The sequence below is a fragment of the Lepeophtheirus salmonis genome, chromosome 5 (assembly GCF_016086655.4).
Source record: "Lepeophtheirus salmonis chromosome 5, UVic_Lsal_1.4, whole genome shotgun sequence".
Lineage (NCBI taxonomy): Eukaryota > Metazoa > Arthropoda > Copepoda > Siphonostomatoida > Caligidae > Lepeophtheirus > Lepeophtheirus salmonis.
Window position 1 is genome coordinate 11,673,520 of NC_052135.2, and position 72,089 is coordinate 11,745,608.

The window sequence follows — 72,089 nt, forward strand, 5'->3', positions numbered from 1 at the left end:
TAATGGTTAGAGGTATTTTGTGTGTTCGGCGATTTTTGTTATTGAAAAATGTGGATCAAAGAATTTGCATGAAATTTGGAGTACAAATGAAATTAAGATCTCCAAAACACTTGAAATGTTGATAATGAGATACAGAGAACCCTTTTTGAGCAAAAACAATGTTTATAAGTGTCACAAATTCTTCCAAGATGGTCGGGAAGACGCCAATGACGAGCATCACTCTGGACGCCTAAGCACGTTGAAAGCGTTGAAGCAGTGAATAATTTTTTTTGGAAATAGTCGAATGATTATCAGAGAAGTTGCTGAGGTTATTCACATCCAGTTGACTCGTACAATGGCATTTTCTAGAATGCTTTTGAGCATGAGGCGAGTGTCAGAGAAGTTTGTTCCGAAACGGCTTAATTATGGCAAAAAGAATCATCACATGAACAGCTCTAATAAGCTGTTGACTGACTTCAATGACAATCCTAATTTGTTCAAAAGGGCAATAACTCGTGACAAATCATGGTTATATAGTCAAAATATCGAAATTAAAGCCAAATCGTACAAATGTAAGAGCCCAGGACGTAGCAAAAAATCGCCAAACACGCAAAATACTTTTAACCATTATACTTCTAACAAACAAACTAAACATAGTGAATAGCTTTTAACTATAAATATGCGTTCTTTTTCGAATGCACTAACATAAAAAAATCTAGCATACTAAAAATACGTAGCCCGCAAAATTTGAAAAGTAAACTTAGTTTGTGAGCACAACTCGTATTTTACAGTTTGTCTTCGATAAAGGCTAAAATACAAGTCAATGGTCTGAAAGTGTGAATAACATTTCATTTTTGGTCTTGATACTATAATGGCCAATTACGTACAATTTTGGTTTTTTCGATTCTGTTCCAGTAATTTTGAGGTCAAAGATGCACCACCCTCTGGAAGGTCCATTGTCAAAATGTGGATAGAATAATGGAAATTGTCGAGTCCAACCTTCATGCAGGCACTGTTTTGATTGTCGAGGAGATGAACATTAATGGAAAAAAAATCATTAAAAGTCCATTAAAAATAATAGATTCTTTTTACTTTTTTTTAGTATGAAAATCGTGTGTCAAAAAAAAAAAAAAAATCAGCTTGGTAACGCTGAAAATTTGATTTTTTTTTTGGAGGAGAGCGCTGAAAATTTCAAATAAATCAGCTTTGACGATGAAAAACAGGTATGTACTTCCAAGAAGGCTGGGGGGGGGGGAGAAATTATTAATCGTGATGCTATATCATGGGAGGTATGATTTTTTTTTGAGGAGAAGGGGTTTTGGCTCCCCCCCCCACATCCCTGATGCCATCCCCCTCGAAATACACCCAAAAGACCTGCAGTGTCTGTAATCCAAACACCGAGGCCCTCAAATCCACTGTCCACTGGTATGCGATGACAGAAGGACACTTCTGCATCGGGTGCCAGGTCCCACACACCTATTTTTATTATCAATTTTGTTGAGATTCTATTGTTAATCCATAAATTATAATTTGTTGAAGTTTAAAATTCAATATTTTTTTAGATCTTAATGAACCACTCGGCATATCCTTTCATATATTTACCACCTACATTCTATGTACTATACATGTGACTGAAATTCAAACTAGCAAATCTTGACAAGTCATTTGCGGTATTTAAATTTCTTTCAATTAGATGCATCATGGAAAAACAACATGTAATAAAGATTATACAAGCCATATATTAGTTGTCAATGGACACTTTTATATATGAAGCTAAGGGTTTTATTTTATTTTTAAGAGAAGTGATAAATGAAGCAAATAAGGAATTCAAACAAAATATTTGTATATTATTTTGACGATATAATATTTTGATATATCTATGTATCTATGTATCTATAGGATGTTAATTAACTTTGTGTAAGTGTTTCATTTCAAAGGTCCAATGTTCAAAGTTTATTTGTCCCATCTTGGTTTGTTCGTGGAAGCAATGAAATACATCTCTTATTTCAACAGGGAAATAATTATCATGGAATGATCATATTTTTTTTTCTTCATTATAATGGATTCGTATACATATTTTTTTGTATTATATTTGCAATTATTTTATTTTTTGCATTTGTGAAGTAAATTATCATGATGAAAATTATTTGGATAAATAATCCATTGAAGAATCTCATAATTATTCTCACACAAAATACATTATATACCAATTTGCTACTGGATACGAAGCAGAAAATAATAACTACTTTTTCATTTATGATATGATATATTATCCAAGCACAACAAAGATTGAGCCAATGCATTTATGATAAAAAAATAAATAATTTTATATTTACTTTTGTAATGCATTAAGGTATGATAGAAGCAGTAACATTGTATGTTAATGAAATAAGAGTAAAAATAAGATACTTTCATAATTCCCTACAAACATTTTTTTCTCAAAAAACATCCAAAAATAATATTTTTTGGAATTTTTTTCCAAAGACTTCATCTCAAATATGAAATTTTTTGAAAAAAAATCTCAAATATAGAATATTTTCAAAAAAAAATTATTTCAAATATTAAATTTTAGAAAAAAATCTCAATTGTTAAATTTTTTCAAAAAAATTTCATTTCAAATATTAAATTTTTTGGAAAAAAATCTCAAATATCAAATTTTTTCAAAAAAAAATTATTTCAAATATTAAATTTTTTGAAAGAAAATCTCAATTATTAAATTTTTTGAAAAAAATCTCAATTATTAAATTTTTTTGGAAAAAATTTCATTTCAAATATGAAATTTTTTGGAAAAAAATCTCAAATATCAAATTTTTTAAAAAAAAAATTATTTCAAATATTAAATTTTTTGAAAAAAATCTCAATTATTAAATCTCAATTATTAAATTTTTTGGAAAAAAATCTCATTTCATATATTAAATTTTTTGAAAAAAAATCTCAAATCTCAAATTTTTAGTATACAGAACTTTTCCTAAGAAAATAAATAAACAGAAAAAGGACCAAATCAGCTACTAATTAATCATTTTTTCCTTATTATTCAAATACAATTGAATAGTTATTGAAAATGGCTCACAGGAAGCTTAAAAATTGCTAATTTAAGTTTATCCAATCAAAGTTAAGAACACTGATCAGGATGAAAGAAACCAAAAAATTAACAGCTCAAAACAAAATACAACGTAATTTTTTGAGTTCCTGAAGTAACGTAGTGCGTTAGCCAATAGCTAAGGATGCCATATACGTAAAGAAAAAAAAAGAGAGCGAGGGGAAAGTTGGAAGACATATTGTATTTCTGAATCAAGAACCTTGTTAATATCAGCTGCCTGTTATATAATTTTTGAAGGTGAAAATGAATTACTGCTATAAAGAGGAGAAAATTCTTCATTACTACAGGTAAAATATTGTAATTATATTTAAATTCATAAATATTTAATTTATTATGCGTTTTTAAAACAATTTACACCAACAAAGGGGAGAATGCTTACTTCAGAGGGAGAAGTTAACACCACGACGATATATTAAATAATGAATAAAAAAAGAAGAAGAGAGCAACCGTTTTTCCTTTTTTCAACTCCTAAACTTAGTTTTTTCTCTACAAAAATTTGATCCTTGCCCATAGTAGATACTGCGTTGCTCTCTAGGAACTATGTTTTTCTGATATTTCAAAGCTTATTTTATTCAATATCAGTTATTCAACAAAATATATTCTTGATAGGTTTTATTATATAGTACGGGCAATATAACTATATTCTATTGAAGGATTGATGAAGTGAATAATTAGCTGGTGATGGTTTTTTTGTTGATTGCCGTATATTTACCTTAGAAACTGTACAAAAGCAATACATAAATTATCATAAATTGACGTATAAGCCAATGCATGCTGATAAATGAACGATATTTCATGTAGATAATTGAAAAAAAAAACTCATCAATTTAACAGTGCTGTAATCACGGATTTATTATTTGGGGCCTGGCTGGAGTGATTATGTATGATACTCCAGCGGTGATGAAGGTCCTATTTAATCCAAAGGATTTGTTTGTTTTTTATAGATATCCATATAGTTCTGGTATAAATATTTAACTATTTATCTAGGACTGGACAAATAACTCCAATTATATAATGAATAAGGATAAAAGGCAAAAAATTGAAGTTCTCATTAAATACCAAATACTAATATACGGAATGTTCCTTGTTAATGCATCTCACTCTGATTGCAAAAGATACAGTACTTCTATCCATATGTATTAAGTAGATACAATGTACGTACCGGGTGTAGAAAAAGTAATGGAACCTTCTAAAAATTCAATTTTGAATAGCTGTTATTCATTAAATCTTAAATTTCCGATTCTTTTTGAATAGCTCAGATAATTATGCATTTGTCGAGATGGAGAAAAGAAGAGTCATCATAGGCAAATTAATCCGCGCCAGTAAGACCACCACGGACATCATAAAGACCTTAAATGTCATCAAGACCTGAGTCTGTCGGTTCAGAAATCGTTTGGCTGATGGGGACAACCTTAAGGACAAACCCAAAGTGAAGCCTGAAGATATCATGAAGGCATTTAAGGTCAACCGAACGATGAAGATATCAGAGTACGCCAAGAAGAAGTAGGTGCATCTGTCTACAGTGGGAAAGACCATCCGAAAAGCTGGAAGAATTGAGAGGCGAATCCTGTCCCTACGTCAAAAAGAACCACATCTTCAGTGATTTCAACTACTCTTGAATGATCTGAAGCACAACAGAAGCTGGGTTATTTTTTCCGAAGAGGAAAATCCCTTTATCATTCACCCCGTTTACTAGAGTGACATCATCTTGCGTTAAAATAATACAAATCCCTGAATGATAATATAATTTAGTATAAAGTAGTTTAAACAACAAGCTAAAGACTGCCATACCAATTTGCAGATAATCAGGGGTGTCTGCAAGGGGTAGGATGTAGGCGCTGTAGCCCCCACCCCACAATGCTTTTTAATAAAAAAAAAATTGTAAATATCCATGGATTTTTGTAATTTTTCTAGATAAAATTTAATATTTGAAACATTTTTTTCAAAAAATTGTATATTTGAAATTTAATTTTTGAATTTTTTATCAAAAAATTAAATTTTTTGTAACCAGTTGTAGATTTTTTGATAATAGCTATAAATTTTTGACAATTTTTTCGATATAATTTAATATTTTCAATTTAATTTTTAAAATATTTTCTCAAAAAATTAATTTCTTCATAATAGCTTTGGATTTTTGATTTTTTTTTCCAAAATAATTTAATATTTTTATTTTTTAGCTGTAGATTTTTGAATTGATTTTTTTTTAAATTAAATATATGAAATTTTTTTTTTTAAAATATATGTCCCATTGAGCTTTATTTATTTTGTATTTGCTATTACATTACACAAGTCATTTTTTTTTAATACTTTTTCACAAAATATAATAAATATTTCCGTATCAAATCCTAACAATAATTTTCGCTGATTCAGAATCTCTTTTTAATCTTTTTTTGTATCAAATCTGGGGTTCAAGAATTTTTAATTCGATTTTTTTTAACTCTTTTTATGGATTTGGGCCCACATTAAAGTAGGAAAAAATCAATAATCTACATAATAATAAACTTATTATTCTTTGCAAACTTTGATGACGATTTCAAATATTGATTTATACTTCATTATAATCCTACATAAAAATGTTTTGAAGGATAGACAAGTAGGTATGGTCAGGGACGTTGGAAATGGGGGTTTGAAAGTGGGACAACCCCATGGAGTATTAGAGTCAGAAATTTTTGGTTATATTTGTAGTGACAAAAAATAGAAAAAGCTAGAAATTTTACTTTCTAAGAAAACGTCATTATACTAAATATCAACACAGTCTAAAAGCAGGGATCTCTTTTTTCCCCAAAAAGTTAATTATCTGTGAATTCCTGTGGATTTTGAAAACAATTATAGAAGATTTAATAGTTTTAATTTAATTTTACAATAATTTAAATATTTTGATAATAGCTTTGCCTTGTTAAATTTTTTTCCCAAAGAATGTAATCTTTGACATTTAATTTTTCAATTTTTTTTTACAAAAAATTAAATTTTTTTAAGCAACTATGGATTTTTGAAATAATAAAATATTCAAAAAAAAATTAAAAATCAGATTTGAATGGATAAAACTAATTACAGATTCGTAATCTAGTACTGTTAGGGGTTAGATACGGAACTTTAATCATCTTTTGTGTTGACTTGTGTTATTTTTTATCTATATATGTTGAAGATTTATGATTTATTCAGATAGATATCTTTTAATGATACATTTATATTTATTTATATGTGTACATTGATGAATCCTTCCTTTCATTACCGATCAATAGAAACCCACACTTCTAAGTCACACAAATCATGATTTATTCAAAAAGGTATAAATTGTATATGTACGTATATTTATTACAAATTAACTATCAGATAAAACATAAAATGTCCAAGTTCATCAATATTGTATTGTTCACATATTGTTCCTACCAATGCAAAGGAAACACAAACACACGACTTCTAATCAAACATAATCAAAAATGATGAAAATATCGTTGTGTTCAAGGGTACAAAGGTTATAATAGCTGTATGCCAGCAGACCTCCTCGAAGAAAGAAAAACTGCATTTAAGGCTTATTAATTCCTATATCAGTGGGTAACAATATTATTAAAGTACATACACAAAAATAATATAATCTGATAAGGGTCGACAAAGATTTAAATATATATTAGAAATGTGTTGAGCTCATAGGCAAAACAAATCTTGATTAAGCACTAAAAATGTATAAATTGACAATTTATGTATGTATACTTCATAATTATGTAATTATTAATGTCCTCATATTTACATTGATATATTGTTTGCTCAAAACTATATTTGGCTCCATTATGGCCTTTGATTTATAACCAGGAGGACCTTTAAGAACCATTTGTGCTGCCTAAAAAGGATTAGATATTAAGTTATAGAAGGATCTTCCTTACTCTTTAATTGGGATTCGTTTTCTTTTGATGCTTTGTCAGGACTTACTTTATGTAAATTCATGAAATGCCTGAATTTTTTGGACAAATAAATGAAAATAGGCTTATTTGACAACATTCCTAAATTATTTCATTAAAAAAAAAAGATTCAAAATATCTATATTTTTAATGTTTAATTTATATATTTCCAAATTTTAACCTCCCCATTTACGTTAAACCAACAATTGATTGAAGTCCTCTTTTTTGAAAATCAAAATATCATCAGCCTATTCTATTATCCTGGCTTACTTTTAAATTGACGAGCCATCAATTATATTTCAGCTCAGAAGTCTGCTGTCTCATTATAGAAGAAATTTCTAAGCAACAAACTATGGCTTTGTACAATTATCGAATAAAAGTTCAAAAAGGAAGGAAGCATACAGTGAAGAAGAAGGTTCACATAGGAATATTTTATCTTCAAAGAAACTATGGAATCTTTATTTTACCTATTTTATTATCGTGATCAAGTGATTCCTCTAATATCTATGTTACGAGTAGTGATGAAAATCGTATTTATAAAGGGCATGTTAACAAATAGAAACTGAAAATCAACATGGTAGCCATAGATAATATATGAAGCATATTTTGGAGAAGAGAAAGCATAATGCTCATGACGTTTCATAGATAAAGACATAATTAGCTGTGACAAGGAGGAAGGAGAAAAGGATATAAACAAGGGCATTGACGATAATAACTCCGAAGTTGACCCCAAATTCTACTCTGAGTCCAACAATAACTTACAACTCTGCAACAAGTCCTCCAGGTTACTCTCCGTCTTTTTTGAGCACACACAGATGTTCAATCAGGTTTTGAATATAATTGAATCTATTTAGGTGAATTTAATCAGGAATTAGATAACAAGGATGTTAAGGAAAAGAAAATGCATTCTTCAGATTACCAATTCCATAAAACGGGGCAACTACCAAATTCGGATTGGCACATTTATCTTACAATTAGAGGAGAAAATGACTTCAAGGAAGAGTCAATAATGTCAAAGACTCTTAGGATAATATATGACTGCAGATCAAAATGGATTCATCTTCCTGGTGATCTGAACAAAACAATCGTGAGATACATGGACTCAATGGATTTTTAAAATTCATATAAGAATTTGAAAAAATGGATTTTTTTAAATTTCTTTTTTATAAATAATATTTTTTCGAAAAAAATTTCAAAAATATATATCTATTCACAAAAATTCAAATTATTTCGAAAAAATTTCAAAAATATATAACTGTTAACAAAAAATTATATTTTTTGAAAAAGATTTGAAAAATTTAATTTCAAATATTAAACTTTTTTGGAAAAAAATATCAAAAATGCATAGCTGTTCGCAAAAAAAATAAAAAAAATCTTAAAACAACTTTCAAATATTAAATTTTTGTCAAAAAAAATTTCAAAAATCCATTGTTATTATAGAATTTAAAATTTTTCGAAAAAAGTTCGAAAAATTAATCTTTTTAGAAAAAAAATTGAAAAATTCTATTCAATTTCATATATTAAAAACAAAAATTCAAATATTAAAGTTTTCTAGTAAAAAGCATTAATATTTTTGAACTAATTTTGTTTAATTTTAAGAATTGTACATTCGATGCATTTGGTCTATTGAATTTTGTGAATAAAAAAATTGATACAAATGACAATGTCTCCATAAGAAATGTTTTGGAGGCAAGAAAACTAGGTATACATAATATGTAGACAAGCCCTTTTATCTTGTACACTACATCTACAGGAAGAAGATTTCCTATCAGTTATCACATAAGAAGGGTTAAAGTTTAGAATCGTAAAACATGCTCAAGAGGATTCGTCTACCTATCATATTTTTAATTACCCCCTCTTTAAAAAAAACATTAAAGAGGTTAAAACATGAAATATCTACAAATTGGTTATGAAGGAGGTATCTTACACTATTCATAGGTCGCTACACTTAATGGTATTGCAGGGGCGTCCGCTAAGGGTAGGTTAGAGGGGCAATAACCCCTCACCAAATTAATTTTTTAATTTTTTTCCACAAAATGTAATATTCCATTTTTTTTTCATCAAAATTAATATTTGAAATGTTTTTCCAAAAATTTAAATTTAATTTTTAAAATTTTGATTTAAAAAAATTTAATATATCATTTAATTTTTAAAATTTTGATTTAAAAAAAATTCATATGTAATTTAATTTCTTAAATTTTTATTCCGAAAAATGTAATTTTCTATGAAAGCTATGAAATTTTTCTACAAGAAATTTAATATTTGAAATTTTTTTCTAAAAAAATTCAATTTGTCAAATTGTTTCCAAAAAATAAATATTCCATGAATAGCTATTTTTTGAAATTTTTCACTAAAAATTTATTAATTGAAAATATTTTGTAAAAATTTCATATTGGAAACAAAGTTTTGAATTTTTTTTTCCAAAAACTTTTTTTTTTGTATACAGTTGTAATTTTATATAAAAAAATTTATGGATAACTTTGAATTTTTTTATCAAAGCATATATTATTGGAAATTAAATTTTAGAAATTATTTTCTGCAACAAGAATTTAATTTTTCTAATTTAAGAAAAATAATAATTCTTGTATATTTTTCAAAAAAAAATTAATTTGTCAAATTTGTTTCCAAAAAATAAATATTCTATGAATAGCTAAAAAAATTTAAATTTTTCACTAAAAATTTATTAATTGAAAATGTTTTGTACAAATTTCATATTAGAAACATAGTTTTGAATTTTATTTTCCATAAACTTTTTATTTTTGTATACAGCCGAAAATTATTGAAAAAATTTTGTGAACAACTTTGAATTTTTTTCCAAAGCATATATTATTGGAAATTAAATTTAAGAAATTTTCTGCAACAAGAATTTAATTTTTCTAATTTAAGAAAAATAATAATTCTTGTATATTTTTCAAAAAAAAAAATCCAAAAACTTAGCGCCTCCCAAAATTTTATCATGGAGACACCCTTGTATTGTATCTTGAATCCAATGGACTCTAAACGTGTAATGAATAAATACACTTGAACACATACATCTAAAATGAATTACATACTTTTTAGTTTGTTTTCAATGATTATTGAATTCAAAAAGGGCCCAAGGCGAAGTAAATTACTTAATAAGGAGTCTAAGGCATGCTCCACGTTCTCAGTCTTTCTGGTTTGTACATTGTAGGATTTATGATGTAAAGTATTTGTTTGTAAATCTTTCAATGCAAATATTATTAAAAATCATACTTAATACTTGTTATTATGATAATACATTAAGCTATGAAAATATTTTGATAGGTTGTTTAAAAATGTATCTGTGGAAGTATGTAACTATTATTTGAGCGTAAAATCACAAAATGATTGCAACATGACTACTCGGTATTTTCAATTTGGTTGAGTATATTATTCTGATCAAAAATAAACAATAACAGGTATATGAACAATGATCGACCTATGCAAAAGGCATGGAACACTTCTTACAAAAAATATCAAAAAAAAAAAACCATTCTCAATGAACTCGTTTCTTTATGGAAGTCCTTCGTCGTTTACGTGGTGTTGTTGAGCGGAGTCGACTTCTAGTATGATGGTAGTAATGTACTCTTTTTGAGGGTCTAAAATTTCTTCTTCAGCTCTGGAAACTCTGAGTTTCCGATCTTTGTACTCTTCTTTTATATTATTTCTGAGACTCCCAACCTTGAGGACAAGAAGGGGTCCATCCGAAAGCCAGACTTCATCAGGGTCCAAGTCCTTGGGGATTTCTTCCATCTTTGTTTCCACAATTTCATTTGAATCAACAGGGAAGAATTTATGAATGAGACCATAGGGGGAGTCGGGCTGATCAATGTTGAGAGATTCCTTTATAGGAGGGGGTGTGGAAGATGACAAAGAGGAAGTAGAATGGATTTCGTAGTGTTTGATGGGTTTCTGAAAGTAAAAGAATGAGATTAAAATTTTTCTCCAAAAAAAAGTTTTATCTGTAATTTATTTTAATTCTTCAATTTTTTTTTCACAAAAAATGTATTTTTCATTTAATAGCCATAGATTACTGAAATTTTTCTCCAAAAAAATTTATATTTGAATGTTAATTTAATTCATCTATTTTTTTCCCAATAAATTTAATTTTATTCATCAATTTTTTTTCCAAAAAATTAATTTACTGTGAATTGATATTGATTTTTGAAATTTTGTTTTGAAAAAAGATTATATTTGAAATTTAATCAATTTTTCAAATTTTTTTTCCGAAAAAATTTAATTTCCTTTTAATGGCTATAGATTTTTGAAATTTTTTTCCAAAAAATTTAAAATGCGAATTTTTTTTCCAAGAATTTAATTTTTTTGAGAATAGCTATGGATTTTTGTAATTTTTTTACAAAAAATATAATATCTGAATTTTAAAAAATTCCCCCCCAAAAAAATAATAATATATATAGAAAACCCTTGCCTACTCACGTGAATGATTCTTGGACGTCTTTTCTCAATGGTTCGTAGATACTCTCTATGATTCAAGTATTTATGACGGAGTTTGTACTTGTCATGTCCATAGCTGGGGCTCTGAAATAATTACATATATGACAAATCAATTTTATACACTCTAATGCACTTATTATAGACATGTACACATATGTTTAACACGAACAATTGCAAACGCTCTCCGTAAAAGGAATACCTTGCCTGACATTAAATGCTTATTTATATGAAATCTCTATTATACGAATGTATTGTAGGTATATATTTATTAATTTACTTTCAAAACCTAGCAATGGCCAGTTAATTGATAATTAATTATCAATTAAACATATCCAAAATTTGAAAATGAGAGACGTTCACACATAATTAATTTGATAATTGTACATAATATGAAACTCTATTTAAAGATAAATCAAAATTGGCTAACCATATTTTTTCACTATTTTGTTTGATAAGTTATATATATTCATTTTAATTGGTTGTCCAATTATATCAATAATTCAATGTTTGAATGTGATAATTATGCTTAACAGAAGTATGGATATTTTATTTTTTTAATACTTAAAAAAATGTTTATCTAGATTATACCCAATTCTTTAGTTGAGCGTTCTCAATTACATCACAGATTGAATCATAAACCGAAGCACTCATAGATAAATATAGATTCTTGAGATTGCTGTTATTGCATGACCTCATATGAGCTGTTGCGGGAAGAACTTTTTAATATACATTTGGCAAATTTAAAATCTTACATCTTTAAATCAGGAAACAAAAATCTCAAGTAAAAATGTATCATTCTATATATTATCCATGGCTACACTACAGGGTCCACAGAAAGTACTGTTAAATTAACTTTATATATAAGGTTGCGAGAAATTATGTTCAAACTCTAGATGGGTCGAAACTACATCAAAACAAACAGTAAAATGACAGTAACCATGAGAGGGATTATAATCAAGAGTACCTGAAGGGCAAATCTCGCCTAGCCATCTAGAGGAATCTGAAGAGCCTGGAGGTCAACCCCTTGCTTATCAAAAACCATTGAGAGGTACAAGGAGACTCAATCTATCAAGGACATACCCAGATCAGGCAGAACAAGGTCAAAAAGGACGGCCGGAGTCGTCAAGGCAAGAATTGCAATATAATATTAATTTTTAAATTAAATATAATTAACCCTAGATGAACAATTTCTTTAAAAAGTTAGATATAATTTTATGTCACATTAAATTTTGCTTAATAGTTCTTTCATTTATTAATAAACTATATGAAAAAAAAAAAAATTTAAATTTACAACTAAATTATAAAGAGCTTGAACATGTTGAACAATATATATTCATCCAAGTTTTGCCTTCACAAATGTATTTTTGTACATAAAGAACTTATTTTACATTCATTTTTGGTGGTACAAAACTTATATCATTTAGTATGTCTGGAAGTTTTTCAACAGCATTTTATCACTTATAATTGCTTCACTACTCTCTGCGTCCTATAAGCTTGGAGTAACCTATCCATTGTGACCTGCCAATGTCAATAATCCAATGTAAGCTTGAAGGTCAATCTTATCAAGGGTTGTTAAATTCTCCCCATACCTTATTAATTCATATTATAAAATATAGTTGATCTTAAAACTATAAAATAATACTGTGATTTATAGTGAATAATGAAGACGGTATCATTTTAACCCGTAAGGCATGGTTTCTTTTAATAAAAAGTAAAGATTACACAACGGTTAAATGTTAAAAAAATAAATATTTTGGTAGTTATTTATTTTAAATTGGAGTTGTACTTTATACTTTTTTAGTATTACAGAAAGTCCTTATTTTATATTATATTATACCGACCGACGGACAGTTCTCTTTTGCAAGAACACTTCTTCGTTTTACATGCTGAAAATCAAGTTAACCCTGAAAAAACTGGACATTTCATCAATTAAAAAAAATATATAAAGAGAAAATGATCAATAAAAAGTCCCCGGACCCTCTGGATACAGGACAAAGTGCAAGAGGAAATGTCCAAGTAAATGAGTACGTTTAGTCAGCCTGCATATAACAGCAACTTTTTTTTATTACAATTATTAGCACCTCCACTTTCAAATTAAGACGTTTTAGATATATATTGTGTTTAAATCCCTTTAATGGGACAACCGTTATTACTTACTTATCTCTATCATGCAAATTTGGAGAGATTAGAAGTTATTTTTTAAATATGTTCCGTTAAGCAATGTCATAGAACACATATAATCAGCTGTCGATTGATAAGAAAAATATTTTCCTAGTCCCCACCATGAGCACATAGTAGTAAAAGAGGATTGTGGTCACAGCGTTCCTCCACGCGGTATTGTCCCAGAATGACATCTGGGAGCAGACTAGGCCCTTGAGGAAGATGATTTTTAATGCCCCACCTCAAGGGAACCTACGGACTCATTATGATCCTTTCTGACGAGAATACCTTTCTGTTCACCCTGTCTTCCACAGGTAGAATGTTCGAGTAGTGACATTTGGAATATAGCAGAGAAAAACCACTCTGTCTCCACCCTAAATAGTAAACACCCTGCTTCAGTGATAATTTTAGAACACTACTCCCGTAGTTTGTGTATGTTTTTTGCCATTATTGTTGATTATTGCACACGTATTGATTATAAATGTTGAGGTTGGCACTCAATGTCTCAAAGGTTACCTACCCCTCCCTCGACTATTTCATCTAGGCACATGTGGAGTCCAAGGACTGCAGGAGACGCCAAAATATAGCCTGCTCCCTGAAGATCTCCGTCAACAAGGCCTGGGCCTCTATGACCTGGAGTACATTCAATGGGGTCTGCAGCAGCTCCTGCCACCGCCTGGAGTTCACCATCAATTCAGAGGGAGGATACATTGAATAAAACATGTTCTCTGGGTTTCGATTAATAATTCATTGATAGTTAAATAAAGTGTTTCCTAATTCACCCAGGATCCTGCCATGGACTTGAATACTTTGTGTGCTAAAATGGGTAAATAATTACGGTGGGCCCAGGATTTGTTGATCCATTCTGACATCCATATACAAGCAAGTAATATAACAAATATCTATGGATATCTATCTTTGGATATCATTGCACCCAGTTTCTATAATATTCCTTCATTACAGCCCCTAAAATAATAATTATAAGTCTATTTAACTCATCTTTAAAACTTAATGGCTTCAGATTTGTTACGTGTAATTCATTGTACAACCTACATATGTACATCATTCATGTAAGTAACCTCTTCATTCCTTTTCATATCATTTACATACTTATATACAAACATCTTCAACTTTAACATTATTCCAGGAATAGGGAGTAAAGTCTTCGGAAGATCCTTTGAATCAATTCTATCTACATTTTTATGGCTTTGACTTTATCGCTGTACTAATTATAATTATAATCATAATAATAATTTTTAATGACTTTGTTTAAACTGTATTGAATTACATAAAAAAAATAGTATCAGATGTTAGTAATAAAAAAATAAGATTAATTAACACTATAATGAAAAATTAACGTAACTTTGCATCTTTAAAGTACTTTTGTTTTACAAATATATTTTTAATAACTTTATTTATTAAATGAAATATAAGGTAACCATTGGATTTATACCAACAGATGTTTTTATAGAAATAAACATATATATATATAAGTAGTTAATTTGTATTAAGAAATACTGGGGCAACCTTTATTATTTATTCCTCCCTATTATACAAATTTTGAAAGATTAAGAGTAATTTTTTTACAATATTCTGATAGACAATGTTGTAGAAAATATAATTAGCTTTCGATTGTTAAGATAAAATCTATCGTAGTCGCCACCAGTAGCACAAAGTATGAGAAGAGGCTTGCTCCTCTGCGCAGGATTGTCCTAGAAAACCATCTGGAAGCAGACTGAGGCCTCGGAGAAGACGATTTACAATGTTTTACGTTTGGTTAAAGGTTTGGAGAGGACCTCAGACACTCTCGAGGAGCAGGCAGGAAACTCTCAACTGCTTGAAGTCGGCCTTCAAGAAAAAACCGATTTCCTCAATTGCTGATATGACCAAGAAGATGAACAAGTCTACATAAGTGGTGTCCAAGGCTCTAAAAAGGGCAGGATGAAAGTATCTGCGGCGTTTTCTACGGCCTCTGTTAACAGAATATCAAAAAAAGTTTTTCTGATGAGAATAACTTTACTGCTGACCCTGTTTTCAACAGGCAGAATTATCGACTAATGACATCTGGGTATGCAGCAAAGAAGTACCAATATGTATTCATCATGAAACACCCTACTTCAGTAATGTTAGGTCTTGTTGGATCTAATGGGAAGGCCACGAATCCTGTGTGATTCTCTTTAGGATACAGGCTGAAGACTGATGAGTATGTCAGAATTATGGACACCAAAGTTATCCCTGGATCAAATCCATCATTGGCAATTCTCCCTGGGTGTTCCAACATGATGGAGCACCTGCCCACAACGCAAAGAAAATCCAAATGTGACTCAAAGCCAACATGAACTTATGGGCAAATGATATCTGGACGCCGAAGAGACCAGACCTCAACCCCCTAGACTATTCCATCTAGGGGAATGTGGAGTCCAATGCCTGCAGGACACGCCACTAGAGCTCCTGCGCCCTAAAGACCTGCGTCAACAAGCCCTTGGTCCCCATGAGCGCCGAGTACATCCAGAAGGTCTGAGCTGCTTCCACCACCACCTGGAGCTCACCATCAATTCTGAGGGTGGATACATTTACTGAATCATGTTCTTTGGGTTTCAATTAATAAACCTGTTTCCAAATTCACTCCGGATTTTGCTGTGTAAGCGAGACCGGTTAGGGTTGGACCACTCTACAGTCTTCTGGGAATAATATGTAAACAAATTATCTTACAGCATTCATATTTATACTCAAGATAGATTGATATGTTCTTCACATAATTTAATCAATTAAATTTGTAGCAAAGTTACATTTTCTGAGAACATCAACATCTTAGAAGTTGGTAACAATGGCCCAACTGTCCCACAGGTTGGTGAGTGTTGGGTCGCCCTTCGGAAGAGTTGGGCCACCATGTTAAATACTAGTAAAATGTTAAGGTTTATTAATTAGTTTTTGAACTAAAAAGAAATTACATTTCACAGTTATGTACATATTTTCAGCTAACAGGTGACGACATATGTTATTAGTGTGTAACAAGCGTGTTTTTCTTTTTTTATAAGGCCTTTTTTTCTCTTTTTTTTGTTTGGTTTCGATCTTAATCAATTTCTTCTTAGGAGTGTCGGCCAAGATAGCTGTTTTCTACGTTTTCTCCTGATATTTTTCTTCCGTGCAGGTACCTTTGGAATCGGCATTACCCTCTGCAGGTGTGACTTCAAGTCTAGGTTCATTGGTTGGCTGGTTGGTTGGTGTGGCTGCTTGTAACTGTTCTGGATCATCTATGGGTTGATCTGGTTGGGTTGTTGTGGGTGGTTCTTCTGTAACAGCTGTTTCCAACTGCTCAGGAGGCTCTATGGGTTGGCAAAGAGGGCGGTCTGTGACATCCGAAGGTAGGTAAGCATCATCTGGAAAGATGTCTTTGTTTTGGGGGCAAATCCCAGTCGCCTGAAACCCCGAAACTAAATTTGATGGAGTTACAGCAACAGTGTGCACTCTCGCTGTCAACTCCACAATTTCATAAATGGTGATTTGACACCCTGGATGGCTTTGCAGCCAATCATCACACGCTTTGTTGTAACACCGCTTCATAGGTCCATTCACCGTTCTATCTAATGGCTTCAGACGGTGAGATTTATGTGGAGGCAATGTTAATATTACATTGCCATTGTCTTTAGCTATGGTTATGGCTTTCAACGACACATGGGACTCGTGATAGTCCATAATAAGGAGGACTTGGCGGTTTTTAGAGCATCTTATCTGACGTATGAAGAAAGGTATGAAGTATTGGTCAGAAAATATCTTATTGTTCATCCAACCAAATTTGGTAGCTGCAGCCTCTGCTCCGGACAAGGGTCCACTGAGGAAGGCTGGGTTGACATTTTCGTTTATATTATATACATCTTGTGGAGAAAACTTGTCTCTTAACAATACATGACTCCAAGCGATTAGAAGAATTGAAAGCACACCAGTTTTATGCCAATAATTATTACAAAACAATATTAGACTTGTTAATGTTGTAGAAATGTCTTAAGTTTTTAAACTACAGATAAGTTCTTTTGAATTTTAATTAATAAATATTACATTACTAATTGTTGTACGCATCCGAGAGATTAGAAAAGAACTTGGCAACTGTCACTCTGTTAAATGCTGTAGTTCTGGCCATTGAAGTAGCTCTCGGTTTGCGACATGATACCCCATGTAGCTCCCAAAACCCATATTCAGCTGTAAAAATAACTGTTGTGTATTCTTATTTTATGTTATTCCCCTTCCCGTCTTAATATTCCAGTTTATATTATGTATAGTAAAGTACTGTTTCACAAATTATGTATTCCATATATAAAGATCCTTGTATGTAAATGTTTTTAGAGTATACCATGAGCTCCTAATAAGGGCAATATCCTTCACTGACAACAGTAGGCCTATATATGTATAGAAATAGAGTATATATAGAGAAATAGTGGAGATTATTTATATGTGACAAGTGAGAGTTGGCCTACTGGCCCAAATCTTCTATTGTAAATGGCCCAACTCCCACTGTTTGAAAGTATGAAATACAGATCACTAAAAGACAATGCATGGCTTAGATTTTAATCTTAAGACATGCAGTTTTGTTTCAACCATCTACAGCTAATAAAATTACCATCATACCAAATCAACTTTATGTCAAATTTTGTTGCTCTGTTACACCTTCAGAATTTACTTTTCATCAAGAATTTTAGAATTTTGTAGATTGCACAGCTTACTTTCGTTTCTCATGCTTAGCTAACAAGAAGGAAAGGAAGTGACATCATACCTTACATAATTGACTGTAACAAAAACCATGTGGTTAACACATTACTTTAAACAACCCATGGCCCAGCTCTCCCACTGCCCAACCCTCACTGGTCTCCCCTACATCAATTATTTATGTGTTGAAATGGGTAAAGAATGATGGTTGGCCCGTTTTATACGACATGTTTTGATGCAGTCGTTATGGTCTTTAAAGGATTTTTGATTACTGACTTTTTGTATAGTTTATTTCATTTTTCAAAATATTAATTTATTTATTATTCGTTAAGAGCAAAAATTACCATGGGACCCAATTTTGTATAGTAAAGTATACAGATATGGACAAAAAACCTTTTTCAGTTTCAATAAATCTAAAAATAATACAAAAATGATGAAATATAAACAATGAGCTCTTAAATGTAATTGAAATTGAGTATTCTCTGGGTAAACTGTTTTTAAGGCCTGAAGATTTCGCTGGTGCAAGGTAATTTTGTTCCATTTCGGAATATTTTTTAAATATAGTTCATCTTTCATGTTATGCAAGATATTAGATTACTCTAAATATGCATATCTCTACATAGGTAGTAATCAATCATAAAGTGATTTTTAAACTCCAAAATAATGTAAATGTTTAAGGAGATTTACATTATCCTCGTTCATAAAGTAAAATCCATGGGAACCAAAGTAAATGGACGTGTAACAATACTTCTTAACATTATTACCTGATTGGGAGTGAGATATAGCAGTCAAGTTATAAACGTGTATTGATTGGATCTATATAAATGCATTCATCGTTGTAATATCAAAACGAGTAAGGATTTGATTCTTGAAACAACCAGTATTCAAAAAGTTTGAGAAATTTTTAGTCATTTGAGCGGGAAAAAAAAGGAAATGAAGAAACAAAGGAGGTAACAGCACATATAACACATACGAGGTTGCTCTGAAAAGTTTTCAACCTCAGCATGAAAATGGTAGCACTCGTAAATGAAAGCTTGGCATACTATCTAGCCTCTGGTAAAAGCTACTCACCAAAGTGTCAGCCATTTTAGACACGCAATTGTTATGTAACAGTCGTTTGAGTGATTTGATTGATGTGAGTTTTTTTGTGAAAATGGTCAAAATTGAGTATCGAGCTATCATGAAATATTTTTATTCGAAAGTGTAACTTTAAAATATATTCAAGCAATATCAGACATATACAGGCTTGTTGTGTTAAAATTTGACGTGTCTAAGTATATCCAACTCTGAGTAATTGAGCCAAACACAAAAAATGTCCCGTGATAGTTATTTTGGAGAGAAAAACGACGACTACTATTTGGGCAGTTTACAGAGATTGGAACATCGCAGGAAGAAGTTTGTAGAGTTACAAGGCGACTATCTTGAAGAATAAACTAACAAAATATGTAAAAATGTATTGTATCTTAGTTAGGTCGGGAACTTTTCAGACCACCCTCGTATATATAACGTTACTTCCAAATGATGAATATTGAACCCATCCTTTAAAAAATCAATTCCATATATAAAATACTAATTATGTGTTATTGTTAATAGTTTCATTAGAGTAATATAGGCAGTTTTTGCTTATTTCATGTTTCTTTGTAGGTTGAACCAAATGTTAACAAAGGTGTCTATGTTGCAGTAAACATAACTTTCCCAGAATATTTGCTTTTGACACATGTATGACTTTAGAATGCATGAACAATTCTTTATAACTCCGATTGAAAGTAATTTAAGATGAGGGCATGCTATCACTAGGGTAGTTTTCTTTATATCAAAGTTGAATAAGGACTTTTTAATATAATCTTATATTCTAGTAGGATGTACCTGTATAATATATTTTATTTTGAATTATTTTATTAATGCGCATCATAAGACAAACTCGCTAACCCTCTTCCTAATTCCTTGTTCCAATTTGTATTTAATATATGTACGTTCTCCGTTTTTAGTTTTTTTGGAATTTTAATTTTTTTGGTGCAATAACAAGAAATTTTAAGACACGGGGAATCGATCTTGTTTTATGAAAAAAATCAACTTATTAGCAAAAAATAAAACTTACCCTTACCAGAGCCAAGGAATCTGGGTCTGCTCAGAATGAAACATAGGTCTAGGCATGTAACTCATAATTCTGAACAACTTTTATTTTATGTCTGAGTCTATATCTGTCTCCGTTTGTGAAATAAATAGCCTGGTTATGCGTTTTCATATAGCCATATTTGTTGGATTTCTCAACCTCTCTTCCAAAAACAAAACACAAACATTTTGATAACTATTGGCAACTCGCATACTTCAAAAACCCTCCAGAGCAAAAAAACAAAGCCCAAGGGGGTCAATAATATAACCAGATTTATAACCATGGAAAGGCAGTGCCTATAATGGGTAGGGAGCAAGGCCGTGATTAGGATTGTCCTTTGGGGTGGGAGGGGGATTAACCAGCTCAGAGATTTTTTATTTTTTATTTTAAAGTTAATTTTTTTTATTCAAAAAAATTAAATGACCTTTTTTTTAAAGTCCATTTTTTTTAAACCAATTTCACAACCCCTCTTGACTTTTCTATACAACATTTTAAATTTTGACGAAAACCATTGAAGTTTGTCATTTTTTTTGGGAAGGCTTTTTTTATTCATGTCAAAAGAACAAAATTTGAGGTCAAACTTTATTTTTTTGACAATTTATTTAGCTAAACTATTTAAAATTTAGTAAAATTAAATGATTACTATTCATTTTGACAACAATAAAAAAAACTTGTTTTTCTCCAGACAGAGGGCTCAATTTAAAAATAAATAATTGCTATGAACAATAATCTAGGATGCAGTTTTTGTCCATTTTTGTATTTGTGTATAATTATGTTTTAGTTAGGGGGCACAAGCATCGATTAGGGAGGCATGGCCAGGGTACTTTCCATAGTTCAGCACTGATAGTAGGTATATATAAGTTATAAACACAATAGAATGTTTGAATTGCTCTTAAAGGATAGTTAATACTTTAAAGTTAGCATTGAGATTTATTGATTTATAAATTCGATATACATACCAAACCAAACGTTTTAACACACAAAGTATTGAAGTCTATGACAGGATCCTGGGTGAATTAAGAATCAAGTTTATTAACAGCTTTAATTGAAACCCAAAGAACATATTTTAGTCAATATAACTGCCCTCAGAATTACTCCAGGTGGTGGTGGAAGATACTGCAGACCTTCTGGATGTTCTTGGCGCTCATATAGTTGTTGGTGGAGGTCTTTAGGGCGCAAGTGCTGTTGTGGCGTATCCTGCAGGCCTTGGACTCCACTTGCGCCTAGATGGAATAGTCTATGGATTGATATCTGGGTTTTGCAGTGGGTAGAAGTCCTTTGCCCAGAAGTGCATGTTGGCCTGGAGCCACTCTTGGCCTTTTTTGCCCTGTGAGCGGTTGTGATACCTTGATGGAACACCGGGAGATCCATGGGATATCTTTGGTGTCCAGAATTTTGACGTACTTATCAGCCTTCAGCCAGCATCTTAAAGGGAAACACACGGGATTAAAGTTATTTCCGTTGGATGCCACCAGTCCTAACATTATCACTGAAAAAAGGGTATTTGGTGCTGCATCATCTCAAATGTTACTACTCGAAAAATCTGCCTGTTGAAGACAGGGTCAACAGTAAGGATCTTTTCATCAGAAAAGGCTTTTCTCTGATTTTCTGTCCACAGAGGCCGCGGAATACGATGCAAAGACTTTCCTCCTGTTCTTTTTGTAACCCTGGACACTGCTGATGGGAACTTTTTTATCTTCCTGGATATGTCAGCAATTGAGGAATTCGGCTTTCTTTGAAGGCCGACTTCAGGTGGTTGACGGACACGGAGATGCTGACTGCTCTTAAAGAGTGTTTGAGGTAATCTCCAACCTTCAACCACACGAACACATTATAAATCGTCTTCCTCAAGGCCCAGTCTACTCCCAGATGGTCTTCTGGGATAATCCCTACCCGAGGAGCTCTTCTCGTACTTTGTGCTCATGTTGACGACTACGACAATGTTTTCTTAGCAATTAGCAGATGTGTTCTACAAGATTGCTAATAAGAAACTTGTACAAAAATTACTCTCAATATCTCTACAATTAGCATAGTAGAGACGAGTAAATATTAACGATTGGCCCGGTAGATCTATATTTTGTGGCAATCCATCTCCAATGATAAATATCACATAGAAAAGTTGCAACGAATCTTTAAAATACAGACATAAAAGTATTGTGAGAGATTCCAGTAGGGATAATAATATAATATAATCAAAATGGCTCATTGTAAAGACCCCAGATCATCATTTTCTAAAATCTAAATGGTTTTTATGATGATAATAACCTCCATTATGTGTGTTATTCAACAATTAAAAAGATAATTAAATTATTACATAATGCTACGTACATACAATGCTTAGGCATTTAATGATAATAGAAACATCCTCATTTGAGAACTGAGTTCGAGGGAGCAAAACCCCATTCATGGAGTCTCCTCATAAATTCTCAAATATGACATTTATTGTTTTAAGTAAAGGTTAAGAAGAGACACGTTGTTTTAGACACAATTAATATGTGAATGTATACATTTATAGAATTAAAAAGAACCCATCCCAAAATAAATACATAATATAATACCCATATAATATATACCTTGTACATTTAAACCCACCCATATTGATGGGGATATTTTTTTGTCGGTTTGTTAAACAAATTAGGGGGATATGAACCTCTCAATGAATATACATATAGTTTTCAATCAACAGCCCTGTTCAAAGTACCCACCTTTGTCATTTGAGAATAAAAAGAATCTAATAAACAGTTGGATTTTATGTTCTATCTCCGTCATGATTTATTTGAAGGGTCAAGTAGGTGTCAAGGAGAGTCAAAGGACTAACAAACAAGTATCAACTATGAGTATATCACAATAAATAAACTGGATATCGACAATTACATGATAACGTGACGTTCAATCCATAGACATAGGGCATAGGGATGGGGACTTTTCCTTGATTTTTGGCAAACCTCCAGGATTAAGACAATAACGTGGTTTTCACAAGTATATGACTACGATATTAAAAGTTTTCCATGAAAAAAAAAAAAGAAAATGTCGCCTTGATCTAAAGTTGTTATGGGCTAGTAATCCCTAATAATAAAGTATTGCATTAGTTATTAATATACGATCACATCAGTAAAAGTTGCACTCATACATAGATTACACAAGAAAAGCATAGGAACAAAATAAAAAATATTTATGCTTATTAGTCGTCATTCGATTCCCTTCTTATTTTCTATATCTTAATATAATTACTCCATTGAATGTACTATGAATGGATAATTTTATATTTTTGTTTAAAAAGGTAGTTTTCACTTAAAGTTTATTACATTTTCGACTTTAATTTGCATCAGAATGCCAGATTACTGTATTTCCCCAGGATGTAAAATAGGTCGTATGAAATAAGAAAAAAAAATGAGAATATAAACTTTCAGAAGCTCCTATCGAATCATCTAAAGGAGATATAAATAGAGAAAGGCCATCAAAAAAGTTAGGTCAGACTAGACTTATCCTTCAAATACCAAGAAACATCTAATGCTGAATTCCTTTTAATATATGATAGAGGTAGGTGCTTTCTCTATACCATTAGAAACATTATATATAGTAGTTTTATTTGTGAGCAATTTCTATGAAAACATTGGAAAAATCCATATCTTCCTAAATGAATTATAAATTAAGAAAGCAATCAACTTTCATTTGCTGCTACCTTTAGTCATCAAATGAAGGGGGAGACCTAATAAGTAAAATAACTAAATTATATGGAAATTTTGTAACAAAGCAAACATTATCCAGGGGCGTCCGCAGGATTACCTTTTTTTTGGGGGGGGGGAGCTTGGTTTTTAGAATTAAAAAAAAAAAAAATCCACAAATTATAATTCTTTGATGGAATTTCAAAATTCCATAGTTATACACATCAAAGTAATTTTTTGGAAAAAAGTTTCACATTTTAAATTTTTGGAAAAAAATTTGAAAAATTAATTTTTTCGAAATAAAATTTGAAATATGAAATTTTTTCGAAAAAAAATTGAAAACGCCATAGTTATTCACAAATATTAAATTTTTTTGAAAAAAAAATTGAAATATTAAACTTGTGGAAAAAAATATCAAAACTTCATAGTTATTCACAAATATAATACTTTTTGGAAAAAAAAATTAAAAAAAAAACTGGAAATATTAAATTTTTTGGAAAAAAATTCAAAAATCCGTAGCTATTCAAATATTAAATTTTTTGGTATGCTGCATAAATTGCCAGAATGGGGGAAAAAAATTATAATAAAAAGAAAATTTATTTTTGGGGTGGGTTACAGTCCCTCCAGTCCACCTCCTGCGGCCACCCCCGTTATTGCTCGAAAAATAATCGCTGTATTCATGATACATTTTGTTACAGAAAAGTGGGATCATGTCCAGCAATGGTTATAAGCGAATTTTGTTTGATAAGAAAGATTGTACTACTGACCAAAGAAACCATTCATAAATATTTTTAAAGTATATGAAAGATAAGTCTAATATGACTTAATGATATTTATTATATTAATGTTCTTTTCCAACTAATATTCAGTCATTTATATTTTATTTGTTACAAACCTTATTAGTGATACCAATCACGAAATGTTTTCAAAATATCCAAATATTGTAGTAATTTTTATTATTTATTTAGTAATTGGAGCTAAGTTTGAAATGACGACTGATGTATTTGTTTATTTTTTGTGTGCTATACCCTTTAATGTATCCCATGCACTCATAAAACATGTAGTGAACTAGATTTTATCTCTCATTTCCTCCAAAAAGAGATAAAAAAAAGTGCCACAGTTCGAACATATTTATTGACACGAACAGTTTACCGCTATATTTATCTATTTTTTAATATTTCTTTTGACAAAATTGGGATTGGTTTTCGGTCAGGAAATGAAAAGGAATTATTATAGATAACACAAGTCAGAGAGACAAAAAATCCTTTCCATATTCAATTCTAGTTCTACTTTTGGATGTCCTCATCTCTAAGTAATAAAATTCATCTAATGAGTCAAGAAAGATTCAATCAAAGATTAAATATGTTCATTTGTTTTTCAGAAGTAGTGATGACATTAACTAATGGAAGGAGTCATATAAGGTATAACTCCTTAAAAGTGATTGTTGTTCAACAATAGTGCCATATAGTTGAATGAAATATTATGTACATAGTATACACATTACTACTATTCAGAACCTTTTAGAGCTTACATGTGAAGAATACCAATTTGATAAGAGGTGTTTTCATAAAATCTAAGCACCTAATTCCCTACTTTTATAGGAAGTATTGGCGTATAGTTGGGTCTGCATCCGTATTATTATTCATTTGGTTTTCTTCATTTGACCCACCTTTCCTTGACACACCTTTAGGGCCATAGTTGTAATTCATATCAATCCAATAAATATTGATTAAGCTATAAATTAGGAGTCTGACCGCAAAATATTTTTTATAAAAATGAAAAAATTAATAACGGATTAATTTATGAATCCATGTCTGACCTATAGATGACCTTTTACGGAGAACCCATCTCATAAATATACTTATGAATGGTTTAATGTAAAGAAAACTGCACCCAAAGAAATGGATAAATTAAATTCCTATGAGGGTCGTAAATATATTGTTTCATACTGTTTTTTCCAAAGTTCAAACGTGAGCTTTTTGATTCAAGGATTAATGCAAATGAAAGGCTCATGAAGTCTCGGGATGAGGTCCTGAGACGTTGAATTTGATGAAAATACAAGGGTTATTATTGGTTGAGTATTTGAGAAACATATAAACATAATATAAGATAGAGTTTGGGGTGTGTCGTTAGTAACATGTTCTATTTCTGTGACTAAATCATAATTTCATTGTCTTCCTTGTTCAAGAATAATTTACAATTGTTCATGTATGGACCACGAGGGAGTAAATCCCTTATTTGTTTTTAGCAACAATTAAGCATCGTTTTTTCAAACTATAAACTGTGATAATGGATTAAAAATGAATTTCCTTCAAAACTATTTTTTAAGATATGACTACCTTCTGCAGTATAGGTATGATATCAATGCCTATATTCAAAATCTGACACAAATATACGAGGCAATGGTCATAACTTACAGTCATACAACATTTCCTTAATGTGACAATAGCAAAATGTATAGAAAAGACAGATAAGATTTGAGACTTCGTTGGAGGTACTTCTGTATGTACGTAGGTATATAATATGATGTTACTGATTTACATGTTGAAAGAGCTGATTTGAAACGACCACACATACTTCTTATAAGGTCAAAGATGATATCTACGTATTATATATAAGTACAATGCTCATTCTAAAAAAGAACTCAATTTGTTTTCCTTGAAATGAAACTTGACATTTGATTAATAGCGATCAAGGGATTTTTCTTATCCTGATATTCAAATAAAAATAAATGGTACAATGACACAAAAAATATATTTTACCATCAATAATGACTCATCAATAGCAATCAAGGCGTATTTGCAATTAAAGGAATATTTCTTTCACTTTGGGTTTTATAGAACCATTCCTTCTTTATTATTTATTATGATCTCAGATCGCATTAATTTGATAACTAAAATTGTCAGACACAAAGATAAATAACGAAGCATTTTTTCCCAAATTAAATTAGCTACTAATTTGAATTCGGAATTCCCTATTCCAGGAGCGTCGTCCCTCTTGGAATACGGAACTACAAATTCCAGTGTCTCTTGAGATGGAGGATCATATTATAATTTCCTTTATTTTCCTTTGGTTCTAACTCGGGAGAACACAGAAGAGTTCTTCATCCAGTCCTAATGTGTTATAATAATTGATTGGTACTACATAAATATACAGTATATTTTGTTGTCAGCTGTCGACGTTTCTACTTCTTTTCTCTTAATTAATGTTGTGAAGGTTGATTGGTTGAATTAGAATGAGATCTTGTTAAGATGTAATGAATTCCTACAAGTATTGAATAATAATTCCATATTTGGGAGGAATTGGCTAACTTCCAGCTGATTTGCACCTGTTTTTTGTTTAATTTTCGTGTGAAAGGTTGCATGATCAGGAGCGTCTGCAGGGGATGGGCTGTAAGGCTGTAGCCCCCACCTCCCCCTAAATGAAGGAATTTTTGCTTTCTCATAGAAAATTTAATATTTTAAATTTTAAATTTTTTTTTGAAAAGTGGTAGTTTTTTATTTTTTTTTCCAAAATATTAAATTTTTTATGATAGCTATAGATTTTTATGTGTGAATAATTGTAAATTTTGCTTCTGATTATACAATTAAGATAACGACGGCATGAGACTATAACTAACTACGTACCTCACACTCTCTTAATTGAATTAATAAGACATAGGGAAGAAAAAATTACATACTTGAAGACGTCTAATCTGTGGTATCTCAAGAGGGACATCTTGCAAAGGGATTAAGTTTTTAGTTAACCAAGAAAGTTTTCTCAAGCTAACTGACATTTTAGAACACATTTTGATACAATTTCTGTGGGGAAACACTTTTGAAATATATTAGCTATCAATTGTAGAAGAATTAATTTTGAAGTACATCTGGGTATTATCCGGAGTGCATATTTGAGAAAAACATTGGTCTAAGAATTGAAACAAGAGTAAGGTTAATAGATGTAAAAGGTGAGACCATCATGTATTCGGGCTTGCTAGAACTTTCAACCTTATGTATTGTACCGACTGCTAGACGAGACTGGCAGATTTTGACAAAACACAGAATCAATCATAGTCTATAGCGTCACTATTGCTATAATTATTAATTTAATGTATCGTACCGACTGCTGGGCAAGAAAGACAGATTTTGTCAAAACACCTAACCACTCATCTACTATGACGTCAATATTAAAAGCGTTGTGGAAGTCAAACATCAGTCGTACACGCTTATGGAATAACCTTGTATTTCAATTAACCTTGAAACAAGAGAAATTCAATTATTTTGTATTATTTTCTATATAATCTTACTACAATTAAATAAATTTATATCTAGGGTTGAGCAACAAAACGTGGACTCCAGAGGTTGCTTTGGAAATAGTTCATTTTTTTTTTCAGGGGTCCTCGTGCATGAAGAAAGTACATAGTCGCTGTTCAAGGCCCTCCTTATTGTCTTATCAGCCACTAAGAAATCGTTGACGAGGCGATTAATTGGTTCGCTAGGGTCATCCTTGGTCTTGTTCTCCAAGCTGGAAAGGAACTCCGGACCCCTACAGTAGACCTTCCTATGTTAATGAGAAAATTAATATTCATGAACAATCTACATGTTGCTGCTCAACCTTGTAGACTAAAAAAAATTATATACTTTTATACCAATTTCCTCAAGTAAATATTGCCTAATAATAGCTAAGTGTAATTCAATCAATTATTTATAAATGGATTGGACCTTTTTCTGACTACTTACGTGAAAATAACTTCATCCCTTGTAAATTGATTTACAACCTACAAAAACAGGGTAAATTTTTCAGTGAAACGTAATTTTTAATGGACCGTTCTAAGAAAAACAAATTTGAAAAGTAAGATTAATTAAAATATTTAATGTGCAAAGAAAGTAAACTATGATATTGAAGCGATTGATGTTTCACCCTTGATCAACAACTTCTTTGTTTTTGTCAGCTATGGATTTTCTACCTTACTTACCCTTTAGTGCTCTAAACATTGATTGTTTGAATTTGAATAAACTGTTGTTAACAATTCCTTGCAATTAGATATATATTAGTCCAATAGTTGGGGGAAATTAATTACAAGCCAGATAATTCCAGATATTTTTACTTTCTCTTTTTTTTTAAGGAAAGGTTTCGAGATTCAATAAAGATTGCTACGTGTTTTATTGATTTGAATTTAACACTAGTTCAATGTTGAAACTTCATCTAAATTATATTTTCAACATCTCATTCAAACTTTTTGATGGTCTATAAAAAGTCTTTGCCAGGCATCATGGGTCCCTCAGGCCGTAGTTTGTCCATCGTGTTTTAAGAGTATATATATGGAGTTCAAGATTCTTGAGAAAATAATATACGTAAAAGTAAGGTGAGGATGAGGTTTCAGTAGGTTAATTCTCATAGGTATTCTTAATGTATGCGTGAGCGTTTAAACAAAAAGTTACAAATGTTTTCCGTTTAAATAATTAGAAAAGATAAAAATTTTTTTGTTTAAAGAGTAACAAAAATAAAAAATGCAATTGCAAACATGATAATTACTTCAATTAAGTAAGCCATTTCCATGCTAACAGGGAACAAAGTCTTCAAAAAACTAATGATTGAGTTAATGTTTTAGAACAGAGAATGGGGAAAAAAATACTGCTTTTGTAATTATGTGCATGAATATATTTTATTTTATACAAAGGCCATCTAAGCTTATCTCAAACAATTATTGTTTTAATAATGAAGAGTTCCTATCACTTAATTGGCTTTAAAACTCTGACATATTTGAATATGTATTCAATGGTACGCTTCCAAAATATTGACTTCCCCCCCTAAATCTGAAGGATACCTTCGAAGTTTTAAGTTGTGGAAAAACCCCAGATAATTGACAGATAAAAACAAATTAAAACGTAAAGTTTCATGTTGGTTAAATATTATGAGTCATTGAAAAGAGTACTTGCATTCAAATTTCAAAAAATACGACAAGTCAACTTTTAAATTATAAAAAGAACTAAACATTATCGCGCTTCTGGGGCGCCCACAGGAAAGGCTGTAGTCATCATATTCCAGCTACAAAAATAATTTCAAACAATTATAATGGTTAAAAATGACATTCCAGAGCTTGCCCTTCTTCCCAACTAAAAACACCTCAAGCCCCTGCTTGAACGTTCATTCGTTGAACTGGAACCAAATATTGATAAGCTTTGATACGGTCTTACGTTTATTCTATCACGTAACCTTCCCTCCAAAAAAAAAACTGAAAATAAGACTCAAAATCATTTGGTAGCTAGATAATTCTTCCAAGCTATGAAATTATTATACAATCTTTTTTGGGAATTGCTCATAGCTAAGAAAGAGCTGATTTTGATTCAAGCAATCATCGTTAAGAACAGTGAATAGGAGAAAAGAAGCAAAGAATCTCCACAGCTGACAACAAAATATACTGTATATTAATAGTTACTAGCAAGGTAATGCATGCCGTAGTGAAGTTTGAACATCCTGCCATTAAATATAAAAAGGTAAAAAAAGGAACAAAGTTGCAATACTAGCAAATTCCAAATCAAATGAATAACTTATTGTTATCTATGAATGTGAGCATCGGTGTCACTAGACCTTTATTTTCAAAAGTACGCTTAAAAAGATCCTATGAAATATTTAGCAGTTAAATACAGCTTTTTAACTGCCAATGAAAAATAACAATTCCAATTTTAATTTACAAGACACGGACAAATTTTCAAGGATTCCTGATATTAAATACGCATAATTCATATAATATATATATTTTATCTAAATGAATACACCTGACTCACTAAAGTGCAAAATGTAACTCGATTTTCAAGTTGAAGTTCATAACTTCCTATTCACAAATCCAAATAAATGTCATAAATTAGTTTTGATAGGAGCTTACAGACTATAAAAAAAAAGCCCCAAGGATGATTATGGCATTTGCAAAAATTTGATTTTGTTCATGGAATGAATTTAGTAATATCCTTTAAGTTGCATCCATTCTTTGAAATATTTCATTGATGATCAATTATAAAAATAAATAAGCTGTTTCACTTTTAAGCAAGTTTATTTGGGAATTGTCATCATAGGTTTCTGTAAAGGGATATCAATCAAATAATAAGAGGTGTCTACAAATGTAAACAAATATATCGAATCCACTAAATAAAACGTGTGATTCATGTTTTAATAAATTAAATTAAATTAACAATACAAATGATACCAAATATTTGGCAAACTTATCCACCAACAGACATAATTTTATTAGTGTGTAATGTAGCTATTTAGGTCCTCATGGCATTTCCGTCCATTATACTATTGTTTCACACACATTTTTCTTTACTGAATAAGATAATATATAACATGTACAAAGTAGTGTTGGCTTTAGGTTTTAGTTGGAAAAAAAAAAAAGAACTCGTCCCGTATTGAGCTGAAAGGGGACGCACTTGGTCTCGTAATACAGTAAGTTTAAAAAATTGTAAGTAAAATGCGACTGGAAAATGAATAAAATCCACTTTATACTAAATTTTACGATGAACGTGTTCCCTGGTCATATCCTGCTCTAGAATCATATTCGCACACGTGTACGTGAATGTTCTACTTTCTATCTATTGTTATATATTAGTGTATACAGTTTTATGTTAAGCAATACAGGTTTTTGAGACACAAATATGTTTAAAATATTTCTACAGACGTTCTGTTTGCACTTTTGTTATTGAACTAAAAATATGCACTATTTACGGATGAATGTTCTACTTTCTATCTATTTTTTTATATTAATGTATACAGTTTTTTGTTAAGCAAGACAAGTTTCTGTTTCAGAAAGATTCTTATTTTATTCAGTTGATTTTGTTTATTATTAAAGTGAATTGCTGGATAGTGATTTATTTTTTATATTTTCATGTCACTCAAAAATATGCATAAAATAATTCAATTCATAGTCAAATAGTTAAAAAATTGAAAAAAATCACCGCGCAAGGAAAGGTGAAGGCAATCGGGTGGGGCAACCCTGTCAATGAGGTGTCCCTTTTTATTTTTCATCCATTACAAAAAAATTAAAATCACATTAATTTTGGGGGATTTTTTTTCGATTTACATTTATTGATGGTCTCAGTAGCAAAACCAGTTTTGTATTTTTTTTTTTTAAATAAAGATTGAAAATGTGTATTATATATTTATTTGGACGTTACCAATTTGCATAAATTGATTTTTGTTTTGCATGTTGCTATTTACTATGACTCAATTGCGTGGATATTCTTTTATTCCTAGTGTTCGTTTGGAGTAGCATTCAAATATGTATAATAAAAATCCTAGTGGTATATCGATTGAGATAAAAACATTATCTCTAGCACATAAAAATTACTTTAACATGGCATAATATTTATGAACATCATTTAAATGATAATCACAGATATTCAAATCCAAAAAATAATTGTATAAATGAATAAATAATTAGGATAGGTAGACCTACATATATTATCCATTATTATTCGTAATAATATTATAGTTCAAAGAGGACCATAAAATAAAATATACTTTGGTAATTATTCAGGCTTTTATATTATACATACGATGTGAGTTAAAAAAGTAAGGTGACTTTGTATTTTTAGGAAAAAATATACATTTATTCATCAATGTGTATGTTATGCCCTTCAAAGTAATCCCCCTCGGATATAATTCACTTGTGCCAATATTTTTTCCAATCCTCGAAGTACTTTCTGGTATAGCCTTGAACTCTTCCAGCGATGCATTCTTTATCTCCTCAATCGTTGCAAATCTCCGTTCTTTCATAGGTCTCTTCAGTTTTGAGAACAAGAAAAAGGGGTAGGGGCCAAATCTGGTGACTTTGGTGGATGAGGCATGATTATGGTGTTGTATTTGGCTAAAAAATCTCTCAAGTGAAGATGAGTGAGCAAAGGTATTATCGTGATACAAAAGCCATTAATTGTTTTTCCACAATTCCCAACGTTTTCTGCATGGTGCTTCTCGCAAGTGGCTCATAACTTCAAGATAATACTCTTTACTCTTGACTTTACGACCATATGGTAAGAACTCCTGATACACACAGCCATGGTTTTCATCTTTTGTAACGTGCTTGGGTGTCCAGAGCGAGGCTCGTCATAGTTATCTTCCGGGTCATCTTGGCAGAGTTTGTACCACATGTAAACTTTTTTTTTTTACTCGTAACAGTTTCATTGTACACCATTGTCAACATTTCAAGTGTTTTGGAGCACTTAATTTCATTTTTTACATAAAATTTGATGCAAATTCTTTGATCCATGTTTTTCAATAGCTAAAATCGCCAAACACGTAAAATCCCTCTCACCGTTATAACTCACACAAGCAAACTAAACATATTTTTTAGCTAAAACAGTGAATATATGTTCGTGGCGAGTTTTTTCACATAAAAAAAATCCAAAAATAATTCATACCAAATGTACGTTGCCCGCAAAATTCGTATATCTAAGCATTCAAAATCCCTCCATCACTTCTTATAATAAGAGTATAATATAACTTATTAAATGTATCAAATTATTCTTCCCAATACCAGTAGACTTGTGACAATTCATTTGACCCTCTACCACACCCAAAAATATATTGACTTGATAAAAATAATTTTCCTATCAGCATGAAAATACATACATACCTTAGATATGCTTAGACCATTTTATTTTGGCCTGGGGCCACACCCAATAAAATTGCAAATGGTTCATTGTTAAATAAAACAAATCATTGGTTCTAATACGAACTTTATTTTCTATTGAGGTATTTGCAATTACTTGCATATCGTATGAAAATGGGAAATGTTGAGCTGGATTGAGAATGATCAAATAACATCTTGGATACATGAAATATATCTTCCTAATCCTTGATAGTATACGTATACTTTTATACATACCTACTCATACAATCTTTGGCTCAATTATACAAATTGAACAATTACTTTTGCTACTGAAATTTCATAAATTTTATATTGTTGTAAGTGACAAATCACTTAGGATGACGTATGACTGTAGAATTGTTAATTAAATTTCTATTAATTACCAAGGCTGTCCGCAGGGTTATATTTTAAAGGGGGCTTGGTTTTTTGGTAAAATTTTAGTATTAACTTTTCGAACAAAAAATTCAAAATTCACAGCTGTACACAAAAAAATTGTGAAATTAATTTTTCCGTTTTTAAATTTTTGAACAACAAATTTGAAAAAGCCCTAATTTAATACACAAAAAATACAGTTTTTGAGTAAAAAATTAAAATCCTTTAGCGAAATTCAAAAAATTCTAAAATCCACTGCTGTTCACAAAAAAATTCTAAAATTTATTTTTCCATTTTTAAATTTTTGAACAAAAAATTTGAAAAATCCACAATTTTGTACAAAAAAATACACTTTTTGTGTAAAAAATTAAAAACCTTTAGCTACTTTCAAAAATTTCAAAAATCCACAGCTGTTCACAAAATTTAAATTTTTTGGAAAATAATTTTATAAATTTTTTTTTCTTCAAATATTACATTTTCAAGTAAAAAAAACACAAATTCCTTTATGGGAACCTAGTCAACCTCCTTCGGACGCCCCTGATAACATATTTATAATATTTCATTTTTGATATTTTTTTTATTATAAAGATCACAAAGACGAAATCAGAGTTTTCTCAGACATCACACAAGTTTCTTTTAGCTAGATTATTTTTCTTACCTTTCCCACCTCACTATTATGCTGTATTCGATTATGATAACTATTTTTGCCAAGGGAATTTGCTCTTCGATAAGCTGGTACTCTTTTAATGACAAGTGTGACTCTTCTTGTACGTTCCTTGTCACCAAGGGCTTCCATAATGAAGAGCATGTGAAGAAATGAGAGGAATAAAAGGATCCAATACTTCATCTTCACAAATAATTATAATTATTATTTTTCGAGTATCACTTTTTTATCCAATCACTTGAGGGCGACACTCTGTTTTTACTTATATTTTGAATACATTTCATTTTCTTTATTATAAACCAAAAAAACTAACTCTTTTTTAATACAGACATAGGCAGGTCTTTGATTTAAGAATATATGTAATCTACAGAATAGATTCTACATAGGTACGTATGCTTCAAAACCAATTATCCCCTCCATATGCGCACAAAAACTCCTTGCTTCTTCAACTACGGACTCTCCCATTTTTTCCGCCCTTCTTTTGACGTGTGTGTTTCTCTAATAACATGTTGGATGGTTGGATCTTTTTGGAGACAATTTTTGCACTTCAAAATGAATACATATCATATATTTATATATATGCCATATTTCCACCTTTAATTGCATTTATAAGGGGATTTAAGAGTAGGTTTTATTGCAGTAGAAATACTAATAAAAATAATTCAATTAACTCTGGTTTTTTTATGTCATGTTCCTTCATGAAAGTATTTTATATTATATCTAAGTCAAAACCGTTTCATATCAATTGTAAAACCATGTTATTCTTCTAAAATATCCGTAAAAAGTGATTGTTTCTAAATAAGGATGATAGGATTCAAGTTTCTATGACTTTTAAGAAACTATCGTTTAGGAGACAAGAACTATCAAAGTAGATAAGATAATTTCACATACAATTCTAAAAATCTTCTTAATAGAGCCAGAGAGCATGTTGACACACAATTCACTTTTACCGTATCACAGGCTTGTAAGGTTGTGTCCTTATTGGTCTAGCAGTTCAAGCGGTTTCAGTTCTTGAACCACTACAAATCGGAACCGACAAAGTCGAACTGAGACCGCAATATATCGCTTATTGGTCCCGGTTCTTGATATTTTTTTTATAAATAGAGTATCTAAAGAAAATATCATACACATTAAAAAAAAATAACGCTTATCAATAAGTCAATTTTCTGCGATTTTTTGGTGTAATTATCGCCTTTTTCCAATGGTTTTTTACTTCGGCAGGGTGATACAGTTGTACCTGAGTTCCAAATAGCTAAGGGCTTCTTATGTATCTTGAAAGTGGTTTTAGGCACCAAACAGTTTAAATAAAATAGGGAAGGGGTGGGGCAGATTATGGATCCAGGTCCACTACTGAGCTTGTCGGAGACCTATAATATGATAACCATATTTATTTATTTTTTGCCAGGGTTTCCCATACTTAACTATGCCAAGGCTTCCTACACTAATACATTTTCAGCTGAGGCTCCCTTTATACGAAACAGGTGTACAATGTATGTATAGACTGAAAGTAATCCTCAATTCTTCATCTTCCTACAACTCTCTCTCCAGGCCTCCCCTCACGGCTCCCACTTTAAAAACCATTTTCTTAAGCAACCTTATTTTTTGGAGTCGCTCTTGGAACTTGGGGCACTACGTACTTGGCGTATAAGGTAGCTGCAGCCCTGTTTGTACCTAATATCCTTTCCTGGCCCGAATTTTCTAGCGACGGGTGTTTTAAGGCCCTGTTACAAAACTGAACCTGTATAAAAAAAAAAACTGAGACCGAAACCAAGACCGAAACTCTTGAAATGAAAGAATCGGGACCAATAACACCGCAGAACCTACACCGGGCACAAACCTTGCTTGTTTGTGGAAGTCATATTAAGTTGAGATTTATTTTTGTTAAGTTAATAACAAAATGCAACTTTTGGCACCAATTTCATAGAATACTTTAGCAGTAATCTCAATTCAATGTTGGTAATTAATGTGGTACGTTGACACAATAGCGATTATTGATAAATATCATTTGTGTGTATCGACCTAAATGAAACCAAGTATAATTTAACAAGGAGATAATATTTTTGATCCTCTTATAATTTCCAAGCCATTTCAACATTTAAGGTTCAACCGCTGTTATCTCCTCCATCAACAAGTTGATATGAACTTCCCCCCATCAACTGTTTGACTGAATACTTAACATATTAACTTAATCCAACTCTTAAATCAACCACAAATAATTACATTTTTACAAATTATAAATGGTTTCAGAATATAATTAATACTTGAATTTCAAAAAAAAAAAAATATATATGGAAGAAGTTAAGGGACACCTTATGACACCGTTGGACACCTACATATATTGCCAAAGAAAAAAAAATCCACATGTATTATTGTTATTTACACCAAAGAACACGTAAATGATCCTTCAAATTTTCAATTGCAGAAGGCTTGGCATTTAAAGCCTTTTTATAAAATTCACGTTTTTGAGTACATTTTTGATTCAGAGCCATATTTCAAAATGAAATAATTATATACATGAAAATGAAAGACAATAACAATTGATAAAAAACATTCAAATATTCATAAGATACAATATTTATTAAGTTATCTTGAATACTGTTCCTACAAAAGGGGTTTAATCAAATAAAAATCAAGTAAGTGAAGGGTGTTATTTCGAAGATAATTGTTTTTTTTCATATTTTCTTCAATTACTTTATATTATACCTAAAACTGTAAAATAAACCTTATTTTACAACCTAAAAAGATTTCCCGTAAAAAAATAAATAATTTGATTGATTTTTTTTTTTAGTTTAGCTTTAAATATTCATAATATGAGGTTGCGTGAAATATTTCGAGATTAAATATAATTCAGTCGATTAATTGATTATATGTAAAAAGTAATAAATATTATAGAGGCAGGAAGATTGAAAATTTAAATATTTTTTATATACAATGAATTTGATTAGTATTTATTGATTAGATATAAGTAATTTAATTAACAGATATCATTTACAGAACTTTTTTTTTCCCCGGCTTATTCTTTATTTTTAACTATAATATAATATAATTGAAAAGGAATAATAAAAAAATATGTTAGCTTCCATTTATGATCCATCATTTTATTAGACTTTTGAAGAATTATGATGATTGTCGGCACAATATTCAAGATATCTTTTGCATGTTCGAATATTTTTTATCAATTGTTATTAATTTTTATTTCCGTGTATAAAGTTATTTCATTTTGAAATATGGCTCTAAATAGAAATTACAGGATTTTTTAAAAAGTTTTAAAGACAAAACCTACTACAATTGAACATTTTAATGGTCATTTTCGTGTTCTATGGCTTAAAAAACGATAATAATTGTGGATTTTAGGCCGTAGGCAAAAATTATGTTCGATAGTGTAATCAAATATCAACGTTCTAAAATTCCATATGAAATAGGTAATTTTGTACAATTAATAGGGTTTTAGATCGATTAAGTAGAATAATTGCCAAAAATTATCTTATCTTTAAATATATGAAAGTTGCTTCATCTAAACAAATAATATAATGATATAGCAAGTCATTTTTAAAACCTGACATATAATAAAACAATACGTTATAGATTTTTTTTTTTTTTTGATAGACATTAAAAGATTAATTCATTTTCAGGGCCGGTTTTAGGGGGAAGCACTAGGGGCAAGTTCCCAAGGCCCACTTGAAGATATAATTATAGAAATGAATAAAATATACAAATGTATACTTAGAATAAAAGCAGGAAAAAAGTTGACCTTTGACCTATTTTAAGAAATAAGTTATTTTAATATTATGCTCTAAAAATAAACCTTATTCTATGTAATGTGAACTGCTCCCCTTGGGACAACTATCCCCTAACTTTAGCCCATTATTCAAATTTAAAAGGATTGAAGAATGAAAATGTATTTTGCCCCAGGCCTTTTATTGGTTTATCCCATTTTGATAACATAATACACAGTGTTAGTCCACGATTTTCCTTAATCTAAATGAAAGAAGGTTTTTTATTCGTATAAACATCAACAATGTTGACATCACATAAAAACGCTCTCTTCTGTGACACATTAAATTATAATCTAAATATATCTCGAGTTTCATCATTTGTAAATACATGATACATACGTATTTTTAATTGAGATTTTTGAGCTTTTGGATAACATTGATTAATGTTTGCTAGTCAAAGTAATTGACTCTCTGTCCTTCAAGAATTTTATAACAAATGAATTATTTTTTTCAAAAAACGCATGATTTTAGTACTATTTTGATAATAGACACTAGAAGGCCATGTGTAAGAAATTCACATTTAATATTGTTTAATGATCCGTTAATTAATTATTTGCTGGCCCATTTATTAAGTTTTTGATTAAAAAAATTATCAAAATAATCAGATCAAGGGTTCTAAAAATCTTACGTCAAATATGTTACATAAGTAGTTGTAGGGTTATTGGGTTTAAAGAAATGATAGTATCAAATTAGAGGGAATGGTTGTATAAATGATTGATGTAGTTATTAAGTAAGGCACGTTATTACCTTTATTGAATCTCGCAACCTTTCCTCCAGAAAGAAAAAAGACAGAAGGTACAAAACCAGTTTGGTTTCTAAAGTAGAAAAATTTATACACAGCAAATACAGTGTCCATTTTTGTGTTATTTAGGTAATGCCGTGATTCAGAAATTAAAACGTGAACACCCGTCACTTACAACTTGCTCAGACCTTGTGTACAACGTGAAAAAGTGTCTAGGTCAACAATGGACTTATTGTTATTTTATATGTAAAAAAAAGTCATGTGCATGATATAAAATATTCAAATTATGCAACGGATCCATAAATAAAATTATGATATTTTATCATTAGGTATATGAGAAATAACCTCTCACATGTAGGTACCTATATCTTTAACATACTAAACCCATTGCAGAAACTATTGTACATAGACACATCCTGATTTTTGTAGTACGCATATTATGTTTTGTTAATTTACTTGATACGTTGTACCTACATATAGGGTGTGGCATGGAAATAAGGACACTTATCTATTATACCTACAATAATATATTTTTTCGATCTTACCCCTGGAGCACCGAAACGGTCCAATTAAATGCAGAAACCCGTACGTATAGCATATACCTCAAAAGTTGAAGTATATTTTGTATCAAAATGCAATCATCATATTGTTACAAATAAAATAAACTCCTTATTCCAGCTTTTACTGTGACCAAGGGGACTTCCAATGTCGATTTTTCAGCCATTATACATCCAATTTTAGCTAGTGCATCCACATATTCATTGCCCGTATTATAATGACATGTTTCAGAACAGGGGTGTTCTAATTTCCATGCAAGATCCGGTTCAAGCAAATAAAAGTACCTTTTACTTCAAATAGAGGCATATTAAATGTATGTACATACATAAACTCAGGAAACATGCATAATTTCCCCTGTCTACAATGTACGAGATTGTATAATGTACTCTTAATTTTCAACGTATTGACTATCGTAACTTCATCTCATCTGGATTTCGTGGAACAAAGGCATTTGATGCTATAAATAAATGTACCATAAATAGCTTGTTCCTTTTACATATAATAAAATGCAATCATGATTTTACGATTAAGTATAAATATGAAAGTACCTATAAAGACCCTTGTTTCCCACCGTAACAAAGCTAAGAGTCAAATATAATTAATTATGTTTTAATTAATTAAGACAATTGGAACGACATGCATAATATAGTCTATATAGATAATATATTCAAACTGAAAAAGAAAGATAATGATCTTGAATTTGAGTTTTGTATTAATAAGGACTGGACAAGCTGTGGTACAACTTTTACATGGGAGGTTATTTGTAATTTTCAAACACCCCAATTTGTTTTTCCCTTAGAGATTTTTGAACTTCCGAAAATGAATTATAAATTCAGAAAGAAATTATCTTTATTTGCTGCTGGTATTACTCAGCAAATGGAGGGGGAAAACAAAATAAAAATATTAATTATCAAAGAAGAATACAAATTTCGTCATAGTTTCCGTAACAAAGAAAATATCATTTCTAAGAAAATGCACTGTCTTCAATTTTTTTAATGAAAAGAGGGATCATGTTTGGCTAAAGTACATAATAAACAAAAAACTTTGAAAAGAAAGATTCTTTCTGCCAAATCTAGTCTTTCATGATGCAGATGATCCAGGGACACACTTTGGTTTGTAAAACACTGATGTATACCTTGGCGTTGACCTCCAGGACTGGATGAAGGGCGGCATAACGTGGCCCTAGCTACTAACAGCGCCAAACACCATAACTTGCTGTGGGTACTTGGCCTCCATGATCCTAGGGACGTTCTAAGGACTTTTTGCCAACCATCTACTGTTCCATGAGTTATACCTCTGGTGATTACATAAATGTTTTTATCTGAGAAGAACCAGACAAGATATTTCACGAGAGGGTTCTATTTTAGTTTGATAAAACTCTTGTTTTGGGTGACCCTTGCAAGGTGCATAGCTCTGGTACCAATGGCACGGTGAACAGTTGAACGGGACGCTATGTCGATGCTGTCAGCGATCGTATTTATTGATTGACAGGGATTCCTCTACATTTTTTTGTTTATTTTTCCTCTACAAAGTAGGGCTTCGGATGATTTTGGCCGCTTCTGGGTCACAAAGATGCCACAGAGAAGTCGTTGGCAAGGTGATTCATTGACTTAGTGGGGATCACCTTTATATTCTTCTCTATACAAAACAAGAACTTCGTATCCCTCTTTAAATTATGGCATCCACTTCCTGACAACCTAGAGAGGTCGTTTTGATCTTTTTTCATCTAGGCCAACTTAAAAACCAGGGTACTAGAACACTTAACAATGTCAGTAATCTTCATCACATCAACTCCAGCATCTAGGAAATCTGAGATGCCCTGCCTTTTTGCTTGTTGCTCTCTCATGATGATGAAATGACTTAATGATTAGTATAGTTTGTTTATGTAAAAAGGACGGTGAAAACAGAATATCAAAATATATTCACTCAACCTTTTCATAGTAATGAGTAAATAAACATCAATTAACAGTCCATGTTTTGCTACCCTACCCTGTACATATATAAACATAATCCTGCGGATGCCCCTGTTTATTTACTATTTATGTCTATTTATTATATTTTCATATACCTATACGGGTGTGTTTTTTTCTTTTTTTGTTACTATATAAATTTCATTTATTAAAAAAAGTAATATTTCATAGTCAATGATGTCATTATGTTCTCAAAAATATGTTATTTTGATTAGTGCCATAAATTAGACAATATTAGCTTATATTTATACCGTTAAAGGGCTAAATAGCTACATGATATACCTATGGATTCTACACTACTTAAAAAGTTGAAGATACCTCAATATTGTACCTTTTAATATATACAATTGTCTGTATTCTTATTGTAATCTAATGTTAAATCTTTCAATGTTATTGTTTTATTAGACATTTCACTTTTTAGAAAAAAAAAATGTTTGAGACTACGATGGAAAGTGCAGGTAAAGATAGCCTTATTTCACACCAAGACAAAACATTAGAGGATCGAAATCAAGAGATGTAAGTGATCAAGACAAATTGGAATGCATTATCCAAAGTTTTAATCAGGTTGTCATAACATTCAAGGGTCAAGATTATGACAAGACCAAAACTTTGAGGGGTTGAACTCGAGACGAGACCAAGACTTTCAAAAATTTTGAAAACCAAGTCACATATTTAACATATGTATGTACGAGTATACGTATATTGTTATGGATACTTACCTATATTGTTTGATGTATTATCAGATTATAATCAATTGTTTTTACATTATTTACATATTATTTGAAATGAATACAGTCAAAACCCCACATTACTTAAACTAAAGTAATAATACCAGTATAAACAATTATATATATTTATTTGAGATAATGACGTGATGACTGCAAGTATTTTTTTATATTCTTTGTAGTGAAATCTTAATGCTTAGAATAATTTAATCTGCTCATATATTTATATATTTTTTTTAATCCTCTCTATAAAAATAACGTTCCTACTACAATTGATCCCTAATTTATGCACTTTAATTAAATTTCTAGACTCGTAACTCAAATCCCTATTACAAGCTAGATATTTTTTCAATTCCCAATATTTCATTCTTTAAAAAAAGTAGTTTATTTGATTAAACATATCAGCTTTGATCTCTTTGGTTTATGATGTAATGCGTTACTAGAGTAATAATGGTTTAGATACACTTGAAGGAAAATATCACATAATTACTAAGGTCAAGGTCACAGAAACTATCAAAAAAATGTTCAACATTGCAAACTTTTTACAAATAGGAAAAACATTTTAGGTGGAGGTTTGTTCTCTACAAAGTTTCCATTATTTGATATTCTTGATTAGTTAGGATCCTGCAATGAGTTTTTTCGTATCAACTTTTCCAATATTCTTTGATTAGATTTAAAAAAATTATTTTTAAACATTTGAAGTAAGAAAAATACGATACATAATATTATCCAATGTTAAGATTAGTTTAATAATTTTCTTTGAGGAGTAAATACCTCTCACTTTTTTTTTTTTTTTAACATTCAAACTTTAAACAATTGTTGATTTCAAGTTAAATATGTTTAGTAATTTGTCAAACGTTTTTTGTTATTAAATATAAATTAGCATAATGTTAGATCGTTACGAAATTATTGAGACTGCCACAGTGAGAGAAGAAATGAGATTCAAAAATTTAAAAAAAGTACTCAATCATGGCACATAGTCTCTTCTTGCTTGGATAACGTCGACGTCGTGGTAATGGTTCTCCAACTCCCACGACTGTCTGGAGAACTCATCTTCGTTCACTAACTTCACTCCCTGCAAAATCGCCTTGTGTAAGGTATTCATTACTATCAAAATTGTAATGCCAGAGCCAGCGCTTCAGCTTACAGAAGATAAATTGGTTACAGAGATTGAGATCTGGGGTTGAGGAATTCTGTTTGATCGTTTCCACCTTTCTCCACGTAAGGAAATACCTCATTACTCCCTCATCCTAGTAGGCCTGAGAGAGAGAATGGGGTACCCACATGCTGAGGAGGTTTTTGAAGCGAGGATCATCAGTCAGGATTCTAAAAACCACTGTGGGTGGTAGAAAAAGATCCGTTGAGACCTCTCGAATGCTCAATCGGGATTTGTTCTTTACGAGCTCCTTGACTTGGGTGATGTTATTGGGTGTCCTTATCTTCCGGGGATGTTCTGATGAGACAACTTTCCCGAGCTTAAAAGTGTCATTTCGGATCTCACCAGCCCACCAAAAGATGGTTGCACGACTAGGGCAGGCATAAGAGTAAACGATAGTGAGGTCGGTGTGGATCTCAGACACTATTTTTCCCTGTTTGTAGCGTACAATTTATAATGATAAAATTTAGGAAATAAGTCAGTCGCTATTATGTTATTTTTTCTCATAATCAAGTAAACTTGTAGTAACAAAAGATCCATATTTAAAAATAAATATTGACTACAGTTTCCTAACCAAATTATGCACCTAAATATTTCAATATTTAATCAACCTCGAGGGATTTTTAACTCAAAGAGAAAAGTTTATTTATAAATTAAAATCATCGTACACATAAAAATATAATTTCATATTCTAAATCCCCATACTCTTTCTACAAGAATCAGATATCGAACCTATTGATTTTTTAAAATATATAGTTAATTTATTATTGAGTTGTAAACATGTATAACATTTTTTTATACAGTTAAAGTCCTCATGATATCATGGACTTGTTGTAAAGAGTAGATCCCAATTTCTCATCAGAATCTATTAATTTAAAAAAAATATATTTTTAGGCTTGAATAATTATATTTAAATTATGTAAGAAATTCAGCTATTTTCTGGGCAGATACTTGAAAAATACTTGTAAAAATCTGTGAATTTTTGCAATTTTTTTCCAAAAAATTTAATTTTTTTTCATTATCTTTCGATTTTTGAAATTATGTTTAAAAAAATTAATATTTAAAATTTTTTTCAGAAATTTAATTTTTCAAATTTTTTCCATTTTTTTTTCGGAAAACCAAGCCTAAATTAATTTTAAACTATAATGTTTATTAATGTTTGATTCCAAACTCAATGTTTTTATATATTTTTTTTAGTGTGTATGTACATGTATGATTAAATAAAGACCTAGTTGAAAAAAAAAGATCTTAATCATAACAGACTATTGTCGAGCAACTCCAACAGCAGCTGCCTATAAATACAGGGGCGTCCACAGGATTATATATATATATTTTTTTTTTTTGGGGGATAAATAATTGAAAAATAATTTAAAAAATTAAAACATTCCGGAAAAAAAATCAAAAATCAAAATATAAAATTCAAAAAAAAAAAAAAACCCCCACGAAGCTATTCACAAAAAATATAAGTTTTTGGAAAAAAAATTGAAATATTTAATTTTTGGGAAAACAATTTAAAATATTGAAACTTTTGGAAAAAAAAATTCAAAAATCCACAGTTTTTGACAACAATCAATTTGTTTTAAAAATTATTTCAAATATTAAATTTTTTGGAAAAAAAAAAATAAAAATCTATAGCTACTCTCAAAAAATTTCTAAAATACACAGTTGTTCACAAAATATTATTTTTTTTGGAAAAAAAAATTCAAAAATTCACTGTTGTTCACAAAATATTAAATTTTTGGAAACAAAACTTCAAAAATTCATAACTTTTTTCCAAAAATTAAATTTTTAGGATAAAAATTTCAAATATTACATTTTCTAGTAAAAATGAAAATTCCTTAGTTTCTGTTTTTTTTTGGGGGGGGGCGGAGCTGCAACCCTTCCAGCTCACCATGGCAGACTATTTGAATTGTCTATCATAGTCGAATATTTTTTCGAATGTGCACCTATCCCATTAACTTTTCCTTCTAAAAAATAAGTTATAAATATTTTACAAAATAAATAATCCTAATGACAGGATTTGTCAGTAACTATATTATAAACAACTCTTCAACAAATTTCATGTTTTGACATCTTATGAATTATCCTTATACTTATTTATATGGATGTTGAATGACATCTTCCCTCAAGAATCGTATTCAGTCCAGAAATATGCATAATGTATATAAAATACTCCTTGATATATATTTTTTTTTTTATTTTCGAAAAACGTTGTTCTCAGCTATTGTTAGTTTTATCTCTCTAAAGGTTTTATCATTCTATCAACGACTCCTCATTCCTCAATAAGGGTGTGCCTTTTGTCAATAGAATAATGACTGAGATAAGTAAAGAGGGAGTTGAAGAGAGGCCAATAATAATAGTTAATGATGTTCATGATGGAATACTCTAACAACATAGTCCCAAATTATATTCTTACATTCATCAATATACCCCTTACATGATAAAAATATGATTAGCACACCATTCATTTGAACTAGTGATGGGAGAGCTCCGAAAAAAATCACAATGCCGATGCTTTAATATTTTAAATAATAATTAAAAAATACCATTTTGCTGTCAGAGGCGTCCACAGGATTATATTTTAGGGGCATTGGTTCTTTTGGAAAACAATTTCAAATATTAAATTTTTTTTTTTAAATTAAAAAAAATATCAAAAAGCAATCTCCTAGTATGGAATCCATGCAATGCTGTCAAAGAGTAAAAGAACAATGACACATTTGAACATATCCAGGCGCCTCCGGAGGATTATATTTTGAGAGGGAGCTATTAAGATTTTGTTGAAAAAAAAATTCCAAAATTGAAATTTTTCAAACAAATTTAAAAAATCTATAGCTATTTATAGAAAATTAAATCCATAGCTACTTAAACAAATAATACATTTTGTGGAAAAATATTTCAAACATTAAATGTTTCCGAAAATAAATTCAAAAAGGTAGAGCTAAAAGTTCAAAAATCTACTCTTATTTACAAAATATTTTAATAAAATATTTAATTACATATATAAAATATTTTGAAAATCTTTTTTCAAAAATCCATAACTATTAACAGAAAATTAATTTTTGGGTAAAAAATTAGAAAAATAAAATTTTTAGAAAATAATTTATATATTAAATGTCGGAAAAAAAATTCTAGTAAAAATCAAAAATTCTTTAATTTGAGGGGGGGGGGGGTCATTACAGCCCTCTAGCCCACCCCTTGAGGACGCCCCTTTTATATCTAGATAGTAAATTTACACCTCTCTAAACTAACACGACAAAGTAAGAAACTCGAATTACATTTGTATAAGGAAAGGAAATAACAAAGAGATCAATATCTTTTTTTTTTAAAAAATGAAATCCTTTGTCCAATTTTCCAACAAGTTTGTCTGATTGACGCAATTTGATTGTCTCTTGTTTTTACAATTAATGTTGTCAAACATTTTAATCAAGGCTCTTTGTCCTATAAGTAAACCCCTTATTCATATGTATACGAGCCTATTTACTTTCAAACAATTCCACAATTATTCTTAATGAATTTAAATGTAATTGAAAGTCCATTTCCTTTTATAGAGTCAAAGCCATTTAGTAGTGTGAAAGCTGATACTTTTTCAATATACTTAAAAGTTCGAATTCAATCATTATACGAAGGTGATATACAAAGGTATGATTCTTTAGAAAAGATGAATCCTTCAGACGATATGTGTTTAAATTAGCTGTATCAGTCAAAAAGTTGTCTTAATCCAGGATAATTAATTAAGAAACTATGCAAATGAGAAATAAGTTATGTACTATTAATGATGTACTATTGTAGTAGGTTAAGTAAAGAGTTCTGAACATTTGTCGCTAGATGTCTTTAATGAGTAATATCTCACGATTGATACATTGCATAAAAAATGCTTAAAGTATGCTTAAAGGTTTCATTTACAGTTTTATGTTGGGCGAAGCTATTTGTTTGTTACAGCGTTCCAAATTGAAAGTAAAAAAAGAAAATGATCACTACAACCCAGGTGAAAATTGGAGCAGGTGGTCCCAAAAAAATATTACTGTCTATAGATACAATACAGTATCGAATGCAACAACAAAGCTGCGGTTCTATTCTGGTAAAATCGAAGTTGAGGCACACTCTGTTAGGCTAATCATCGAAAATATCGATAAAATAATGGAAATCGTCGAGTTGGATCGGAATTTCAGCACTTATTCTATTAACCAGGAACTGAAGATTAGCCCAAAAACCCGTATAGAATCACTTGCATAACGCTGATTCTAAGAAGAAGCTCGATGTATGGGTGCCACACGAATTGACGCAAAAGAACCTTTTGGATGAATGTTTGCAACACTTTGCTGAAACGTAACGAAATTGATCCATTTTTGAAGGGTATGGTGACTGGCAATGAAAAATGATCAGTCAGCGAGAATAAAAGTCAAAAAAGATCGCGGTCAAAGGACAGTGAAGTGGCTCAATCGATCGCCAGCGCGAATTAACCTCCAAGATCGTTATGCTTTGTGCTTGGCGGCATCAGAAAGGAATAATCCACTAGTAGCTGCTTCCATCGGGCAAAACACTCAATTAGGATTTATATTGTCAACAACTAATGAGATTGAAGCAGGCAATCGACCAGAAGTGGTCAGAATTGGCCAATAGAATGGGTGTTGTACTTATTCCATGTATTCCATCAAGCCAATGCCAGGCAATACACATATTTAACGATGCGCCAGAAGCTCTTAGAGCTTGGATGGGAGGTTCTATTGCGCCCACCGTATAGTTCAGATCTGTCATCAACCAATTATCACCTTTTCAAGGATTTGGGAAATTTTATCGATAGTAAAAAGCTGGCCTCACGAGAGCCTTGTGAAATTGAGATGGTAAAGTTTTTAACCAATAAGTACGAATACTTCTTCAATCGTTGAATTATGAAATTGCCTTCAAAATGGACAAAAGTTATCCGATAAAAGGGTGCTTATTTTATCAATATCGGATAATCTTAGCCATGTTAATTTTATTGTGAAAATAAAGCGAAAAAACGTTCGATACACACGACTAAAGGATTTCCTTGAGTCCTTTAGCTTCTTTATCCCTTCTCAACCTCGACTGACAAAAAGGAAATGAAAAATTTGAAAAAATGTACTGTATTTTTTTGTTAGCAAATACCAATTGTTAATTATTATGGAGATAATAACTATTATACACTTTGAATAGATAATTTTATCAAAAAAAGTATCAATGATAGAGTATGAAATGACAGAAATTATAAACGGATCCCCATGATTGATATAAATTAATACAGGGAGCGGGGATTAAATTGTCGCCTACTTTAAACCTTGATAACTTGAAGACGACATTATCAAATAAAAAACCGGTTACCAAATAGGAAAGCTATTCTTGTCAGCTGACGATACGTAGTTCAGTTAGCATCATGCCGTCATCATATGAGGAGATAAAGAGCTATAAGTGGAACGAGGAGCTTTCGAGGTCCGCCGTAGTCATGGCATTGGTTAATAATGGAGGTGAAATCTCCAATTCAACGATTGCTTCAACCTTAGGAGTGAATTTATGGACTGTTCAGCGTATCCGTAACCTGGGATGTTGATGCCACCATAAAGAGGGCACCCAAGGAGGAGGGCGCCGACAGGAAGGTCAGGGACACCGACTTTGTCGACAAGGTGAAGAAGATGAAGGCCGGAGACAGGCCCAGGGTGTGGCAACAGGACTCAGCACCCTGCCATGTGTCCAAAATCTCCATGCAGTGGTTAACCGAGAACTGTTATGACGTCGTAACCAAGGATTTGTGGCCTCCTAACTCTCCCGACCTTAATCCTTTGCACTATTTTGTCTGGGGCTATGTCGAGGGACATACCAACAGACCTCCCCATAGCACCAAGGCCAGCCTGATGGACTCCATCAAGGAGGTATTCGGCAACATGGACAATGAGATGGTCAGAAGAGACTGCGGCCGGTTCAGAGGCCATATTGAGGCCGTTATTGATGCCAACGCTGATTATATCGAATGAATGGCTACTATATGCTCGTCATAGTTTTGATTTTGAATAAAAAAGTTAAAAAATGTATATTTTGTGTTGTTTTTTGTAGAAAAATATTTTGCCGACAATTTAATCCCCGCTCCCTTTATATAAATGAAAATTTAATGTACTTAGTACTTTATTTTAAGTTTATAATACAGCGTTTTGAACGTTTATTTGTAAAATTTGAAAGTACTCTAGTGAAGCTGTGTTCTATTCCTAAGAATTATTGAATCATAATTTAATTGTTGGAAGAATTGGTAAATTTTTGGGTTTTCCATGTTTTTTAAATGGAAAGGTTGTGAGGTACAATAAAGGTAACTCCGCCGGAAACTTTCGTTCATACTTATTTTTTTCTGTTATTGTCATAGAGTATTAGATCACCAATTAAAAAAAATATATTAATAATAAAAGACAACACTTTTTAGTTACATGAAGATGAAATCAATGAACTGACATATTCCTGAAACCTCTCTTCCTTTATAAATTTCTCAAACTAAATTCATCATATTTTATTTTAAATTGTAAGAAATAGGACTCATTTTATCAAACTTAATTATTTAGAGAATGCATCTTTAGATGTGAATTTAAGGAGCTTTTCTCAAAGTGGGTACCATAAAAACAAAAGGGTGTATACTGACTCTGCTACCAAAAAATACGTATTTTGACATCTAATTTAAAAAATCTATTAAAAAATCTGACATTTCATAAATATTTGAATGTAAAAATATATTATTTTTGTACTCGTGATTGTAAAGGTTAAAGTTATTATTATAATCATTATTTACAGTTTGTATTATTCTCTGTTTATGATTGTCTCGTCTAAATAAACAGAATATTTGCATTTTGGCTATAGAGTGTCATTTTTAATCGTATTCTACAGGTGGGCATCTAGGGATTTTATAGACTTTTGATAGGTGTTCTTCTGATGAAAAAAGCTTGAGAAACGCTGAATGATAGTTACAATAACCGTAAACTGTTTTTTAATAAACGCAACAAATTTTATGATATTCTCTCGCAACTACCCAAGAAGAATTTTCTGCAGAGATAACATAATTATCCTACAAATAAGAATCAATACAATAAGTGCTACCAATACTTTGTAAACTATTAATTGATTCTTTAAGCTACCAATTTATTATATAAACATATATATTGAATTAAGTGTCTTCCCCTCTCTTTCTTTTATTTCTGTGTATATATATATAGGCATTTTACAAAATCCCGATTTACGGTGCGAAAAAACTTGCAAGAGACGTGCGCTAAAGTCTAGACGTGTTTTGGAGATTCCCATAGAAATGCTGGAGTCTCATTACTGAAATGTGGGGAATCAATTTGAAGTCATTTATTTTCAATGTATTTACATTCTTAATTTGACACTTAGCTTAATTTTTTCTCTCAATATGTTGCTACGTTTGATTTACCATTTACTGAAAATAAGTTATCTCAAGATAACCTTAAAAATCATAAGTTTAGCATAATTGATCAAACAAAACCTATTATGGAAATTAATAAATTTATTTATATAGTATCTTCTAAAGTTTTCAATTAATTTTTAAATGCAAAGTACATAAATTTTAACTCGACATTAGCACCATCAGTCTTTATTTCTGGGCAATATGAAAATACTTTATAAGGTGGGTCGTACTTTTCATTTTTTTTGAAAATCAAAAACTGGTAGTGCTTTTTTACGCTGTTTTTTACGTAAATTTCAAAAATGTAGTTTTAAAAAGGATAGGATAACCCTAAGCTACATCAATTTCATTTTGAAAATTAAAGAAAATGCGGATTTTTCTATATTTTCCAGTATTGGTTTTCTTTATGTTATTTATATATATTAATATTAAAGGAATGTATATTTATTGTCCTTGATGTGAAGAGTTCAAACATGAACAAATTTTAATTATTCTATTATTCTAAGTTAGTTATTTGTACACTTTAAAATAGATAAATAAGCTGTAATTTTAATACTGTCTTGTATGGAAAATACTTGGAAACATATACTTTTATTTATTAACCTTATGATGCATATATGTTGATACAATATTTTATCAGTTTGTTTATTTTGATTCTAAATATCTAATAAGAGAAAAGAAATATTGCAATCCAGAATAATTTATTAACAAAAAATTTATTTGACTAAATAATGAAAATATTTAAATTACATTTGGATCAACTTTTTCTTTCTGTATATCTTTCTTATAGTTTATCTAATTTTTGAATGTTATAGAGGTCTTGCATGGAATCATTCTTGGACATCTGTCTTCTGCTGGCCTCCTGGGTACTATTTGCTCCATCTCTCTTTTCATGTGAGCAATACTGTGAAGAAGCTGCTGTGACCATTTTAACTACCCTCTCACAACTTTGTGTATGGTACACTTTCATTGGTGTTTGGATGAAGCCCTTCAACTTGGAAGTTGTTAAGGAGCAGGTAAGAGGTGGCTCTGATCTTTTTTCTGAACAGTTGATCACGTCAATGATGTTAGACACCCCACGGATTATAGCAGGCGTTTTTCTGATCCTGAAAAATGGGCTACCCGGGTCACCGTTTGGTCCACTCTCTCTCCTGATCGCATGGATTTGTTGTACTTCTATGATGCTCTCCTTCTGGTCATCAGAGCAAACCAGAGTCTGCAGGATCATTTCACTGTGAGCATACCAAGCAGATCTTTTTACTGTTGTCATCACAAGTTCACAAACCTCTTTTTTCTGGGACTTGAGACAATTTAGTTGAAAAATGAGGTGCCTTGGCCCTTTTATTCAACAGTACTTCTCCTTAGTATTGAACCAACATAGATAATACACACCAATTATAAATTCAAGTATGAGTCTCCGATTTTTTAGATTTTTTCCCTTTAGTCCATGCTTTGATACCCAGAGTCTTAAAACTCTGTTAGCAGTGGTGAGGCAGCGGCTGTGGTAAACAGGTCCAATCTCCAAGAACGCCATCCTTTCAGGAAACACTCCTTCTCTGATAGCACACACTATCATATAATCGTAGTGTTGATCTGATGACAAATCTTGTATAACCTCATCACACAGTTTGAGAAGTTGTGGTCCAATAGAGATTCGGGGAAAGTTTGGATTGATATCCAAGGCAGTAACCGAGTCTAGCATCTTTCCTATTGGTCCATATAATCTAATCAAGCTCAAGAATTAGACAGCGTAAGGGAAGTTCATTTGTATGCAGACTACACACAAACCAGACCAGTTTTCTCTCAAACTGCATTGCAAGTTTTTGCATAACTCCAGTATTTACAATAGTGTTCACATTTGTTGAGTCCCCTCCGATAGCCATGACTGTTTTATCAAAACCCCTCTCCTTTAACCAGTTAAATATATACTTTGTCTTCCTTATTTGCTTTCTCTGGTATAAAGTGGAACAAGTAATTACTCCCCGGCTCACCAGCAAAACTATAGTGCTCTTGCTTAATCCTACCCATAAATGACTGTTCACTGCTGATTGCTTCCATCACCACATTTGTCAAGTCAATTCTTCCATCAAAGAGAATACAGGAGATTGGCTCCTCCTCTCCACACCTCTTCTCAAACTCGTCTCTCATCTTTTTCATCAATTCTCCTGCACTCTCCTAACCTTATTTTTGTCAATGATTTGTATTGGGTTATCCTGCACTCATTGACTCCAGCGTCAATGAGTGCAGCAAGTAACTATTGCTGCTGTTGATCTCAGTCCAGTACCATAACTAATAATAGTTGCCTTTCTACTCTCTGTGTCTCTGCCATCTTTTCCATTTCCTTCCTTTCCAATGTCCTCATTATTTTGTTACGTTCTAGCCGATCAGGATTTCCGATTTGATGAGTACCTTTGCTTCCAATTTTTTCTTTCTGACCATTGATGTAACCAAGATCATTCACCGGGACCTTCTTTACTCTTGTACAAGAGCATTTAATATGAGCTTGTAAGGCACAGCCTTTGCAACCTGCCTCACCCCAACTACATATATCACATTTACAATTCAAAATATCAAATAGCTTATCCAATTTGGCACAGAAGTTTTCTTTTTCAGACAGGTTCCCCTTCCCAAGAGAAAAAAGACTTGCCTGCTTCCAAATTTTCTTTAATTTTAAAATGATGTTTCTCTCGTCATTTATGACTGTGTTTAAAAAAAATGCATTAGCCTTATTCCATTGATAAATCAGACCAGGTGAAAGATCCTCTATTAGTTCATCTACTATGTAGTTTCTTCTATTTTTTTTTACTCAGCTCTATCAAATAAATGTCATACCTTAAGATATCCAGCAGAGTAGTGAGATCTGACACCAAGAGCTCCCTTTCAGTTACAACAAGATGAGTCAAATGACAAATCGATTGAGTCCTTTTTTTTACTTCTGCCATTTCGTTCACCGTTAAATGATTTCAATTAAATATGGGGATATTATTAAGAAAATCGAATCAACAGGAAACAAAGAAATATAGGCTCTAATAGAAAAGAAGCTTAAACCGGTTAAGCTTAACGTTTTATTAAACTAATTCATGGCTTTATTATTATGTGTGTTAACTAATATAAATGCTATGTAAATTATGTTGAAATAGATTATGGCTTTGGATTTATAAAATATTTAAAAGTTAACTTAAACTAACAATTGGCCTCAATTATGAATTTTATACCTACATCAATTATGGCATTATCTATTCGTAAACTTACTTAACTTAATGTTAACTTATGATAAAAATCTCTTCATATTTGAACTCTTCACATCAAGGACAATAAATATACATTCTTTTAATATTAATATCGATAAATTACATTAAAAAAACCAGTACTGGAAAATATAGAAAAAATCCACATTTTCTCTAATTTTCAAAGTCATATTGAGGGTTATCCTATCTTTTTGGATATTACATTTTTGAAATTTACGTAAAAATATTGTAATTATGTTTGATTTTTTTTCAATTACCCGTTTTTAAAATAACATCTTTTGCACTATACTATAATCTGTATTTTCTGATAGTTTTATTCAATTTTCTTGATGTCTAAGAAAGTCGTGTTGTTTTACTGAAATATCATATTAGATCACAGATTTTGCTGTAGGTTGTAAGATAAACAGAAGGAGAAAAAGGGATGAAATTCAGATCTTATATTGGTCATAACCTCCTAAACATTCATAGTCATGATTTTCCTGTCAAAATGTTTCTTTTACCATTATCCATCAGATAAAAAAGGTTTAAATGGAAAACCTTGGATTTGAAATTTTTTGCAACATACATAATAAATGGAATATTAATTTGGTGGAGCTTTTGGATATTTGGGAAACATTCCTCCTTACCTCTTACCCTGTGATACATTAACAAGGGGAACAGGACAACTACCCCTTGTTATTGAACCCTCGATCCCGTACCCCCTGCCCTTTTACCCTATCCTTTTTTATCATTATTATTCAGAAATACAGTTAGCAAATGATAGAGTACCAAGGTCATAAATGAATATTAAAGTTGTTTGGAGCGGTTATTGGGCAACGCAACTTTCAAGTTCGAATCTGACAGTAATTATGAGTTCTATTATAATTCATCAAAATTTTAATTCTAAAATAAAAACATTTACAATTAAAATGTATACTTAGCCTGACTGTTTCACTATAGGCATGACCCATAGCTTCAATAAATATTTTTACTTAACCCCATGAGAAATAATTAACAAAACATTGATTAGGTTATCTTATATGATGAATTTAGGGATCGATTTTTGAAGGAGTATGTACATCTCGGTATAATGTATATCTTTGAAGGAATTTTCAGATAACAAATTAAATAAGGTAAAATACAGTCATAAATATCAAAAATAAATATTTAAATAGGTCAATTATATCTAATTTTTAATATATGAATCAATTTAACATTACAAGAATTCAAATAGAATCTTCCCAAATATTCTCAAGTTTAATAAACGGCATATTCGTAGTATAAAGTTTCAAAATTTTGACAAAGTTGCATATAATTCATAACTTATATATGATTATATATATTGAAACTTTATATTATGAGTATTGAAAGAGACGGACAAGGTAGAAAATCCAGTCTTTTTACAATATTTATATATTTTATTATTAGTATCTTAGTATTTCATGTATAATTGTCCTTAACTTTTGTCAATTACCTTTATTCATTAATCTCTTTCCGTGAAGTTCGATAAGGACCCAAGTGACCTATATATATTCTCAGTTTTTTTTTCTTTTGCAAAACCAGGATAACGTCTTTTTCATCAATGGGCACTACAACGATCCGACCTTCTCACAAAAATTAAAATCCAAAGTGCAATAAATTTGAAGAGTGAAACAACTCTTAAAAATAATATATATTTTCTGATTCATTTATAGTACATTCAAATTGTTAGCTATCAAGTTATAAAAAAAGAGAAAGTGACGACTAATGTATAGCACGTAGAAAACAATATTTTCTTGTTCCTATCATTTTTTGTGTAATCCATGGGAATTACTATTCGATAATTGTTGGAAAATGTTGACAGCTTAACAATTCATAGTAAGTATACTAAGTTATAGAAAATTAGAAGCTTCTTATTATATTCACATAACAATTTATTCATAATTAAACGCGGTGTATTCAAATTATATTGATATAGTTTAAAGAGTTAACTTTTCCTAAGAATTTCAATGATGCACATATTACAGACATATCTTGTAAAAGATTTCCAAGAAAATTATAACGTCTAGTTCTACAGACTTTCAAGTGTAAACATGTTCTGTTACTATTAGAATAGATTCTTTCCCTTTGCTAATATTTTTTCATACATCATATACTATGGGCCAGCTAAGAATCTAAACTAATTTGTAGATTGGAAGACATTTTCTCACATAAAAATTGGATCAACCACTAGTTGAATATTAAGGAAATAGGCCATCAACTTAAGATTTTTAACCAAAATTTAGTTTTATTTGGTACTATGGTAATGAAAAACTGAATGGCCAATGGATGGCTTTTAGCGAAAAATTTTAAGTAGCTTTTTATGGCTCCAGAAAAGGTTCTGGTAACAATTTTTTTGCATTCGAGGGTATAACGGCTTTAAAATAGCATTTCAACTGTACAAACTGTGGGCTGGGGTGTATTTTGGATATTAAAAGGGCTATTTGATGCCCAGGGAAGCTGCAGCGGTAGAGTTTAAAGTGACTTGAGGCCCAGCACTTCACCTATACAACCTGAGATCTTTTTTTTGGGGGGGGGATATTAGGAGAGTTCCTTGATGCTCAGGGAAGGGACACTGGAGAAATTTAACTTGATTTGGCCCCAGCAGTTCACCTGCAAAACTCGTGGGCTAGGGTGTACTGTAGAATATTAGAAGGGTTCTTTGGTCCCTAGAAACACGACAGAAGTAGACTTTAAACATCATTTTGGACCAGCACTTCACCTGTACAACCTGATAGTAGGTTTGTATTTTGGGATATTAGGAGGTGTCTTTCTGCCCAGGGAAGTAAGGGCTTTATGATTGCAAGTTCAGTCTGGCCCAGAATAAATCAATAATTCCTCATCGTGTGAAAGAAGAGTGCCTAAATAATGTCTATGCCTTTATATTAGTATGCTCATAAGAATAATTAGAACAATAAGAATAATACGGTCTTTATTTTTCGTTTTATATTAAGCAGAAGAGTTCTTAATTAATTTTAATTTCAATGTCCCGGGCAAGGCCGGTCTCTCCCTACTCCAGTAACTTATGAAAATAGAAGAAAATATATATTCAACGGAAAATGTCGCATAGACACAGGATAAATTATGAGCTAAAGAAAAAAAAAAATATTGTTATGTTTTGACGTTGGATAGATCTTGGCTTTTCTTATCACTTTCTACACGGAGATAGTATAAATATTATTGTTGGTTTTCGGTCTGAAAATCTTATACCGGTCTAAGATCGTTATTTATTTATTTATTTTTTTGGACCGAATTAGTTCGGTCCAACAAAAAGCTCGATCAGAACCGGTCTCATATGAAAGTTCAGTCTAGCTCGGGCCAAAAAAGAAAAAAATCGGTCTAGTTCGTTCCCAAAAAAAAATCGTTCTACACCGATTTTACAGATAAATCTTTTTTTAAAATGACATCATACGTTTTTTCAAATACAATGACGTTAAAAACAGAGATAGTTCGGATTAATTTTGATCCTTACATGTCTACAATATTTTTCTATAACTTATCGTGTACTTTAGATTTTATTTTTTATTTTTGAAAGAAATGAAGGACAATTAATCTAGAAAAAAAATCGGTCCAAATTGGTCTTGAAAAAATTACTTCAGACCGAACCGAAAAAAAAATCCGTGCTGGAGTCTCAACACAAATAAATATGTATATATCGCTTTTCTCCGATTTAAATATTTGGAGTGTCATCTACGTTTGCAATATAGGTGTATTTCGGTGTTATCTTACTCACATCGGTAACTAAACTGTATCTTGCAGCCTTTTCTTTAAACAGAAAAAGAAAAAGGCCAAAATCAGTTAAAAGTTTGCCAAATCTTCCCAAATATGGAATTGTTATTTCATGAAATTATTCAAAGCATATCAAGAGCTAATTAAAATGTAAAAATCGACAGCTTACAACAAAATACAGTGTAAATATTTATGTAAGTGGGAAAATACCGTTTATTAAATTAACAACTTACTATTTTGTGGTCAACTGTCCATTTTTCTGCCTATGTTCCACGTCGTTAACTTTATGGACTTTTCCAAAAAAAAAAAAAAAAAAAAAAGATATAAGGTTTTAATGTTAGCCAACTCTTCTCAAATGTGGAATTATTATTTGATAATTGTTTGGAGTTGTTCCCAGCTTAACAATAACTCATTCGAAATCAATTAATCAATGTTCAGAACACTCATAAAGTGAAAATAAGTACAAAAATATGGCAAAAAAATAGAAATGTAAATTTTTATGTTAGTGAGGTGAGGACAATAGAATAGGGGACTTGCATCTTAATTTCATATTATATCACGCAACCTTTCATCCAAAAAGAAACAAGGGGAAAGGCCCCAAAATCATGTAGTAGTTAGCCAAATAAGTAAGACATACCAACTGCTATTTATCTGTCAAGTACTCCAAGACTATCATTAGTCTTATTAATATTAAAACTCTATATAGTATTTTATTCGAATATGCATAATAATATTGCTTTGATATATTTTATCAAAAGTAGCGCTATACATTTATATTTCTACATGATATCCAAAATTTATTAATATAAATAATAAGATGGCCCATATATAAATACGAAGGGGATCAACAAGAAATGGTATTCCTGCCCTTTTGGAACCGGAGCAATTGTATAAAATAACTTATTACTTCCTTTATTTGTGAAAAAGAATAAATAATGAAATAGCCACTGAGAGGAGAATCGACAGCTCACAACAAAATATTTAGGGTAGTTTTGTCTTAGCAAGGTAATGTAGTGTTATAGGCACCAAAAAATTTAGAGCATAATCTACCTACGTTTATTAATACGTAAAGTTGGTCTCCAAGTTTCGATAAATTACTATTTTGAGATTAGCAAAGGAAAAACGGTTCTGACGTTGGTTATTTTTTTTTTTAACAAATCATTGTTTTGATCACAATTACCTCTAACAAAGAATCAATAGTTTTCGCCCACCTTTTGTAAGATATAATTAGTAATTAATATGATGATTGAAATGACTAAAAAAAATTATCTTTATCTGGATTTAAATTAATAGAGTACATAAAATTTGGAGCTAGCTACCGCATGAGAACACAATACCTTGTCCTAGATGTCGTTGTAAGTACCGCATCCAGAGTCACAGGACACTTAATGTCCTCGTCCCACATCAAGAATATGAATGCATACGAACGACATTTGATTCATCATGATTCTGACAACTTTAACACCGACCTCTTAAAGATGATAGTTTTCCTGTAATATAACTTTTTTCCCGCGTAGAGAACCCTAATTTCTCAAAATTAATGGAGAAATATGCCTCCCTAGTAGAAAAACTCAACATAGATTAATGAAGGTTATCATAAAAGATATAATCTCCTAAATTATAGGGAAAATTGGGGATAAGGATATTTTCATAGCTGAGTGATGGAACTATCAATGACAGTTATGTTGATGGTCCTTTGGAGTCCTTATCTAATCAACATGATGGATGTAAAAGTTGATAATACTAATAATATTATGAATTTTGTATCGTTCAGAGTGTAAAAATAACTCTTGGATTGGACTTTGAAGAAAATAAGTTTAAAGTTTTTATCACAGTCCTACAGAGATATAACATCATGTAAAAATATTTCATCAAAATGGACATTCTTTCTCCCTTTCTTACACGTTCCATTTTTAGCAGGACGTTCAAAAGGTTGCTGTGATGTATTTGAATCGCCACATCTATAGCATTTACGTTTAAGTTCTGGAGAATGATGAAGATTTTGGTTCGTAGTCTGTTTTTGTTCTTTTCGTTGTCTATCTTTGTAAGTAGATAAAGCTTCAACATCTGCTTGTTTTTCATTTTCTTTATTTTTTCCTCCATAGATGAAGCCAACTCCCATCCCATAGCTATCTGGATAGCCATACCATCACGTTATAAAGAAATATATTGCATCTTTTATCTAAATATCCTCGGATGCCCATTATTGGAGTTTCTGGAGTTGTGGTGAACAATACTGTTCTCAGTAATTTTAAATCGAGACAATTTGTTATTTATTCATATTGCTCCGCTTTGCTCATTTGTCCCATCTTATTCGTTGAATAGTAGAGCCCGAAACTTGTACTTCATTATCTGTATTCCACCTGTGTCGAGTCTTTCGTGAGTCTCTCTACCTCCAAGTCATTATTTATTTTTGAAGTTTTTACTTCTTGGACAGGAGGGGGGTTTCCTTCGTTTGTTTGTATGGAAGTTTTGAAGAGTTTTAGGATCGATTACCTTAATTAGGTGACTGTGTCAGTGACCTCTTCAAGAATAGTCTCCTGATTCTTGGCCTCCTCTTCTTCCCATTCTAACACAGAGTTGATTCTCTTCTCCATTTCTTGGAAGGCATCCTCGACTTTGGACATGATGAATTGAACATTCTTCATCATATCATCGGTTCTTTGTATAATAATTTTTATACAAAGGTACATTCTAACATTATACAGATTAGGACAGAAAACGTAGACTAGAGAGATGGATTTAGAAATACATCAATAATTTTATATTTTCAATAATAAGTAAAAAAATAATATTAACAAAACCAAGGTTTTTGCAAAACTGTTTTCATTCAATAGGGCCACCTTCATAATCAATCACAGCCTTTACATGTCGCCTGATTGCCTTGCAAGAGTTGATGACAAACTCCTCTGACAAGTTGGGCCATGCAGCCATTATGGAGGACTTCAGTGAGTCTACATTTGGGTGTGATGTCCTGTTGGTTTCCCTATCCAAAGTGGCATATATCACAAAGTCCAGTGGGTTCAAATCAAACTACGGGGGAAACAGAATATCCAAAGATAATCACTAAACCTTTTCATAGTAATGAAAAAATAAATATTAATTAAGAGTCCACGTTTTGCTGCTCTACACTTTATATATACTGATTTCATGATGACCTCACAGAATATTATTTTATTAATGTTATACAGGAAAGGTTGCGATACCCACTAAAAGCAACGACGTGACCTTTCTTAAAATACGCTTGAACTGATGTTTTATTCTAGGCTCTAGTGCTTAAAACATAAATCAATATTTACATACCTACTTTTTTATTGAAAATAATTGAATGTTGTTGACCTGTATAAGAGTATTTTAACTAACAGAGCAGACTCTTTATATTTCTTTGCATAGGAGATACATAAATCAATGTCTTTTATAGAAAACTATTCCTATTTACATTAGTCTAATTAAAAAAAATATATTTAAATCGTGTTTATATTAACATTTGAAATATTTTTTATTAGATTTTTATTTTCTATTGATTTTATATCATATCATTTTAGACTATGGTTAAAACAGACTATCAAATAAAAATTTGTTTATATTGGACACTCTGGAAGAAAACTGTTTTTATTTTGTAATGAGATCTCGTTACTTCTAATTGAGATGGATTTATCACCAACGCCAAATTCACAAAAAATAACAGGAGCGAAATTGTTCACTTCTTCATTTGAGGAGGGGCTAGGGCCCTCATACTCATACCCCAAGAAAGCCTCAAAATAACTGCATCTCTTCATGTTCAAAATTTATTTTGATAGCTACTAAAAAAATATACGACAAGGTATTGAGGTTCATAAAATAACGATCATATTAATATTTAGGAACAAATATAAAACATTACTTGTTTCACCTACGCAACAATTTCTTACTTTAATTTAACACTCAACCTTTCTTGGTATTAACCATAAAATAGATGAAATATTATTACTATTCATAAAACACGCGTTACCCAGCACACACAAGAATACCCTATTTATTTTTTGGTCAGCTCTCGATTCCCTCCTTTCGCTTGATACATCATGGCTATTTCATAATTCATTCTTATTGATAAATAAACAAAGTAATAAGTTTTTTCTATACTTATGCTCTATTTCCTAGAGGTCATTTTTGTTGATCCCTGATCGTTTATATTTTAATATTTCTATGAAGAAATGTTGGCTATTTACACAAATGTGTAATGTATAGCTACACTTTTAATTAAATATGACTATGCAATATTATTATACAGATTCGAATAAAATTAAATGTAGGATTCTAATATGATGAAATATATATTAATGTAATTCATTTTAAAAATTGTGATGATTTAAATGATAGTTATGGTCTGAGAGTATATGAGAGATAATAGCGGTAGGTAAGATTGACTTATTTGGCTAACTACCTCATGATTTTGGGCCTTTTTCTTTTTCCTTTTGGATGTAAAGTTGGGTGATATAATAAAGGTAACGTGTGAGTGATAACTGATAAGATAAATAGAGCACTTAAGCTGAGCATAAGCAAGGGAAATTCATTGAAACCGAAAGTTAGTTGACCAAAACAATACAAAATGTAGTTATTTATACATAAATCACTCTATATCTTGTATGGAGTCATTCCATACTTCTGATAAAACTCAAGGGTTCCATGAAGAAACATATGATTAAATGTAAAAATACATTGAGGATCGAACACAAAGATATTTTAAACGCCTACTATATTGGTAATATAGTAGGCTTATTTAATTACTTTTACCATTTCAATGTTTTGGTCAACTTCGACTGGGTCATCCATCTTCTTCTTCACATCATCATTCAATATTTTGAAACTCTGTAGGAACTGTTTAGTGTACAATAATTCCTACTCTAAACAACTCGACTGCTAAACCTACTACAAGAAAACAATGATATTGATTTTAGTTTTTCAATGTCCTTGATGTACAATAGCAAGGTTAATATTTCTATTAACCTTGATGTATAGAACATGGCGTTACCTCGCTAGCACAAAAATACCCTATATATTTTGTTGTCAGCTGTCGAATCCCTCTTCTCCCTTGATACGTTATGGCTAAAGGACTCTAGACAAAGAGTGGACAGTCAAGGCAAGGACGGTAGGATTTAGTTGTTCTCAAATCTGATTAGCTCAAAATTAGAATCTGCTACATGTTCCTCCAGACACGCAGTCAATTTGAACGGGCAGTCTCCCCCTAGTGAAAAGAAAAGAATAAGGGTGACTACGTCCCAACAATAATACGATATTATAGGTCGGTGTTAGGAACATAGTCTTCCTTGTCTTTTGATTGAATTGTTTATTTTTCCCTTAATCGCTCTTTCCCTAGAGCCCTTTTGTCATGCCTATATCATAACTTATTATTTTTCATAAATACACAAAGTAATAACTAATAAGTTATTCTATACATACGGTCCGTTTCCAAAAGAACAGGATTGCAATTTCTTGTTGATCCCTTGTTGTTTATATAATATATATATATATTATTATTTTTATGAAGAAATATTGGCTATCGTGCACAAATACAAATGTATAACTACTATTTTAATAAAATATTACTAAGCAATATTATAATACAGTATCGAATAAAATACTATGAAGATTTTAATAGTATGTAATTTATTTTAAAAATTATGAAGATATAAAATGATAATTACGGTCTGGGTGTATATAGGTTATAAATAGCGATTGGTATGACTGACTTATTTGGCTAACTAGCAGCTGATTTCGGCCCTTTTTTCTGTGTCTTTTTGTAAGAAAGGTTACGTGATACAAAAACGACGTAAGAACGATCAAATCACTCATCTAGGTCACACGGATATTTATTCAATTTATAATGCATAGTTCAGGTTGTATGGTATGTAGTCTGAACGAATAATTACACTGGCAATGACTCATTTTGTACAAATGAATTCAAGACAAAAAAAGGAATTTCTCTTTGAGTGCAAAATCCAAAAATAATCTCAATTTTTCTTTCAGTCATCTGAATTCTGATATATAAAGAATTATAGTAATTCGGGACTATTATCGTTCAGAGTCATTTTTTACTATTAAAACAATCCCCGAATTAAAAATTGGATTAATAAAACTTATGTAAAAGTGTTTTTTATGATGAAAAAGTGTTTTTATTGAATCTGTATCTTGTTCTGAACTGGATATATTTCCATTTTTAGTCTGAAAAATGATATAAAACGTAATTCTTCTTTAGACCTTTATAACTTTTTCATAATATATATAATGAGGAATATCATTACTTATATTATAGAAAAATATTCAATCTATGATTTAAAAAAAAGATCCATTTAGAAAATATGCATCTCCAAGGATTTTTGTTCAATTTTGTATTTTTTAAGTGATCCCATTTCGAAATATTAAAATTATCTACTAATCGTGTTGTTTCGATCCTGGTATCTCATTCCAATGCAAGGAGTCCACTCTACTTTCTTATGAGGTCTGGTAGTTTTCCTCGGATAAATTCTCCTTTAGTTGTCTCTCATGGAATTCGGAATCTGAATCGGAAAAAAGATGATAATGCTTAATATTCGCTAGCACACATCAATAAAAAATGAAATCACTACGAAATGAAACAAAAATCCTAGGAAATGCAAATTAAAGTTTACCAAAATTAAATTTTTATCATACAAAATTTTCAAAAAAAAAAATCAAATATTAAATTTTTGGGGAGAAAATTTTCAAAAAATAAAGTTCTTTAAAGAAAATCAAATTTTTTGGTAAAAAATTTGAGAAATTAAATTAAATTTCAAATATTAAATGAAAAAATTAAAGATTGAAAATATTTAATTTTCCAGTAAGAAGCAAAATTTTCTTCATTTTGGAGAGGAGGCTATATATATATATTTTTTTTTTTCCATAACTTAGAAAAGTAATAAATAGTTGAATACGGTTCTAAGATGTTACCTCGGGCAGTTTCACCCTGGGAAGTTTCGCCCTCATACATATATTATAGCATAAATGTATCTTTTACATATAATTTAATATTTAAAATTAGTCTTACCCCTATTAAAGTCATTTGTAATGCATTTTTGCATTGATTATTGTAAAATGAGTGCATTTAATTCAATTTTAAAATAGAACATATCAAATGGTTCGAATTTATTATAATAAGAAAAAACAATTATTTCATATTAATTACTCAAATGCCATAATTTCATAATTAATTACAAAGGACTTCATATTGAAGTAAGGGAAGACCTTAAATTATATTTAGAAGATACATTTATGCTATATAATATGAGGGTGAAACTTCTGCAGGGCGAAATTGCACAGGCCCTAACTTTCAGTCACGGTTGAATACAAGTAATATACATATATATATAATAAATAAGAATGGGAATCGCAAATTAAACATGCCGATTCCAATTCCAGAAAAAAACACCCGATTGTACTATTCAAATTAATCTTCCCATCACTTCTCTTTAGTGTCTTGATTGTTGACAGGTTGAACTAATATTAGCCCATGTTCCTTTCCTTACAAAACGAATAGTTATAGAGGTGGGTAGAATTGGCTACAAATAGATTTTTGACTTTTTTCCTATTTGTTTTTTTGTAGAAGGAAAAGCTAACTACCTAAATGTCAAATTGTCTAAGTTCATAACACTTCATAGGAACTTTTTGTTGCTCACATGTGGGCCTTAAAGAATTTTTACTTTTTACTGGAAAATTTAATATTTGAAAAAAAAAAAATTCAAAAATTTTTTTTTTTACAAAAAATTCAATTTTCAGTTAAATATCTATGGATTTTTGAAATTTTGTAAAAAATTTAATTTTTGATTTTTTGTGTGAAAAATTGTAGATCTTTTAGAATTTTTTTTCAAAAAATTACATTTTTGGAAAAAACTATGGTCTTTTAAAATATTTCCACAAAAATTTAATTTCCTAAAAATAACTATGGACTTTTTTGAAATTTTTCTCAAAAAATTTAATATTTGAGTTTTTCTTCTTTTTTTTGGACTTTTCGTATCATAATTTTTTTTTTTTTTTTTTTTGTTCTTCAACTAAGTCTTTATTTATTCACACACAAAAAAACTATGGAATAATATTCAAACTATAATAATATTAATTTTTGTGTTTCTTTAATATAAAAGACAATTTTGTTTTGTCCTTAGTGTTCATTTTGTCTTTAATTTTCAATTCGTCTTGTTTCGTTAATGCCATGAGATTTGATTCAAATATATTATTAATCCATAGTTTATGTACAACTTTATAAATGATTAATATTCCCATTAGTGGGATTTATTCTATCAAATATATCATAGCGACAGTTAACTCTTGTTTAATAAAGCTTAACAAGTAAGTATGGACTCAATCATATCGCATGACATATGTCCTACGTTTCGTTATATATCCTTCCGTCGACGTCTCGTTTTGTCACATTTAGTCTCGTCTTTATTTCATCATGAACTGAATTTTTTTTTGTTTAATCAAACTAAACATACAAAAATTATTTTGTCTTGTATTCGTCTCACAATCTTCATTAAAAAAAAACATTCGTTGGTGAGAACATTTTGTATGTCTCTATTTTTTTTTCAAATTTGCATTTTCCTTTTGACAAGTCGAGGTTATGAGTGGATAAAAAGGATAGTCACACGATGCAATTAAGAGCCCACATAAGATTATTTATAATTGTTGAAATGAGAGATCCCATTTGGGAAAATATTTACGAAGATATGAGTCAAAAGGAATGAGAAAATAAGATTTATTGACAATTTGAAGAATGTTATAGAGGAGAGAAAGAATAATGCTCATGACGTTTCATTAAATCAGCTACATTCAGCTGTGACAAGGGAGGAAGGAGAAAAGGATGCCCCCCTCCGCCCTCCCCCACACACAAAAAATAATATATATATCATCCTGCGAACGCCCTTGATGTTCACTACTCAGGCATTAGATAATAATTACAACTCTAAGGAAAAGAAAATTAATTCTTCAGATTACCAATTCCACAAAATCGGGCCAGCTAAAAAATACACATGATTTTTATCATTAGTTATGAGTATTTTGAGACAAGAGATCAGATATCATGTAAACGACTCGGTATTATATAATTTAATTAAAGGATGAATCAAAATTTGAACAAAGAAGTTAAAGTTGGAATTAACCAATAAGATGAATCTCACTCATAAGTAAGAAGAAAAAGTTTTCAAAATCACAACCTATATAAAATAATATGTCATAAATAATGCAAGAAATGAAGATTTTTGTATCATTTTTTAACACTCATTTAATCTTTCAATCCCATTACCCAGTAAATCAACTTATCTTTACTAACACATTTTTGTGTTTTTTTATCCTGATGTACAAAATTATAAAATGGTTATAATAAGTTCAAATTTATTTCCTGTTCCTCATTACAAATTGATCAAGTGGGCGTAGTCTTTCATTGCTCAAGAATCCTCTTCATCTAATCTACAAGAATACAAACATACAACAAATTATAATAGTTGTAATATTAACATGAACAATTTTGTAATCAAAGAAAGGTCATGTAGCAGTTTTATTTAAGTAAAATATGGGACAGTTCAGACTAATGCAGCATCTAGCATTATATTTATCTCTTTAGGTCGTATAAAAAATATCGGTAACCATGCTATGCATTGTAATTAGTGATGGGACGATTGATGGGAATCGAGAAATTGGGTGTTTTTTCTTAAATCAAGATCAGCAACGGGAAAATAATGTTTAATTTGCGATTCTAGTTCTTATTTTTACTGGTATCTAACTATTTATTACTTTTCTTAGTTATGAAAACAAAAATTTCCCCCAAAAAAATAATAATTTTTTGAAATTTAATTAAATTTTCAATTATTTTTTCCCAATAATGTAATATAGCAAATGTTTTTTCCACAAAATTTAGTTTTATTTAAATAAATATATACTTATGAATTATGTTTATTTTTAAATTATATTTTTTGTGTATAGATGTGAATTTTTGGAATTTTTTTGTGAATAGCAACGATTTTTGATTTTTGAAATGTTTTAAGAATATCGTTGGGGTTTTGAATTTTTTGTAAAAAAATTTCAAAACTCCAAATCTATTCACGAAATATATATTTAAAAAAAAATTCTGTGATTAAATTTCTAATATAAAAAAAATTTCAGTGATTAAACTTCTAATTAAATATTTTTTGTGAAAAAAAAAAATCAAATAATAAATTTTTTGATCGTTTTTGATCGTTTATCTGTGCCTTTTTCAAAATAAAGAAGACCCGCAAATGCTAGAATTTGAGACTTTATCAAGAAAAATCATTATAATTCACGATATTCGCAATGATTCGGTGTTTAGTTATGGAAAATGTATCTTCCCACTTAATAAAGTTGCATTAAATCATTTACCAACAATACCGTGGTACCTGTTAATGAATTATTCATCTCAGACAGAAGCAGAAGCCACAAGAATTTGTGATTATTTTCGAACTTACTCCAGTTACCTATTAAATGGACAAACAAAATTATGGTCTAAATCTCGAACATAAAGGATGGGAAAAAATTTACGACCCAATTTCAAATTTCATCGGGTTGCATTTATTTAAACACTCCCTCTAAAGGATTGTGGAAAAATGTTTCATTTGACAGTTCAGTCTTTTGCAAGTTGTCCGGCTCTCAAAATTGAAAGAGAGTTTGTCACACTGAATGTTCCAATGATTACGGAGAAGATTTGGGATCCCTTCGAAAAGGCGAAATGCAAAAAATTGAGTAATAGAACATGATATTTCAAGCTGCAAGAGCTTGATTACAAAAAAATTAAGCATTGAAGAGCCCATTAAAGTAGAAAATCTTAGAGCAATAATGATTGCGGCCCCTCAAGAAATTTATACTTTTTACCAAGGTTCCAAATATTGGTTGAACTTCATGGACTTACGCTGGAGATCTAATAAGATATTATCCTTCTTGTTCAGACGTAAGTTTAAAGTTCCTTCGTCGATTGGTTCGAAATTTTAGAAAGTTTAAAAATGAATCGATTTCAAATAATTAGTTTGTTTTTATTATGTTTTATAAATTAGTTTTTAGTTACTTAAATTATTTTCATAATTTTATTCATTTAGTGCATTTGATGTCATCTTTTTTAAATGATCTCAAAAAGTTTGTTGCCGTTAGTATATTTTATTGAAATAGTTTATTTAATATGTCGCAAATATCAAAATTTTGTTTATGGTGATAACTTTTTTTTCTAGAGACCTAATTGTAAACTAAAAATTTTATTTATATATGTAATGTATATAATCTGAATAAAAAATAGAATGAACAAAGTTTAATTTAAAAATAAAAAAAATGTCCTAAATACTTCTTATTCGGTTCCGAAATGAAGGACACATGTTCTTTTTTGGTAAAACTTATTAGCTAATTTTACATTATTGAATGAATCATCTCGTTTTGAATCAAAATATATGCCTCTTACTGACAAAGAAATATTTGCAGTACATTATTATCTTCTTTCAATTATAATTCTCCCAACTTTATTTTTGTCTGCGATATTTTTTGCGTTAGATTCATTGATAAGTCCAAGATTATCCTATATGTACGTAGATAGCAATGCTACATATATATTTAATATTTAATTTATTTTTCTGTAAATAGTTAAGGACTTTTACATTTTTCTCCAAAATATTTAATATTTGAATTTTTTTTCAAAAAATTTTATGAATAAAATTAATTTCCAAAAAAAATAATATTTTGTCATCAAGCTGTTGATTTTGATTTTTTTTTTTTTCGGAAAAAAATCTTAAATTTTGAGAATAGAGAAGAATTTTTGAATTTTTTTCCAAAAAATTAAATTTCTTGTCAATAGCTAAAGATGTTTTTCCAAAAAATCTAATTTTTCATAAACAACTGCAGATTTCAATTTTTTTACCTGAAAACTTAACTTTCTGAGAATAGATATGGATTTTTGAATTTTATTTACAAAAACTTTTATGTCTTGAGAATAAATATGATCTTTTGATTTTTTTTTCCAGAAAATTAAATTTATTGTGAATAGCTAAGGTTTTTTAATTTTTTTTTCCAAAAAGTTTAGTTTTTGTGTGAATAGCTGATGTAGATTTTTGATTTTTGTTCCAAAAAAATTTAATTTTCTTTATAAAAAAAAATCCAAAAACCAATACCCCTCCAAAATATAATCCTTTGGACGTCACTGTCATTGAAGCTAAAATACTCTGTGCTGGTAAGTGGGTACTTGGGTAAATAAATACTTTAAAAGTGGTACATCACAAAAAAAAATGAGAATCCCTGGTCTCTAGTGCAGTGAATCTCAAATGGGGGTATGTGGAGATTCTCCAGGAGGAATGTGAGATTAAAAATAAAGATATTTATTTACTATATCAAAAAGTTTGCGTTGGGTAGGAAATATGCTGATGAAAACATATTTCGAAGGGAGTAAGTCAATTAAAAAAGTTTAAGAACCACTGGTTTATACTTTTAAAATTATTTTAAGGAAGATAATTTTTCGAATTACTATTCAATGTATACTAAAAAGGAGTTATAATAATATAATATGAGACATTGAGATTTCAATCTCGTTTCGGCAGCTAAAAGCGTTTTCCCACACGTCTGAAATTTGGCATGTATCCTTATTTTTATGCATAACATTGAAATATAACTAGCCATATTCGACTTTCAAACTTTTTGGTGTTCGGCCCACCCTAATGCACAATGTTTTCAAATATTCTTGTGTCCTAGAATATATTTATTTATTTAAATGTACTTCCACCTACTTAAAGAAAATATTTCTTCTTAAGCCATAGTTAAATGTGGTTTTCAACTTTCTTTTTCATTATGTGGTTTTCAAGAAGGAAAGCCCATTTAATATAACATATTATTGCGTTATCATTAGTGTTCTTAAATTAACTGGTTTAGAAGATATACAATTAATGATCAACTTATGAAAGTCGCCAAGAAATAATATATATCAAAAATAATGCTGATTTTTCCTTTAACAAATTATATATTAACATATTTATAAAAAAATTTTTACCCTATACGTTGGAAAAGGTTTGATCCCCTGAAATTACCTATGTCACACAGAACATGGTTTTTTTTTATCAGTCTGACCCCCAACCAACTTTGGTAGGGCCTCCACACCCCCTGTAAATAGCCTCAGGACTGTTTATTTGTCTTAGTTAGGTACATTGTTAAATCTTGCACTAATAGTTAGAACTATGTCAGGACATCATAAAAAACCAAAACTGACCATAATAAGACATACGGTAACCAAAATGTTAACAAAAAAAGATTCACAAGTTACCACGTGTTTATTATGATCCAACCATAAAAAGTGATTGTCTGACAATTGAGGCTGCAAGATGAGTTGTGGTACTTAGCATGCCAATTCAATCAATTACATTTTTCAAAGTGTACTTCACTTTAAATAGTTGTGTATAAATAAAATGAACTGTTATATTCATGATTCTGGATAATTTGTTTTGGCAAACATGGAAAAACAATTGATAAAAATGTACAGTATCTTTTTGTGTCCTAGTCGAAGAAAATGAAGCTCATTTTGTTTTTGTAAAATGTGAAGTATCTTTGTTAACTTAGCACAAAATGTTGTTCCTACTACAGTTCAGTGTATTAAAATGGCATGTACTTCACAATTGCTATAGAGAGTGAAAATCAAAAATGTTTCAATATTCATCGCTGATTCTGTCACGTGACATACCGATTACAATTACAGAAAAAACAACTAATTCTCTAATTCCGGATTTCGCTTCCGATAAATCATCACATCACTAATTTTCACTCTCTATAGCAATCACAAAGTCCCTCTCCAATCCCAAATCATCAACAATGCACACTTTGCTATTAAATTGAAAACATGTAATATTTGATTTTTTTTATCAGTCTGACCCCCAACTAACTTGGGTAGGGCCTCCACACCCCCTGTAAATATATTTGCATTGATTTCATTGTAACTATTTATACCATTCAAATATCACTTGATCATTCTGATATGGAACATAAGTGAAATTAACTTAGAACGAAAAAAATAACATGGAGTATTGTTCATCAA

General features: G+C 30.5%; 1 protein-coding gene and 1 long non-coding RNA gene across 3 annotated transcripts; one reads left to right on the top strand and one right to left on the bottom strand.

Annotated features, from left to right (window-relative positions):
• Positions 1-10,344: 10,344 nt before the first annotated feature.
• Positions 10,345-36,412, bottom strand: LOC121118623 (uncharacterized). Of its 2 annotated transcripts, none has more exons than XM_040713207.2 (3): positions 34,722-36,412; positions 11,413-11,514; positions 10,345-10,887 (listed from the first exon to the last, which is right to left on the bottom strand). In XM_040713207.2, exons 1-3 carry the CDS (start codon positions 34,908-34,910, stop codon positions 10,489-10,491), a joined length of 690 nt encoding a protein of 229 aa, XP_040569141.1. In that variant the 5' UTR covers positions 34,911-36,412; the 3' UTR covers positions 10,345-10,488. The 2 variants fall into 2 exon arrangements, with proteins under 2 accessions (XP_040569141.1, XP_040569142.1); XM_040713208.2 differs by having other exon boundaries at positions 10,460-10,887; positions 34,731-35,148.
• LOC139905546 (uncharacterized) lies at positions 14,013-15,036 on the top strand. Its single transcript, XR_011780413.1, has 3 exons — positions 14,013-14,476; positions 14,554-14,660; positions 14,738-15,036. It is a non-coding gene; the product is annotated as an uncharacterized lncRNA (long non-coding RNA).
• Positions 36,413-72,089: the final 35,677 nt, after the last annotated feature.

What these genes read in the sequence shown, in the direction of transcription:
- LOC121118623 (XM_040713207.2), bottom strand. Translation starts at nt 34,910, where the DNA reads ATGAAGTATTGGATCCTTTTATTCCTCTCATTTCTTCACATGCTCTTC. An exon ending in ATAATAGTGAGGTGGGAAAG is followed by an intron (nt 11,515 to 34,721) that starts GTAAGAAAAATA and finishes TAATTATTTCAG; the next exon opens with AGCCCCAGCTATGGACATGA. An exon ending in GACGTCCAAGAATCATTCAC is followed by an intron (nt 10,888 to 11,412) that starts GTGAGTAGGCAA and finishes TTTTACTTTCAG; the next exon opens with AAACCCATCAAACACTACGA.